The sequence below is a fragment of the Nuphar pumila genome, chromosome 6, assembly GCF_984573655.1.
Source record: "Nuphar pumila chromosome 6, dmNupPumi1.hap1.1, whole genome shotgun sequence".
Lineage (NCBI taxonomy): Eukaryota > Viridiplantae > Streptophyta > Magnoliopsida > Nymphaeales > Nymphaeaceae > Nuphar > Nuphar pumila.
Window position 1 is genome coordinate 49,544,225 of NC_143254.1, and position 72,089 is coordinate 49,616,313.

The following is a 72,089-nucleotide window of genomic DNA, read 5'->3' on the forward strand; positions in this document are numbered from 1 at the left end:
GTTTTGAACAAATTTCAGCTGTCTCTTTCTCGGTTATTCATGTCATTCGTCTACGAGTGAATGGCATTGAAAATTTTGTAGGGCCCGTCTAAGTATAGACCATTCCTTTTGATGGGGTTTTAAAATGAACCAGGATCAGGTGCCATCACATGGCACACTTTTGAGTGTGCCTATATGCACCTGGCTGCCTTCCATATGATGCTGCTGACAGTCTGTCAGTTGTGGGTCCCGGCCCAAAAGCAGATGGAGGGTAGCTAGGGGAATAGACACACTCAAAGTGTGCCATGCGATGGCACCTGAACCTGACCCGGTTTTAAATGCTGGTCATTTTGATGATGGATGACATCCACGATACCTTCAACAGTGTCCTGTCCAAGGACCTTTAGACCTGAGAACTAAGCAGATCATGTCCAAGGAAGCTTGGACAAAAAAAGTGTCCAAGAAACCCTTGGATGATGTCCATCAAGAGATTGAATGGAACTAAAAAATGTACTAAAAGCTTCATGTTTTAGACGAATTGTGGTTGTTGCATTCATGGATGTCATAAAAAATACTTGAGCCCAACCTTGGATGGTTTTCTGTCCGAAGGCTCTCAAAGGAAGAGCATGGTAGGAAGGTGAGTGATGATGGAATGAAACTAGGTGGAGATCCAGGAGAGGAGAGTCATTGAAGGGAAGGGGGCAGCTAACCAGACTATCATGATCGCAAGTGGCGGGTGGATGCACCATGTGAAAGATGTAGACATCGTTCCCATAACAATCATTCATTCATAGGTCTGATTATGTCTGCTGGGTGTCACAAGAAAATGGACGTTGTTGGCAAGGTTTGAGGGTGGAGATATATAGTCAGATACAACAGAATGGACTTCCCACTCTATTCACTAGCCCTTGAAAAAAACTTTTGGCATAATATTGCTACTATCAGATTTTAAGCTGATAAAGAGTGGGCTATTTTTTTATTCATCTTAACAGTGAAGACGATTTCAACCATGTAATGTATAATGGCACTTGAAAACTGTCAGGTAGGACACTGATCTTGAACCCATGGAAACTTGGGATGCCATGGAGGCTGGAGGTCACAAGTACAATTTGTGTAGGGATCTGCTTACCGGAGCTTTGGATAGATCGTTAGAGGTTATATTTCTTTATGGGCCCAGCATCATAATTCAGAGGTAAAGTTGCTGGATTTCGATCCCTATACCAGAAACTTTCAAAGAAATCGGAGGACCCATTTATAAGTTATTCCTAACAAACTATGAATTGTTTAGAAAAAAAAACAGGAAATAAATCTGAAAATAGCAAGAACGAAGGAAGAATTGTACAAAAATGCAGAAATTAACTAAAAATAGAAAATAACTGAAATAAAATAGAAATAACAATTTCAAGAATCCAACTCTAGTCTCCAAAGGATCCTAGATATCTTTCTATATTGTTAAAGAAAAGAATCATAATCTAAGTAGATCTAACATACCAATTTTGATAAGCATTGATTAAGAAACTTATTAATCCTAAAAAAACTACAAAGTTGGAATATGAATCAAGTATTTAGATCTTACATCTATTACAAGAGATTTAAGCAAAAGAAAATGATTCAAAATCTTAAAAGAATCCAAAATGAACCATGTGCATATGAAATTATCTCTTGCATCATTCTCTTCGGGTTGAAAAAGACTTTTCCTCAATTTTGAATCCCGTTTGCACTTCTTTCAATCTCACTCAACTTTTTAGAACCACAAAAGTGATGCAATCCTCAACAGGTGCACATCTATAAAGCATTGATTCAGAAGAGGAGTGGATTGTGGCCGAACCAGCTTTGCCGACGATCTAAATAAAGAGAAACATGCTAAGAATATGGGTTGGGTTTGAGACGTTGGGTTTAAATCAAATAAAAGGTCAAAAAAAAAACAAATTGGATTTGGTTTAGTTAGTTTTAGATTTGATCCAAAATAAAATTTGACCAAACTCGACTGAATTTTGGGTACATAAAAGCTGGATTTAGGTTAAAAAATAGTGAGAACAAGTTTTGGATGCAGGAACCAGTCAGTTAAACCCCTGAATCGACACTGGACTCCTTTGAACCGACCAAAAATCCTTCTGAACCGGTTTGATTCCAAGTCAGACCAATGTCGTATGTTACAGCAGAACTGAATCGATTCACAAAATCGATTTGGTCTGTTAGGGCAACAGGTGGCCTCGCACCCATGTTGGGAAATAGGGTGGAGGAACTATCCTGGCATGTGGTAACACCATGCCGACAGAAGGAAGGATCCTCCATCGGTGGGATGGTCGGCTGCCGGCCCCTTCGGTCTGGTGGTTGATCGCCGGATGGGAAGACAGGAAGCCGCTGGTGAGCTAGTCAGTTCACGCCCGTGTTATGCACAAACGGATGGAGAGGAGGGGCGGTAAAACTGAGCCCCTCCTCTCAGGCAGCAGTCACCTGCCGGCCCGCCCCTTCCGGCATCATGTTGTCAAGAGGGGCCGGTAGGTAGATGAGGAGAGAGGGGCAATTGGGTGCTGGTCTGGCAAGGTTCGGTGTCGAGGACAGGTGCTGCCAGTCAAAGCTGGTCGATGGTGATTCGTTGATTGGACATTGGCTGGAGGAACCCCTCTTTTCAGCCGGGTGGTTGGCAAAGGAAGGGAGGCAAGAGGCAGCATGCGGAAGTGATGGCGGTGATAAGACAACCGATGTTTGAAGGGTGGAGATGGAAGAAGGGTAGGTGATGGTGGGGTAGGGGTCACCGATCGTGGGTTCCCTAATGGTGGTGATGGAGGACATACCGTTGGATGGAGGTGATGGCGACGAGAAGAGGAGGCGTAAGGGGGTGGTGAGCACCGCACCGCTCACTATAGTTTCCATTGGATGTGTTGATTGCTAATCCGATTCACCAGTCTGTTGGTTAGTAGGCAACTCATATTTTGCGAGTATCTTCATTATCAGCATTATGTTATGCTTCATTACGATCAATCTTTGTTTTGCCTCTTCAAATATATTGGACATCAGATTCTTCACTCTCCACGCCCGTTTCCATGGCATTCTCTGCACTCGTTATTCTAACCGCGAGGCATGATACCAAATTAATGTAAATATGAGGGCCAATTTACTAAGAATTTTTAACCAATTATAAATTATATAAAAAATAGAAAATGAATTTAAAAATAGCAAGAACTAAGGAAAATTGTAAGAAAATATAAAAAATTGGGTGTCTGAAAGTTAAGTTTCTGTTTTTTCGTCAAATTTGAATGAAAACATAAAAATAATAAAAAATCGGGTCCCCTCTCTTATCTTGTCTCTCGTTCTCTTCTCTCTCGCCTGCCATTAACGAAGGAACCTCTTTCATCTCGTCTCTCGTTCTCATCTCATCTCTCTCGTCTGCCATTAACAACAGAAACCTCCCTCTCTCTTCGATGCCATTTTGGGGTTGCAGAGGGCGTCTCTTTCTCTGGAATGGGTTGTTTTAGTCATGACTTTCTAGCGCTTAATTTTTTATCATCATCTCTTTCATTATTTAATTTATTTTTCTGGTCTTTTTTGCAGATAAAAAAGAAAAAAAATCATTATTCTTTTTCTGTAGAGATGATAAAAATATCATTTTTAGAGAGAGATTCTGAGCAAGGAATCGAAAACCCTAAAGTCGGGATCGATTCCTGATTCCTTTTTCCTATTGCACAAAAGGTCGACTTTGTTCCCTCTATTGACGTTCCAATGTTTTGGAAGAATTTCTATTGAGGCGCATATGAGATGAGTGTCAAAGTTTTTCTTTCGTTTCTATTTGATTTCTCGTGTACCCAATTAGAATTTTTTTCCCTTCCTTTTCTGAGGTCTATGCGTGAACCATAATTATAGAACTTGGGTTCTTAGTTCTTCCTTTTTCCCCTTTGTTTCTGATTTACTTTCCTAAAATTTCTTGCACGTTATTCATTTTTCACGGTTTATGTGAATTGGGTGTCTGAAATTTTTGAGGTGAGTATGCCGATGGCTTCTCGGTAATTAATGTATATATAAAGTTATTGTCATGTTTACCATTATTATGCACATTCCCTCTTTTGTCTTTTTTTGTTTTTTTTTCTCCACTTTGTTGGTAATTGGGTGTCTGAAAGTTTTGTATATATCAAGTTTTTTTTTTTTTGAGGTGAGTATGCGGATGGCTGACAGCATTTCATTTCTCTACCCTTGTATTGTATTCAAGCTTGAGAACTAGTTGCTTTGGTGCATTGTTGCATTTGTGTTCTAGAGCTTGTAATGGATCCAAGTATGGAAGGATTTTTGGTCAAATCTTGAGCTAATTTCTTACATTTAGATTTTATGCATTTTCCTCTGTGCATATACAGGTGGTTGCCAAAGAACATATACAAGTAGGTGCTTCAGTGGAGTTGAATTATGGTAATTTAAGCAATGATCTTCTACTCTTAGATTATGGATTTGTCCTTGGACGGTGTTGAGTTGTTGAACAACACAGCTTGAGCAATCTGCAATTGCTTTCAACAAAAGCTCCATTGAGAATGCCTAAATGAAATCTTCACCCTTCGGACTCTTATTGCAATCTGCGAGATAGCATTGGGCCATTTCTAGTTCAATGAAACTGGCAATTTAGTTTTGATTGAGAAATAAAACATTGATCCACAGATGTAATAAGAGATCTAACAATTATCTCTTGTTTGGAATAGCATGAGAAGATTCTATGTCACTATCTGTTTATTGTACCAGAGAATATTCTATTTGATTTATCTTATTGTACTAGTTTTTTTTTTTCAATTTTTTCCACTTCTAAACATGGCCTTGGCATGCGCGTGATTTGTTCATTGTATCATTTTCCAAGAAGAATTGCTGCAACCTTAGTTAATTATTTAATGTCCAACATATGTAGGTTGTTGGTTAGGAACTGTTGGATAGGGCACATAAAGGAGGTTGGTCGTGTCCTCATCCATGGTTTTGCCTCACAAAGAGGTGGGCCCATTAAGGGACGTAGTCTGCCACCCGCACAATCGAATATACAATGTATGTCATTTAGTACCTCCTTGCAGAACCACAACAACAGAGTGAAACCCTTGTAGGAGCGACTATACTTGAACATAAAGAATCAACAAACCAGACATCTAAAGTTTAGAGCAAATGCAAAGATGCTAAAATAAACCAATGATCAAGTGCAAAACAACTACAACAAGCCAAATTATAATTGGGCAAAATAGTTGCATCCATATATGAAATTATATCTGGTTTCAGGTATACTGAAGAAGTTGTCATCTAAGCACACAAAATTTAAAAAGAAAAATAGAAAATATAGATCATTAGAATATGGTATTACATTGTACAAAGTTCATTAATTTTCTTTCAAAACAAGGAAGAATCACTTCCATTGCTTCTGCCACCCATCCGATTCCAGCATAAGCAAGCATCATCATCACTTTAAACTCAAAACCAAAAGTGCATATGTTTAGGTATCAACTCCCACCTACAACCAAAATAATGACAAATATGACTAACATCTGTTAGACAAGCTGCAAACTACAAATTTTCAAAAGAATAAAATAAATTAAGATAACTAATGATCTAATAAACCGAACACAAGAAAGATAACAATAGTGAAGAAAACACTATAACACACCAACCAGTACTAGCAGAAATGCAGGAAAAAGTCCATGCGCATTCATACACTGAAATTGAAGTCCAAAAGTACAACACATAAAAAAAGTCTTATTAAGGGACGTGGTTATGGGGACCCACCTGGGGTTTTCCTCACTTTGGCAAGGTTCTTTGTCATTAAAAAAAAAAGGTGGATCCAGACCTAGTTATGGAGACGTTCTCATAAACCCTTATGTAACCATGAGCTTCACATAATTATATGTTAATGCAGAAGGCTTGGTTTCTCTCCCATTTCATGATCTAACACAAGCTCCAGGCAATCTTATAAAAAATGTAAACTAAACATTAAATATTTTACAAGCATAAGAGGCTAATGACGATGGTAAGTCCTTCTAAGTGCTCAGATTGAAGACCCTATCTTGCACCTGCATTATCAAGTAACAAATTAAATATGTTATGTTATCACTTTTTAAATTTTTTGTATTTTTCTTTATATTTTTTATACTTTTCAAATATATATTTTTTATTGATATAAAAACATGTTCCTTAATGGAAACCAATAAAAATCCAAACTCAGGGGAAAATGAATAATATGCGAAATTTTTTAGGAAAGTAAAGCAAAAACAAAGGAGAAAAAGGAAACACTAAGAACTCGCAGATAGACCTCAGAAAAAGAAGAGAAAAATTTTTGATTGGGTACACGAGAAATCAAATAGAAACCAAAGAAAAATGTTGGCACTCGCCTCGTATGGGCCTCAATAGAAATTCCTCCAGAACATGGGAACCCCAATAGAGGGAACAAAGTTGACCTTTTTGCCCAATAAAAAAAAAGGAATCAATCCTGACTTTAGGGTTTCTGAATCCTTGCTCATAATCTCTCTCTGAGAATATGCTATTTTAAACATCTCTACAGAAAAAAGAAAAATGATTTTTTTTTGTCCACAAAAAAAGACATCAAAAAAATAAATTAAATAATGAAAGATGTGATGATAAGAAATTAAGAGCTACAAAGCCATGAAAGAAAACAACCCATTACAGAGAGACGCCCTCTGCAACCCCAAAATGGCATCGCAGAGAGAGAGAGAGAGAGAGAGAAAGGTAGGTTCCTATCGTTAATGGAGAGCGAGAGAGATGAGATGAGAAGGAGAGACAAGAACGACAGAGAGAGAGAGGAGAGAGAAGAAATGAGAACGAGAGATGAGATGAGGTTTCTTCGTTAATGGCGGGTGAGAGAGAGAGACCCCGAAAGGCAGCACCTTTTCGTAGTTCGTATGCTTAATTTTTTATTATTTTTATGTTTTCATTCAAATTTGACGGAATAGCTGAAACTTAACGGAAGGGTTAGGGGCCATGTGGCATTCATCCAAAACGAATAATGAACGATCACGATTTTGGCATGAGTAGAAAGTTCATGTTCCTGATCTGCTTCCTCCTATGTCATCAATAACACACTTTTGTCCGTGGGCTTGGGTAATTTCTTGATATAAACAACCCAACTTTTACCTGAAATTACATGTCATGCATCATCATTTTTGAAATTCTTGATATGGACCTATTTTTTCTGACAATGGACAAATAAAGGACCTCAGGTTAGCTTCCGCTAAAGACAGCGTTGGGAAATGGTTTAAAGTGTTCAGATTTCCTATTTTACCCTTAATCATCAGAAGTACGTGATTACCCTTCTAATTACAAAAAACCCAAACTACCCTCTTACGTTGAATGAGCTTACATCCACCCACCCTTAGATGTTACCAACTTACGATGGTCAAAACGGATCAGAGTTCTGACCCAGATACGAAATAGATCTTACCATATTTTGGGTTTTGAATGGCATATTTCTAAAGTTGGGTCAGACTAGGGATAAATATATTTTGGTTCTGGTCCAGGTTGAAAATTGAAGCCAACCCAAAAATAGGCATCATAGTTAGTTTAAACTCATTTTTAATCTGGTCCAATTTTTACGTGAAAATCAATAGTGTAACTCTCTTTTAGCAAATCCTTTATGACTGGCTCTTAAATTTTAAGTGGATTCACAACTTCATTGTGAGACCTGAGTCAGATTTAGGTTTAAAACTAGAACCAATATTTAAAATAAAATAAAAAACTAGATCTGACCCAATCCAGGTTAGAACTGGATACATATTACGTACGGATGGGTTTGGGTTAGAACTAGGTCTAATGTGACCAATTTTTCACCCACATCGGGCCCATTAATCCTTCCAATGAATCTTCAACTTCACAAATCACAAGGTAATTATATAATGCAGGTGTATATGTACATACATGGCTCTATGCAGGTAAGCAGATCCTTTGGTACAAGCCAACAATGTCCATCAGAGTCAAATAATAGATTCATTCATATATGAACTCAATTTGCCATTTATTCCTTTTGAGGTATATGGTACAAGCCAGAAATGAGTATGACTCAAATAATACAATCATTCATATTGAAACTAATTTCAAATAATAGATATCTAGTAAGTTTGATCCCAATAAGAAAAGGAAAATACAAAAGTCATGTACATTTTGCTACCTACACTACATAAGAACATGAACATTTCAGTTGTTTGACAATGCAACATAAAGAAACTGCTTTGGACATCATCAACATAAGCTCTTGAATTCATCAAATATCCAATCTTTGATTTTTTACTGCTTTGGGTATCAACCAAGACAAAAACTGCCTACCAACGGGGCCTCCACTTGTCTGGTAGGAGCAGCCAGTGCACGTCACCTTGTGTTGGAATGTTGCAGGTTCAAAACCCAATGATATAGTTGTATAACTGGTAGGGCTCTGCCTAACCCCAGCTTGCCTTTCAAAAAAAAAAGGAAAAAAACTGCTTGTTTGAGAGGGCTTACTGCACGTTCAACTGCTGACACATCTTATGGAATAGCATATGTGAGTGCAGCTCCTACTGCCTTCCGTGTCTTAGGTGACATTTTAAAACACACTTCAGCGGTAGAACAACAGTCAATGCAGCATAACCTGTTCAATGACATGAATGCATATAATGAGAAGAGCAAAACCCAAAAACCAATGATATTTGGTAGTTTAAACTTTAAACTGAGCTGCACAATCAGAATAACTAGTCTCCTAATGTGAAAAAATTAATTTTCATTTATGATGCTCCAAACTATAAAACTAGCAGCGTACATCTCAATACAAAATTTAAAGTGTATTTATCAATAAAAATTTTGAACCAACAACAAGAAGAAAATTTAAGCATAATGATGAAATATCAATACAAGATAAAAAAATCAAGTCCCTACATGATCTCTCTAGCCAATTATAGTTCTAGCATTTGATTAGAATGTAGAAATTTACAGAGTAAGTCAATATATCCAACATCTCATTTTGAATTCATGGATAAGTAGCAGATAGCAGCTAAGGATAATTGACAGCAATGGCAACCTGTGTTCAACAAGTGTTCTTTCAACCACTCTCTGAACAATTTAGGAAACTGAAAATTGTATATTTTTATAATAACTTAAAATAGTATTTGACATTTTTCCATGCCATAACATGTACTATAGCACAGTAGCATATAATAGAATTGTAGAAACAGAAAATATACATTCATATTATGTTGGATTAACCACCACGATTAACGCGGTGGTTATCCACAATGTGGATACATCTCCGTTGAGGGATGATCCTGCCGATAAATCAGCATAAGATAAAGGGGAACGGTGCGTAACCGTTCCCACCTTATGCATATAAGAACAGGATATCATGAGCGACCCTGGGTGAAGGAAATCGAAGGTCTACTCACCGACTGCATCTGGTAGCCTGGGCTTGTGAAGGGCTGTAGTCCGGCTGAGCAAAAAAACTCTGGCGACCAACTCCGGCGACCACAGTAGCTACATCAATTGCGGCATCAGGTACGCTCTGCTGTTTTTTTTTCTTTTTATGCAGAGCCATCGCCACGCTGCGGGACGCCGAATGAGGCTTTGCCGGAAAACCCCCAGACGGTCCCAACATTGGGTTATGGGCCCACACCCCGCTTCCACTGCAGGGTGTGCTCTGGGTCGACCAGCAAAGCAGGTCACCGTGGGGTGACGCTGCTGCTGGTCACCGGCGCCTATCGCTGGCACCGGCGACTGTCGTCGTTACTGATTAAAAAAAAAAAATTGTTACCTCTGTTTTGGGGGTTTTCTGTCGGCGAGGACACCGTCGGCGTTTCACTCCTTCATCCGCCATTAAAGCGCTGCTGGGACTATCGCCGACGACTATTGAGTCGTCAGATTTCTGAAAAGGCTTCTGCGGCATCTGTTTTGGCCGGCGGATGGATGGCTGTTTTCACCGGAGGAGAAACACCATCTGGAGCGGCGGTGTTGGTCGTCGGCAGGGGGCAACGCCGGCAGGCGACGTTGGTCGCCGACCGGCGACATTGGTCGCCGGCAATAAAAAGAAAGGGAAAACCACTCTTTTCTAAAAAGATCGGGTTTTCTGCCCTTTTTTTTCAAAATTTTTTTGTTTTGGGTCGGGTTCATTTTCTGAACTGGACCCGCTCACCCGAATCCGATCCATAAAGTTGATTCGGATCGGATCCAGGATTCGGGTGGGGCGCTCGGGTCCGACCCGGATAAGGTAAACCCTGGGTCAGACCCGGATCCAGCGGTTACCGGGTCCGGTTATTACCGGGTTCGGCCCGGATCCAATCTGAGCCGGATTAGACCCGGATCCGGTTTGTATCGGGTCTGGCCCGGATCCAGGTCTTAAACCGGGTCAGACCCGAATCCAGATAACTCCGGGTCTGACCCGGATCCAGCTTGTACCGGGTCCGACCCGGATCCAGCCTGCACCGGGTCTGACCCGGATCCAGCCTGTATCGGGTCTGACCCGGATCCGGATAACCCCGAGTCTGACCCGGATCCAGTTTGTAGTCAGGTCTGACCCGGATCCAGGAGGGTCCAGGCACTATTTGGCCTGAACCGGATCAGGGACTGACTCAGCCCCTTTCCGGGACCGGTTCGGAGCCGTTTTTGGCCGGTTCCTTCCAGTTTCTCACCGGTTTCGAGATGCTAAGACCTTGTTTTCTTAAATATAAGAAAATACAGGGGTTTTGGCATACGGTTATAGGGTTTTAATGAACTTTTGTTCATTTTTTACCCTATTCATAAGGTTCAGAACCGGTTCAGACCCTTGGATGACCGGTTCGGGGTTGTTTCAGACCGGTTCAGAGTGCTTTAAGACCGGTTCGTGAAACATATGACAGGTTCATTCAGTTTTAGAATCATTTCGAGAGTCATATGTCTAGTCTATTCGGTTTACGGACTATTTTAAGATATTATTTTATATATAATATTGGCATTAAGGATAGTCAGATAACTTAGTGTATTCATGTCACCAAAGTGACTGAATACACGCATGTTGTCAAAATGTTGTACTATCATATGCTTTTAGTCAATATTAATATTGTACTTATATTCATGAAATGATAAATGACCCAAAGGTAGTTTTATCGTGTTTGAAATTTAAGTAGGGTAGAATAAGGTAAATGTGTCGAGATACATCACACATGAGTATCCAAAGGTACCTTGTGTTGATGGTCTATCTTCACAAGAGCCTTAGTTTTACCGAATATGGTCGGTAGGCGAAGTGGTTTCGCGTGTCGGAGCTCTTACCAAAGTAGGACTCCGATGACCCCCTTCACTCGCCTGGAAAGAAGCATACCAATGACCTTTATTATTTTGCTTTTTCCACTAAAGTTTTAGTCTCGTATGAATGCTTCCTGATACATGTCTTTTGTCATGCAGTTTCTAGTTCTGTGATTTTAGATGGCTCTAGCTCTATACATTTTCTAGATGGATCTAATTTTAGTGATTGGAAAGAAACTATTTTATTTGCATTAGGGTATATGGATCTAGCTGCCCTCACTGATCAGAGTACTGCTGATCAAAAGATTGCTTTTGAGAAGTGGGAGCGCTCGAATAGGCTTAGCTTATTGCTTTTGCAATCTAAAGTAGCTAAGAACATTCGAAGTGCTATCCCACAATGCAGAACAGTGAGGGAATTCATGAATGCCATTGAGGCACAGTTTGTGAGTTCAAACAAGGCCAGAGCCAGTACCCTGATGTCAAAACTGATATCTATGAAATATACTGGAGGGGGGAACATTCGTCAGCACATTTTGGAGATGAGAAACATAGCGTCTCAGCTGAATGACATGAAGCTCACCATCTCTGATTCTTTCCTAGTGCATTTAGTCCTAACATCCTTACCCTTGGAATACGGACCTTTCAAAATCTCGTACAACACACATAATGATGAATGAACATTTAATGAACTTATGTCCAAGTGTGTTGAAGAAGAAGAGAGGATGAAAGGTGAGAAGGTGCAGAGTGCACATATGGTTTCTCATACGTCCAAGGTAGGACCAAGGAAGAATGCATTTAAGAGAAATACTAGGAAGAAGCCAACTGGGGATAAGTCATCCCAAGACAAGCAATCTAACTCTGCTCCCATAAAGTGCTTCTTTTGCAAGAAGAAGGGACACATAAAGACAGATTGCATAAAGTATAAGAAGTGGTTAGAAAAGAGAGGTAATTTGTCATTTGTTTCTCATGAATGTAATTTATTACAAATTCCTGAAAATAGCTGATGGATTGATTCTGGTGCTACTGTTCATATTTTCAACTGTCTACAGTTGTTCCTGAGCAGAAGGGAACCAACAATGCATGAGAAAAGCATCTATTCGGGAAACAAGATGTGTTCACATGTGAAGGGTGTTGGAACCTGCAGGATTACTCTGGATACGAGCGTAGTTTTAGATTTTCATGATGTCTTTTATATTCCATCGTATAGTAGAAACTTAATTTCAATTTCAAAGTTGGATAAATTTGGATATTGTTTTAAGTTTGAAAATTCCAAATTGTTCATATTCAGAAATTCAATTGAAATTGGTTTTGCATCAATTTATGATGGTTTATATAGATTGAATGTGAAGATCCAAGCTCAGGAGTCTTCGACTTCTGAATACGCATTGGTTGGAAGTAAACGTAGCATGACAGATGATAAATCTTACATGCTTTGGCATTGAAGGTTGGGTCATATCTCTAAAAAGAGAATAAAGAGACTGGTAAATGAAGGGATCTTGCAATCTCTAGATTTTACTGACAATGACCCATGTATTGATTGCATAAATGCTAAGCATACAAACACATATAAAGAGGGTGCCAAACACAGTAGTGAGATATTAGAAATAGTCCATACGGATGTATGCGGACCATTTTCTCCCTACTACACAGGCGAAAAATATTTCGTCACCTTTATTGATGACTATTCTCGGTATATGTATCTCTACTTGATTTTCGAAAAATCTGTTGTTTTTCAGATGTTTAAGGAATTTAAGAAAGAAGTAGAGAAACAAACCGATAAGGTTATTAAGATAGTCAGATCTGATAGAGGTGGCGAATATTATGGTAGGTTTACTAAGATGGGGCAAAGAGAAGGACCATTAGCGCGATTTCTTAAAGAGGAAGGCATTGTGCCTCAATATACCATGCCTGGTAGTGCCTATCAGAATGGTGTAGCTGAAAGGAGAAATCGTACGCTTAAAGAAATGGTCAGGGCTATGTTGAATTATTCAATACTTCCCATAAAGTTGTGGGGCGAAGCCTTAAGGACTGTTGTGCATATTTTGAATAAGGTTCTTACAAAATTTGTGCCTAAAACTCCTTATGAGTTGTGGACAGGTAGGAAACCATCATTGTCTTATATGCACATATGGGGATGTCCTGTAGAGGCTAAACTGTATAACCCCCACATTAAAGCCTTTGATTCAAGAACAACCAGTGGATATTTCATTGGTTATCCAGAAAGATCAAAAGGGTACAAGTTTTATTGCCCATCTCACTCACCACAGATTGTTGAAACGGATAAGGCTAAATTCCTAGAAGATGGTTCAGTAGGATTAAGTGCACTTCAAAGTATTAGTTTTGAGGAAATACAGAATTCAGTTTCATCACCTGTTAAGAAAAACATCGAAAGATACCACATTGTTATTCCTAATGATGGTGTGGTTGATCATTCAATTGTTAATGCACAAATCCAAAGTGAACCTATTGTGGACAATGCGGAAGAGCACAAACAGGATGATCAGGTTCCATCTGAGCCTGAGAAACGACCTGTTTGGAGATCCACAAGGATTAGGAGATCTGCCATATATCCTGATTATGTGGTGTACCTTCAGGAGCCTGGTGATTTCATAGATATGGATGATGACCCGTTGAATTTTATGGAAGTTGTTGAAAGCAAACAATCTTCGCACTGGATTGAAGCCATGAAAGAAGAGTTAGACTCTATGGCTGAAAATCAAGTGTGAGATCTTGTCACATTACCTAAAGGAGTAAAGCCCGTAGGGTGTAAATGGGTCTTTAAGACCAAGAAGGACTTCAAAGTTAACATATAGAGACATAAAGCGAGATTGGTTGCTAAAGGATTCACCCAGATGGAGGGCATTGACTATAATGAGACATTCTCTCCTGTCTCAACTAAGGAGTCAATGAGGATTATTCTGGCCCTCATAGCTCATTATGACTTAGAGCTACATCAGATGAATGTGAAAACAGCGTTCCTCAACGGGGATCTGAATGAAGAGGTATACATTGAACAACCTCTTGGTTTCTCTGAAAATGATCGTTTGGTTTGTAAGCTTAACAAATCAATATATGGACTTAAACAGGCCTCCCGACAGTGGTATATTAAATTTTCCCAAGTCATTGTGACTTTCGAGTTTACAGAAAACATTATTGATCAATGTATATACCTTAAGGAAAGTGGGAGTAAGTTCATTATATTGATGTTGTATGTAGATGACATCTTACTTACAACCAATGATATAAAGTTGCTTTCAGAGACAAAACAGTTTCTTACATCACATTTTGATATGAAAGATATGGGTGAGGCTGCTTATGTTCTTGGCATTGAGATTCGTCGAGACCGAGCAAAAGGGTTTCTAGGCCTCTCTTAAAGATCCTATATAGAAAAGGTGTTAAAACGATATGGGATGGAGAATTGTTCTTCTACTTCTACACCCATATCAAAAGGTGACAAACTGAGCTTAAGGGATTGTCCACAGAACGATATTGACAAAGCACAGATGAGTGCTTATCCATATACATCAGTTGTTGGCAGCTTGCAATACGCGCAGACATGTTCTCGACCAGATATTTCTTTTGCAGTAGGGGTACTTGGCAGATTTCAGTCTAATCCAGGTTTACCCCATTGGGAGGCTGCTAAGAAAGTCTTGCAGTACTTGCAAGGGACAAAAGACTATATGTTAACGTATCATAAAGTTGATCACCTCGAGGTCATTGGCTACTCAGATGCGGATTTAGGAGGATGCCTTGATAGTAGAAAGTCTACTACTGGGTACGTCTTCTTACTTGCTGGGGGAGCGATCTCTTGGAGGAGTGGAAAGCAGACGACCACTGCTGCACACACCATGGAGGCAGAATTCATTGCATTGTACGAGACTACTTCGCAGTCTATATGGTTAAAGAACTTCATATCACAGTTAAAGGTGGTCGATTCCATTGGGAAGCCACTAAAGGTCTATTGTGATAATGAAGCTGCGGTGTCCTTTTTCGAACAACAACAAAAGTACTATGTCATGCAAGCATATGAAATTAAAGTATTTTATTGTTAAAGAAAGGACGGAGAATCATTTAGTGCATATTGTTAATATTGGTACCAAAGAGATGATCGCTGATCCTCTTACTAAAGGGCTAGCACCGAGATTATATTCCGAACATGTAATGAGGATGGGATTGTTAAACTCTTTTTGACATATGCACATAAATAAAGTGATCACTTTTAGTTTTTGATTCTCATTATGGTTGTTGTCAATCTCCTAAGGATTAGAGATTCAACTAAGGACCTTTAGAATAGATTATAAAGGCCAATCTATTCATCAAGTTATTTCCATAAGGTTTTCTGGTTAAAAAGATTTATCGTCGGATCAAGTGGGAGAATGTTGGATTAACCACCATGATTAACGTGATGGTTATCCACAATGTAGATACATCCCCGTTGAGGGATGATCCTGCCGATAAATCAGCATAAGATAAAGGGGAACGGTGCGTAACCGTTCCTACCTTATGCATATAAGAACAGGGTATCATGAGCGACCCTGGGTGAAGAAAATCGAAGGTCTACTCACCGACTGCATCTGATAGCTTGGGTTCGTGAAGAGCTGCAGTCCGGCTGAGCAGAAAAACTCTGACGACCACAGTAGCTACATCAATGGCGGCATCAGGTACGCTCTGTTGTTGTTTTTCTTTTTATGCAGGGCCATCGCCACGCTGCGGGACGCCGAATGAGGCCTTGCCGGAAAACCCCCAGACGGTCCCAACATATTAAGCATATGGCCGTGACAAAAAAAAGCATTGGTGCACATAACAAGAAAGCATAAAACTGCAGTGGAGTGCATGGTAGTTAAGAAGCATGCGGAAAGATCATATCCCGATGATTGAAGATATATGAAATGTTGAAAGGGTATAATAAGCAGGAAATGAAGAACAAGTGAAATGCATTTTTTGACATGCTCAAGTAGCAAGCATCTGAGAACAAAACACCAAGCAATCTAGTAAATTGGCAAAGAGCAAGGAGATAATCTAAATGCCTATATAATAAAGTAATTTAAAGAAAACATAAAGCAAGGACATCTTCAGAGTGATTATGTATTCAGCTGTCTTTAGTAAAATGACTCCATATCAAAACCCTAAATTACAACCCTAAATCAACTAAATCAAAACCCAAAATTAAAACTCTAAATCAAAGCGAAACCCCAAATTATGAACCTCAAATCAAAGAAAAACCTAAATTAGGAACCCAAATCAAAACTCTAAAAAAAAGAACTCCAAATCAAATCAAAACACTAAATTATGTATCCCAACTAAAATCAAATCCACATACAAACCCCAAATTGACATCCCTCTACTTGAACGACTTCACAATCATACTTTTCATTAAAAGTACACACTTCAAAAAGAGCAATGATGGTAAGAGAGGGGTGGTAGCAAGGTTGTAAGTATTGTATCATTACTTGTATTGGTCGGACCCAAACTAACACCATATAGTATCGTATCATAAATATACCATAAATTTTTAATAAAAAAATCTAAAAAAACCACAAAAATCAAGAGAAATTAAATTTAAAAAAAAAAATCATGTCACACGAAACAGTGATAAATTGCATAAAGTACAGCTATAAAATCACATATGAAGCATTTATGTCTCTATGAACTGGACAAGACATCATCAAACATCAACTAACACTACAAAAATATGTGGATTAGCGACAACCTCAATCCGTCCCTAAACAGTTTAGCGACGGATAGCTTCCATCGTAAAATTTTAGTCGCTAATTAGTGATGGAAACTATCTGTCACAAGTTTCATCACTAATTTGCGATGAATTAGTGAATGTCATGATTTGTCGCAAGGACGTCGTTAATATGCGAAGATTTGATTTGGCGACGGATTTTAATCTGTCGCTATTGTAGCAACAAAATTATCGATGGATTAAAATTCATCACAAAAATATTGGCTGATTCACTTTTACGACGGATAAATATTTGTCCTTAATCTGTCACTAAATTAGACGCTAATACTAAATAGTGATAGATAATATCCATCGCTAATCCATCTCAAACAATAAACAAAATTTAAAAAAAAATGTTTAAAACGTAAATATCGAGAACAAATTCTCGTGATACAATTTATATTTCCTGTACAATTTATATTTTCTGTGTATAAAAAACAAAGTACACATAAAAATACATATAAAAAATAACTAAAATAATTTATCGATCTACTATAATCCTCACCAAGTTCTAATTATTTACAAGTGAACATTTATAAAGATTTTCTTTTGAAACAACAAGAAGGTACAACAAATTCAACACATGAATCTAATCATCGCCAAGATTTTGTGCGTCATCTTCTTCATTGTCTCGATTTGCCTCTTTAGCTCCTCTATGTTGATTGTCTCCAGCATCCTACAAGAGAAAATAAATGTTAGTATTGATAAACAAAATATAATGAAATAAATTATATGCAATGCATCTAAGTTAAGGCAATCAAAGTAACATGAGTGAATTACACATAATCTAGCTAGCAATAAAGTGAAGGATATTAACAGAATTCAAATGTGTTCTAAAGCTGACATAAAAATTCATAATGATTCAATCATGCAAATGTGTTCTAATCATGCATATACTAGCTTGAAATCTAACAACATAAAACAAATCACATGAAACTTTCATACCTAAGAGGCACCTGCAGACAAAGTTCTCCTGTCCTGAAAAAAGCTACACAATTTATTATAGACAACATCGGAAATTGCTTCATATAAATAGTCATGCATTGTGTCCTTAACAAGCTGGCGGACACCATCCCAAGAATTAGGCAGGTCAGTCAAATGCTTGGAGTTGATGCTGACGGGAGAAGTCTAAGAGTCGTGACTGGAGGAGGCAACGATTGGTGAGGTGTTCATATTACTCTCAAACTAGAACACATGACCCTTTTTGGGTTCACCTGTTGCAGTCACACATGCTGTAGGATCAAAAGGAAGATGCTAAGTGGAGTCATCACCATATCGCTCTACCATCTGTTGCTCGTATGATTCCAACAAAGTAATGATTAGAATATGAATTAATAATTAAAAATTACAATATTTATGATAACTTGTATATTACAATATTTAGTAATACAATAAATACATATTGTTGTTCTCGCCTTCTCTGATACGAACTCTCCCGTGGTCTTACGTTTATTTGTTTCAACAAACACATCCTTGTATGACACAATACCTCCTTTTTCTGCTTTCTGCGAAGTTAAATGATAAAAATTTTATTTAACAGGTATGCAACAATACTTATAAAATTGACAATATATATTAATGAGTTACCATTTTCTTCAGGTGGCTCCCAAAAGTCCTACATCCACCTATGTGTAGATGGGCATCGGGCATCTTTGCTCGGTTTTGTGCAGCTTTTGCTGAACGGTTTTGAAATTCATGCCCTGTCCACTTGTCACACATTGCATCCAAAACATCTGACCTGATAGTAGGAGGGTCATGACCCTTCCACTGCAGTGGATCATCTATCCCACCAGATGCTTTTCTTACTGCAGTCTTCATATTGTGCAGCATGTCTGCAAATCGACTAGCAACCACCTTTTGTCATACATTTCTCGCGTCATGCTCCTCCATCATAGTCGCAAAGCGATTCAAAGCCTACAAATAATTTCAGAAAGTTAGTAAACATGACTATAACAAAAAATTAAATATGAAACATATTAACTATGAGAAACGATTGTATACCATGAATGAAGACCATAATCTATCCAACACCTCCTTTGGGTACTCTTTCTATTGAGTGATCGATCTTGGTAGATGTTGAACTAGTGAATGCCTAATCTCTTGTATTACCTCTTGTGGTTCGAATCTCGCGCTGTACATGAATTGGTATATATTAACTATCAATATACAATATTTATAAGATAAGTATAGGATAAGTGAAAATGAAATACTTACGATCGATTTTAGATATACACTATTTGAATGAGTCATCGTGTGTCAAACTGAGAAGACCCTGCATCCAACATTGTCTTGTGACTTGTATGAACAATTGGTGTAGGTGGGTCATGTGCAGGCAAAGCATCATCTATAGAAAAATGAGTTACAAAATTCACACAATACACATTTAAACTAATCACGTATATAATTAGTTAAATGATATACCTATCGAATCAGCTCGTGAAGATGAAGGCCGAGACTGGCTACCACTAGGTGCTTGACCACTGTAACCTCCATGAACCATATTCTAACAAATAAAAAATGTCATGCAATATATTCAAACATTGAAATACCTTCAAATCATTGTAATACATTTCAATACATTCAAATCATTCACATCAAATATTGCAATACATGAAAACATAAGATATGACATCACTTGCTAATCATAGATAACTTATCCTTAACTTGCAATACAATTTGATCAGTTACACAACTCTATATCATCATGGATACATAATCAAATCAAAAATAATTTCATACAAGACATTCAAACATTGCAATACATTCAAATCATTCAAGTCATTGCAATACATTTCAATACATTCAAATCATTCTAGTGTCGATTTATGAGATATTGTTTTGTTTGCTAATATTAATTTATAATATAATATGCTAAATTATCATATATCGATTTGCAAGATATTATGTGTTTTCTAGTGTCGATTTGTGAGATATTATTTTGTTTATTAATATCGATTTGTAATATATTTTGTTGAATTGGTGTATATCAATTTGTAAGATATTATGTATTTTCTAGTATCGATTTATGAGATATTGTTTTGGTTGTTAATCTTGATTTATAATATATTATGTTGAATTTTCATATATCAATTTGTAAGATATTATTTGTTTTCCAGTGTCAATTTGTGAGATATTGTTTTATTTGCTAATATCTATTTGTAATATATTATGTTGAATTGTTGTAAACGTATGTGCTGGCTAACACAATTTGATATTTTGCTCATGACAGTGTTGAGTATATCAACTAATTGCAGTGAAGATGATGTGTCTCAATCACTGGAAAGTCATGAAGCAACGAACATCCGTACTATCGATGCACTTGAAGAAGTGAATATGTGCACTAATGATGCACATGATAAGAAGGGTGAAGTCATGGATTCACTCTAGACTTGAATATTCCAGCAGACGAAATGTAATTCGATAATGATATTCCATCAGACGAAATACAATTCGATAATGAGTTTTTCTCACAACGACACCCTGTGCATTTTTTGCCCAAGAATACCTTCTAACATTGAAGCCAAGTTTTAAAGCATAATCATTATAAAATTTGTATGCAACTTTCTCATTATTAAATTACATTCCCTCTACGGGAACCGAGTCAAGTGTACTATCATGTAGACTTGAGGTGCCTGCATCTTTGTCAAGTGCATTGTATGTTTGTTCTAAGCAAGGTTGGAAGAAGTCAAGTAGAAATCCAACAAGGAGCAAGCCAGATTCAAGATGTGGCTGTCTAACGAGAATGGTATTAAGAAGACTTCCGAATGAGAAATATGTAGTTCATACTTTAATCAATGATCATAAACATGAATTAGCCCCTTCATTTATGACTCTTATGTTAAGGTCACATCATAAAGCAACCAAAGTGCATGCTGCAATTGCTGAAATAGTTGATAGCCCCGACATTGCACCAAAGAAGACATACAATTTGTGCGCGCGCATAGATGGTGGTCACGAGAATGTATCATTCACACCTATAGATCTAAGAAATCATTTGAGAAGGAAGAGGTTTGACAACATGAAGGATGGAGGAATATGTTCTTTGGTTGATTACCTACAGAAGAATTCAAGCAATGGTCCTGGTTTCTTTAGTGCAATGCAACTGGATGAAGATGGGTATACTGTGAATATGTTTTGGGCAGATTCAAAGTCAAGAGTAGATTGTAAATGCTTCAATGATGTGCTTATTTTTTATACGACAGTGAAGATTAATAGAGAACAATGACCATTTGCATAGTTTGTTGCAGTGAACCATCACTCACAGAGTTGCATATTAGGTGACACTTTTTTATATAACCAGACCAAGAAAACCTTTGAGTGGTTGTTCAGAGTATTTACACAGATAATGAATGGGAAGCACCCTGGAGATATACTTATAGATGGTGATCATGCAATTGTGGCTGCAGTGTCTCATGTATGGCTATATGCACATCATTGCCTATATTTGTGGTATATCTTTCAAAATGCAACAAAGAACATAGGACACATTTTTAATCAGAAGACATGGTTTGATAAAATGTTTAGAAAGTGTGTACTTGAGAGCATGAATGAGGTCACTTTTCTGTCTGATTGGGAGCAAATGCTTCAGATGTACGACCTTGAAGATTGTGTGTGGTTACAAATTTTATATGCAGACAGAGAGAAGTGAGCATTAGCATATGAAAGATAATACTTTTGTGCAGATATGATAAAAACACAAAGAGCTGAATCTATGCATGTCATACTGAAAAAAAACCTTGTATTCATGTTTAACAATGTTTCACTTCATGAAACAATATAAATTATTTATAGACGGTCTTAGACAAAATGAACTTGAATAAGATGTGAAATGCTTCAACACTCGCCCTGTAACTTTGGGCATGAAAATATTGATGCGACTTGTATATCTGTATACACTAATTGTATTTGAATGGACTAAGAAAGTGGTTATACAGGTCATGAATTGCAACATAGAAGGACGTATGCAATATGGGAATATGCACAAATACCATGTTGTATGGGAGGGCGAAGAGCAACCAAAAAGGAAAGAAGCACATGTTACGTACAATATTGACAACAGAACAGTTGAATGTATGTGCAAAATGTTTGAATTCAAAGGTATTTTATGTCGTCATGCATTAAAGACACTTAATCAAAAGAAGATACAAGAAATGCCTGAGTCATATATAATATGAAGATGGACGAGACAAGCAAAGATTGAACTGTTGGATTGAAATAATGTCAGTCCATCTGGTGTTAATGAGAAGTGTCACATAGTCTTTCGTTACCAACAACTATGTAGGTCACTTATGCATGTTGCAGATTTGGCATCTAAAAGCGAAGAAGTTTATGTATGTATGAGAAAAGTGTCAAGGAAATTACTTGAAAAAGTACAGTTAATTCACCATGAGTATGTTGCAGCTCATGAAGACCAATATAAGAAAACAAGATCGAACAACGTAGGTAGAATTCATATTTCCTCTAACCCTTATGATAAATTGCGTTGAAGCGTCAACATCATCTTCGACAAGTCAGGAGTAAACCTTGTAGATCATGATGAAAATATTCACCTAGCGAAGGGTATCTAAAGGAAACTTGCCTCTAATCGCAGTCGTTAGAGGACAAAGGGTGCACTGGAATTGGTTTGCAAGAAAATGTGTAAGAAACAACCAACCCTTAAGCAACCAAGCCCTTTGCATGAACAAGTATGTAATACAGTATACTGCTTCCCATGTAAATTATATTACGTGCAACTTAACAATATCTAACTTGTGTAATTTTCAACATGCAGCAATACCCTACAGACGTGCATTACAACGTTGAAACCTTCAATCCCTCTGACCTATTTGAGTAGAATGATGACATGAGTTTGACAAGTCTTTTGGTATTTAACAATTTTGGGAGGATGTTTGCATTTCTTGTTAAACTTAATGTAGTGCCTGATATTGTTTTGTTTAATGACAAGCTCAGTTCAATTCAAAAGTGAGCAACGCAACACAGGAATCACGTGTGGATTCTTTAGCTACAAAATAGTTGTAGCATTTAACTTTCATTAGTGTAAATCACTGTAATGTTTAGCATTATGTAATTCTTTGTTGTAATTCTATAATTCTTTGTTATAAATCGATAATTCTTTCTTGTAATTCTATAATTCTTTGTTGTAAATCTATAATTCTTTGTTATAATGTTATAAATCTTTGTTGTAATTCTATAATAGAAATCATACTACAAATATCATAAAACTCGTTCCTAGAAAACACATAATATCTTACAAATCGATATACAATAATTGAGTATAATATATTACAAATGGATATACGACAATTCAACATAATAGCTTACAAATCGATATTAACAAACAAAACAATATATCACAAACCGACACTAGAAAACACATAACATCTTATAAATTGATATACGACAATTCAGCATAATATATTATAAATCGATATTAAAAAACAAAACAATATCACCAAATCAATACTATATCGAGAAGCTTCATTCTCAAAAAGGCAGATTGCGGAGGCGGTTTCTCCTTATTCATTTGCTCAAAAAAAGAGAGGGTGTGCTGACAAAAACAGTAATCAGACTGACATTAAGAAGCCAAAGATTGAACCCACTGATGAACATTTTCCTATTTCATCAATTAATGACCCAAAAGTTCCCATTTCTAAGAAAGCTGATAAGAATTTTCACTTCTCTTTGTCTTGATAACTTATAAATTGATTTACGATAATTCAATATAATATATTACAAATTGATATTAACGAACAAAATAATATCTCACAAACCTGCTTGTTTCGAGAAAACACATAATATATGATTTATCGTCTCGATGAGTTTCGTGTAACCATGTATTTTTATGATTATGAAGTTATAATTTCTCGCAAATCGACACCAAAAAATATATAATATCTTATAAATCAATTTACAACAATTCAGCATAATATCTTATAAATCGATATTAACAAACAAAATAATATCACTAAATTGACACTCAAAAATACATAATATCTTACAAATCGATATACGATAATTCAACATAATAGCTTACAAATCGATATTAACAAACAAAAAAATATATCACAAACCGACACTAGAAAACATATAACATCTTATAAATTGATATACGATAATTCAACATAATATATTACAAATCGATATTAACAAACAAAACAATATCACCAAATCGACACTATATCGGGAAGCTTCATTCCTAAGAAGGCGGGTTGCGGAGGCAGTTTCGCCTCATTCATTTGCTCGAGAAAAGAGAGGGTGTGCTGACAAAAACAGTAATCAGACTGACATTAAGAAGCCAAAGATTGAATCCGTTGATGAACCTTTCCCTATTTCATCAATTAATGACCCAAAAGTTCTCATTTCTAAGAAAGCTTGTAAGAATTTTCACTTTTCTTTGGCTTGATAACTTACAAATCGATTTATGAAAATTCAGAATAATATCTTCTAAATCGATATACGAAAATTCAGCATAATATATTACAAATGGATATTAACAATCAAAACAATATCTCACAAATTGACACTAGAAAACACATAATATCTCATAAATCGATATATGACAATTCAACATAATATATTACAAATTGATATTAACAAACAAAATAGTATCTCACAAATCGATACTATAAAACACATAATATCTTACAAATTGATATACGATAATTCAACATAATATATTATAAATCGAGATTAACAAACAAAACAATATCTCACAAATCGACACTAGAAAACATATAATATCTTACAAATCGATATACAAAAATTTAGCATAATATATTACAAATTGATATTAACAAGTGCTAGGTGCATAATTTTATAAGACATTTCGATTTGTAAGATATTTATATTATGATTTTGAAATGTGTGCCTGCGGAATTGACATTGTTGCGATTTGCGTAATTGAGGTGGTGATTTGCGCATTCAACACACGTGTGTTAGTGCATAATTTTGGTTTATGGATCAATGTGAATTTTGTACACAGTCTTACAAAATTTGTATACACAGTCTACAAAATCTGTTACAAATGTCTATACACAAAAAATTTGTCATGTTCGGGAAATTGAATGTTGAACCAAAAATTGTTATCTCTCTCTCTCAGCAGTAGAACATAGCCCTCTTCACGTTATCTTTGAGAACATATAGACGTTTAAAACAACTTTCTCTTACTCCTAGGGGCCTCACATCCTTCATTGCTTTCTAGGTAATCTTGCAGTCTGGGGTTTTGTATCTTTCACAATTAGAAAATCCATCACTTTTTTGCATAGGTTTGTGCGGAATCCAGGAATTTCATCCTGAAAAAAAACCCCCGAAAGTTAGACCAATATAGAAATGTAGTCAACAATAATATAGGATAATAAAACATGTTTAAGTGTACAACATATAGCGGTGAATTTTGGTACTCGTCTATAGTATATTGCTTCAATATACTTTATTACAAAGATGTCATAATCGATGTCATTATTTTGTAAAGGAGCATCATCGGTGACGTGAAGCCTCTACGGGCCAATGTCGACACCCAACATGTCTCTGAAAAATCCAACCTGTGGTTTATACAAAAGCAAGTAAATTTTGGGCCACAATAAAAGATACAATAATCTTATAGATAGAAAATTACCAAATGCACAATATCATGGTCAACAGTAATGTTATAGTTCAAGGAGTTGTATAACCATATTTTTGGTTTTCGTACATCCAACACATATAAGACCTAATGCTTTTCCGATTGCCACAATATAGGAATCAATATCTGAAAATTGATGTTAAGAATCAGCATATAAATCGATATTTAGAATCAAAACAATAACTTAAATTGATATTAGGATTCAACATATAAATCGATATGTAAATTCCTATTGATAGCTTAAAAATAGATATTAAAAATCAACATAGAAATCGATATTAAAAATTAAAATAATATCTTAAATCTATATTAGAAATCAACATATAAATCAATATTAGAAATCAACATATAAATCGATATTAAGAATCAAAACAGTATCTTAAATCGATATTAGGAATCAACATATAAATCGATATTAAGAATCAGAACAATATCTTAAATCGATATTAGAAATCAACATATAAATTGATATTGAGAATAAAAACAATATCTTAAATCGATATGTAAATTTCTATTGATAGCTTAAAATTGATATTAAGAATCAACATAGAAATCGATATTAAGAATCAAAGTAATATCTTAAATTGATATTAAGAATCAACATATAAATCGATATTAAGAATCAAAACAATATCTTAAATTGATATGTAAATTCCTATTGATAGCTTAAAATGGATATTAAGAATCAACATAGACATCGATATTAAGAATCAAAATAATATCTTAAATCGATTTAATATCTTGCAAATCGATATAGTCATAAACCTTTTCACTTGACGAAAAGTCTGCCATTTGGTCATCGTCACCCCAGTATTATAGTCCATCTAGAAATCCAGCCGTGTATGGCATTCGACGGACGATACTCTATTGAACGAAACAGTAATAATAGTAAGTTTAAAACATGTAGGTACAGCAGTAAATCAAAAAAGAAAATAAACATATAAGATAACTGATATACCATAAAATAAGGGGTGACGACGCGGACTGGCATGAATAATCCCTTGCTTTGAATATACATGATGAAATCATGTATAGTCTGTTTACAACAAATATGCACTTGTTAATATACACGACAACAACATACGTAAATGAATAACTAATAGTGATTTAATACGTACAAAATTACTGATAGTGTGTCCTTCTACAAATTCATTTCGCATCTGGTTGATGTTCTCTTCGAGCACTTTGCTGAGTTTTCTGGCACCTTGTTTTGTGGATGTTGCACTGAAATTAGCCGAATATTCAGTAAAAGAACTGTTGCATTATATTCAGTAAGCGAACTGTAAATGACATAAAAAAGATGAAGCAGGTTAAAGGAATCGAAGGTACCCTTTTCTGTGAATGGTCGACTGAATCGCAGTGTCCTTCGACATCAATACAGTTTTTGCGACGACGATGGTTAACTGAAACGTCAGTTTTTCTGTTCATTGCTCACGAAGCAGGAAAATGAAACGTTGCATATGCAAGTCCTTTCTCTTAAAGGAAACGTCTTGTGTTTCTTGTGGAACACACTACCGAAGTTAAGCGACGTTTCATTTTATGTCGTTTCACATTTTGCCAGTTTTCAAAAATTATGCCCAAAGATTACAATAAATAAATAAATTACATTTCATATTAATTAAAAGACATTGTTTCATTTGCTAGTATCATCGAAACAACGTTAGTACGTGTAAATGAATGACACGTTGCATAACATCAGTAGCGTGTCAGATGACGTTTACCTAAACTCTAGACCCTAAACTAATCTTATGTGACGTTCCTTGCACTTAAAGGAAACACTATAAATAATAAACCCTAAACCAGAAATCACTTAACGGTTGAGGAAACCTACGTACAAATCATGGTAACTTCATAACCACTATACCTAGTAATTACAGGAATCACTATACGTAATAAACTCAAAACTAGTAATCGTTATACGATTTAGCAAACATAAGTACAATTCATGGTAACTTCATAATTGCTATACTTATTAATCGCTATACTAAGTAATCGTTATCACAGAAAACACTATAAATAATAAACCGTAAACCAGTAATCACTATATGATTTAGCAAACGTAAGTACAAATCATGGTAACTGCATAATCTCTATACTAAGTAATCGCTATCACAGAAAACACTATAAATAATAAACCCTAAACCAGTAATGACTATACGATTTAGTAAACGTAAGTACAAATCATGTTAACTTCATAATCGCTATACAGAGTAATCGCTATTACAAGAATCACTATAAATAATAAACCCTAAACCAGTCATCGCTATACGATTTAGCAAACGTAAGTAGAAATCATGCTAACTTCAAAATCGCTATACTGAGTAATCGCTATTACAAGAATCACTATAAATAATAAACTCAAAACTAGTAATCGCTATACGATTTAGCAAACATAAGTACAAATCATGATAACTTCATAATCGCTATACATAGTAATCGCTATAGAGAGTAATCGCTATCACAGGAATTGTGATACATAATAAACCCTAAGCCAGTGATTTTATACGATTTAGCAAACGTAAGTACAAATCATGAAAGAATTATATAATTACAAACCTAAGTTTATGTATTCTTGTCGATTTTTCAGTGGCACTTTTGTGTTATACTTATTAAGGAAAGAATTATATAATTACAACAAAGAATGATAGAATTACAACATAGAATTGTCGGATACACAAATCACATATGTTTATTCAGTGGCACTTGACCACTCAGATGGACATACAATTCATCTCTTTATTTGCCTTGGTGGAGTCTCTTTATTCGGTAGCCTATTCGTTCCCTTGATCTTATTAAACCCACTGGTAATCATCTCAACCAGTGACCCAATTTGTCTCCTCAAATTCTCTACGTCCTTTCGTAACTCCTTATTATCACTCTCCAGCATCGCTAACCTTTTGTCGGATGATACATTCTCCTTTAGGAGCAATGTTTGCTCCCTATCGTGTACTGCAACAGAGGGAATCACAGAAAGTGCCAAAGGGACACGGGGGACGTTACGTCTATGCTGGAAGACAATATGATCGGGGACAAGAGTGTCCTTACTTTCAGGTTGCTTCTCCTCAATCTGTCGATTTAAACGTATGGGTTGCCAATATTGTTTGAAATAGTTGGGGTCATGTTGTCGTTCTTTATAATCATATGGTATGGCACAGACACCTCATTTGTTTCAGCTATCCAATTGTTTCCTAAAGCGTTCATACCAATTCACGTTCCTGGCCCCACCACTATTCATCTTCTTTCTCAATAGCAGAGACACTTTTGGTACCGACTGTCTCAAGCCAGCTTGTAGGAGTACTCTACTACCATGCTGCAATTCAGCTTCATATTTGTTAAAGAGTCAAATATCGTAGATAGACAGTCTCGCAACCACAACAAAAACCTTTTTGTCCTCATCCTCCCCATTTTCATACGGTCTCCAAACAACCAGCAAAATCGAGATTGTGGTTTAGATATAGACATAATTATTCATGCAAAATGTTGAAAGCGATAACCATTTGTACTAAGGAAGACAAAATCCTAAAGCGATGATTACTTAAGAATGCTAAACATTATAACGATTTATGCTAATGAAAGTTAGATGCTAAAGAGATAACGATTTATACTAAGAAAGACAAAATCCTAAAACGATGATTACTTAAGAATGCTAAACATTATAACGATTTATGCTAATGAATGTTAAATGTTAAAAAGATAACAATTTGTACTAAGGAAGACAAAATCCTAAATCAATGATTACTTAAGAATGCTAAACATTATAACGATTTACGCTAATGAAAGTTAAATGCTAAAGAGAGAACGATTTGTACTAAGGAAGACAAAATACTAAAACGATGATTACTTAAAAATGCTAAACATTATAACGATTTACGCTAATAAAAGTTAGATGCTAAGGAGATAACGATTTGTACTAAGGAAGACAAAATTCTGAAGTGATGATTACTTAAGAATGCTAATCATTATAACGATTTATGCTAATGAAAGTTAGATGCTAAAGAGATAACAATTTATACTAAAAAGACAAAATCCTAAAGCGATAATTACTTAAGAATGCTAAACATTATAACAATTTACGCTAAAAGTTAGATGATAAGGAGATAACGATTTGTATTAAAAAAGACAAAATCCTAAAGCGATGATTACTTAAGAATGCTAAACATTATAAAGATTTATGCTAATGAAAGTTAAATGCTAAAGAGATAACGATTTATACTAAGGAAGACAAAATCCTAAAGCGATGATTACTTAAGAATGCTAAACATTATAACAATTTATGCTAATGAAAGTTAAATGCTAAAGAGATAACAATTTGTACTAAGGAAGACAAAATCCTAAAGCGATGATTACTTAAGAATGCTAAACATTATAACGATTTACGCTAATGAAAGTTAGATGCTAAAGAGATAACAATTTGTACTAAGGAAGACAAAATACTAAAATGATGATTACTTAAAAATGCTAAACATTATAACAATTTACGCTAATAAAAGTTAAATGCTAAGGAGATAACGATTTGTACTAAGGAAGACAAAATCCTGAAGTGATGATTACTTAAGAATGCTAATCATTATAACGATTTACGCTAATGAAAGTTAGATGCTAAAGAGATAACAATTTATACTAAGGAGACAAAATCCTAAAGCGATAATTACTTAAGAATGCTAAACATTATAACGATTTACGCTAAAAGTTAGATGATAAGGAGATAACGATTTGTATTAAGAAAGACAACATCCTAAAGAGATGATTACTTAAGAATGCTAAACATTATAACGATTTACGCTAATGAAAGTTAAATGTTAAGAATATAACGATTTGTACTAAGGTAGACAAAATTCTAAAGCGATAATTACTTAAAAATGCTAAACATTACAATGATTTACGCTAATGAAAGTTAGATGCTAAGGAGATAACGATTTGTACTAAGGAAGACAAAATCCTAAAGCGATACTAAAATGATGATTACTTAAGAATGCTAAACATTACAACAATTTTAAACAATTTACCTTATTTAATTACAGTCCATCTAAAATGAACTGAGCATTTTCCTCCTTGACATTTATTGAAGCCCACTAGCCGATCTTCGGAAAACCACAAACTGCAGGGCCACACTGAGGATGCAAGGCGATAATATGCTCCCACATCCAGACCTACAAAAACAATATATTAGTAAGACTATAACCTTCAACAAGCTTAGTCTACAAGTACTAAATATTTAATAAACAAATACCTGAACAAATGGCCAAAACCCCTCAACGGTTTTTGTACCATTACTTGCATGGTAAAGTTGACTGTACAAGTGTGCGAGCATAGGAGCACCCCATGCTCAGTTGTCGACTTCATCTAAGTCTTCCAGAAAATGCTGCAACAAGTAACTTATTCTCGAACCAGAACAATTGAAAAATAAAGTAAGTCCAAAAAAATAAAGAAGGAAGCCGCACAACTCTTGGTCAGCTGCTTCAGATGCACATGCGGCGGACCGACCGACCTTCTCATTTATTATAGAAAAAATAAACTTTCATCGTTGAGGAATTGCCTCCACCAGAAATACACTCACACCATTCTTCTATCGACATTCCTAGAAGGGCCGTGCAATTGTACCTTGGGTTATAGTTTGAATCCCTTGTTAGGTCAGTATTTTCATGGCACTTGAGACCCGTAATCTGTGCCACATCTTCTAGGGTCGTGGTCATCTCAAAAACCTTAAACTGAAACGTGTTCGTCTTATAGTTCTACTTATTGACCAGGTGGGTCATGGTGTTCCAGCAATTTTCAAAATAATGTTGGTCCAGAAGGCTGCCGAAGTGCATCTTTCGTAATCGGTCATTCTGATATTCACTCAGCTTTCTGTACCACGATAGAACTACAGACCATTGACACCGCCCTTTCAGTTTTTTACCTGTTGCTCTGCTTCTCTTCTGACCTGCCTGTAACACAAAATATCAAATCATAATTAATCGCTATACATAGTAATCACTATCGCAGTAATCGTTATACATAGTAATCGTTATACATAGTAATCACTATAACAGTAATCGGTATACAAAGTAATCGCTATTCATAGTAATCGCTATACATAATAATACTTACAACAGTATATCGTGACATCCAGTAGCGATTAACGTATCTTGGTCACACTTTTCTTCTCTTCATCCCTTCTCTTCCTTTGCTTTTGTACTTCTTTCTTCCATCGCTATTTCGCGTCCATCCTCTGCTTTTTTTCTTTCTCTTTCCTTCTCTTTCTTCTTCCTTTCTCTTTCCTTCTCTTCCTCGTCCTCCTTCTCTTCCTCGTCCTTCTTCTTCTTCCTTTGTCTTTTCTTCTCTTCCTCGTCCTTCTTCTCCTTCTCCTTCTCCTTCCTTTGTCTTTCCTTCTCTTCCTCGTCCTCCTTCTCCTTCCTTTGCCTTTGCTTCTCTTCCTTATCCTAAATCTGCTTCCTTTGCCTTTCATCTTCCTTCTTCTTCATTTGTCTTTGCTTCTCTTCCTCTTCCTCCTTTTTCAACTGTCTTTGCTTCTCTTCCTCCTCCTTCCTCTTCTTCAATTGCATTCATTTCTCTTCCTCCTTCTCCTTATTCTTTCTTTGCTTTTCCTTCTCCTCCTCCTTTTGCCTTCGCTTCTCTTCCTCCTTATTCTTCCTTTGTTTTTCTCTCTCCTCCTCTTCCTTCTTCTACCTTCGCTTCTCTTTCTCCTCTTTATTCCTTCTTTGTCTTTCCCTCTCCTCCTCCTCTTCCTTTTGCTTTCGCTTCTCTTCCTCATTCTCCTTATTCTTCCTTTGCTTTTCCCTATCGTCCACCTCCTCCTTTTGCCTTGATTTCCTTTGCTTTTTTTCATTATCCTCCTCCTTCCTTTCTTTTTGCTTATCTTTGTCCTCATTCTTCTTCTTTTTCATCTATACTTCGTCCTCATCATTCTTCGTTGGATCATCATCTTCAATATCTGACGGATTAGGCTCCGCTCTATACTTTACCAGTAATTGCACCATTTCTTTATCATTCTCAATCGTCATTATTTTGTAGTACGCTTCTAATTGCTCATACGAAGCATATTGTTTGATGATTTCATCAAGAGATTTTCCCTCTAACGATGAAGTGTTTCTTCTCTTACGAATGTAAGTCATTGGTAACATGCACAATACAAAAACTCACAGAGACGACAAAGGGTGCTTCGGCAAAAGAAGACGAAGTGTTAGATTTTTTGTAGAACGTTCATGGGGTAATATTGCGAGGATCTCCTTTTATAGCAGAGGAGTTTAATGCTTATGAGACCCACCAAAGATTTTATAATAAAATAACATATACCTTTAAGCGGTTCACGTTTTAGGCAGTTTACGCAATGACATCTTTGTCAGCCACAAATCGATATAGAAATTCCTGTTGATAGCTTATAAATCGATATACAGAATCAAGATACAAATTGATATTAAGAATCAAAATAATATCTTAAATCGATATCAAGAATCAACATAGAAATCAATATTAAGATTCAAAACAATATCTTAAATCGATTTTGAAATTTGTATTGATATATTAAAAATTGATATTTAGAATCAAAACAATATCTTAAATCGATATAAAAAATCAAAACAATATCGTAAATCGATATTAAGAATCAACATAGAAATCAATACTATGATTCAGAATAATATCTTAAATCGATTTGGAAATTCGTATTGATATCTTAAACATCGATATTTAGAATAAAAATAATATCTTAAATCAATATTAAGAATCAAAACATTATCTTAAATTGATATGGCAATTCCTATTGATATCTTAAAAATCATTGTAATGTTTAGTCGATTTGCCTTTGTTACGAAAATATTGTCATAGTATCACGTAAATCGATGATCAAATATCATACAAATCAATATGAAAATGACTATTGACAACTTATAAATCGATATACAAAATCAACATATAAATCGAGGGTTTAGGTTTAGGGTTTAGATTTTAAGGTTTAGGGTTTAGGGTTTAAGGTTTAGCGTTACGGTTTAGTAAGATATTAAGGGTTTAGGGTTTAAGGTTTAGCGTTACGGTTTAGTAAGATATTAAGGGTTTAGGGTTAAGGTTTAAGGTTATGGTATAGGGTTTAGGGTTTTGGCATTAGGGTTTAAGGTTTAGAGTTTAGGGTTTAGGGTTAAAGGGTTTAGGTTTAAAGGGTTTAGGGTTTAGGGTTTAGGGTTAGGGTTAGGGTTAGGGTTTAGGTTTAGGGTTTAGGTTTTAGGGTTAGGGTTAGAGTTTAGGGTTTAGGGTTTAAGGTTTAGTAATATATTAAGGGTTTAGGTTTTAGGGTTTAGTAATATATTAAGGGTTTATGGTTTAGGGTTTAGTAATATATTATGGGTTTAAGATTAGGGTTTAGTAAGATATTAAGGGTTTAGGGTTAGATATAGTAATATATTATGGGATATATGTACATATTTGTAAAATATTAAGTGCTTTCAAGTGTCGATTTGTTACATATTGTAGTATGTAATTGAAAACTGTGCATGAGGAATTAACATTGTAGCGACATGAGGTGGCCATTTGCATGTTCCAATCGTTGCTCATTTAGCGATTTTTATGGAAATCACTTCAAAGCTTCGTACCTATAATTGAATAGTTGTTACGTGAAATGTTATCGTCGACAAGTATAAATCGCTATTTCATCAAACATATAAATCGTTCCTGCTTTAAACATACAAATTGCTGCTTCAAACGTATAAATCACTGCTTTAAATCGATGTAGAAATCACACCCTTCATAAGTACATATCGTTGTAACATTTGGGCTTCAACAATAAAACGTCGTTCCACATCTCGCTCGTTGTCAAAAATTGATATGCCTTGTGAGACCTGGATTTCAGTTGACGATTTATGCGATTTACGCAATGACGTATATGTCGGCCACAACAATTTGCCTTTATATAGAAAATATTAGAATAGTATAATGCAAATCGCGGTTGTAGTAACATACTATCGATTTGAGAGATGTTTTGTTTGTTAATATCGATTTGTAAGCTATTATGCTGAATTTTCGTATCGATTTGTAATATATTATGCGATATGTATATTGATTTGTAACATATTATGTGTTTGCTAGTGTCGACTTATAAGATATTTGTATTATGATATTGAAATGTGTGTGTGTGTGGCATTTACATTATTGCGTGATTGTGGTGGCGATTTGCGTATTCAAATCGTTGTTCATTTAGTGATTAAAATTGAAATCACTTCACCACATCGTAGCTATCATCAAATTGTTGTCACGTGAATCACTATCGTAAATAACGATAAGTCATTTCTTTTATTAGCAAAGTAAATAACAACTTGATGCATAGTATAGTGCGATGCAACTGATGATCATGACAGATAACACGAAGAATGATGTGCATGTAGATTTAATTTTGCATGGTCGGCAGGAAGAAATCCCTTTGCCTCATAAGTGTGCATAGTTTTCATTTTCCGCCTCCTTCTTTCTTTGCTTTTTCTTCTCTTTGTCATCCTTCTTCTTCTTCATCTTTAATATCTGATGGATCAAGCTCCGCATAATAAATATCCAACAATTTGTTCCTGTCTTTTTCATTCTCAATGTTCATTATATTTTGGTACTTTACATAACCCTCATATATATCGGATTGGCGGATGATTTCTCCAAGAGTCATCCCCTCCAACGGCGAAGGCTTTCATGTCTTGCGAATTGTAGTCATTGCTAACCTGCACAACACATAAATTTAACCATAAATCGTTGTAGAAATCAAACCCTTCATAAGTACATATCATTGTAAATCATAAATCACTACTGCATTAAAATAATAAATCGTGACTGCTTTAAATGTATAAATCACAAATCATAAATCGGCTAAATTGCTACTGCTTGAAACATATAAATCGTTGCTGCATCGAACAAATCGCTAATGCATTAAACATATAAATCATTGTTAAATTCAAACTTACAAATCGTTGTAGAAATTTAGTCCTAATAAGTACATATCATTGTAATGTTTGGCTTTCATAAGAACAAATCGTGCTAACTATTTTTCGATGCCCAGAAGGTGGATAGGTACAAATCAATTTGTTTTAGTATAAAAATAGGTGTTATTTAACAAGAATAGTATAACCAGTTGTAAGATTTAGCATTCAAATTTACATAACGAAAATCAATTTGTTTACATAATGAAACCTTACACAAAACTCACCCAAATGACACAAGTTTTGCTAATCCGACAGTGGAGGAAAAACACCTAGAAGGTAGATGCAGCCGATGGTGGCAACGGTGCTCCGACTACGCTTCGACGACAGTAGACGACAAAAAGAGGTGCTCTGGCGGCAATAAACGACGTCAAAGGCTGCGACGTCAAAGGGAGCTCGTATTACAACAGATGGTGCATCGTCAAAGGGTGAGCCATAACGTTTAGGGTGACATATTGCGAGGAGCTCCTGTTAAAGCAAAATCGTTTACTCCTTAGAGCGAAAACGATAATGATTTTAACCCTTTATCTCTTCTAACGGAAGGACATTTTTGTCCTCTACTCTAAACATCATTTCATGGCGCTAATAGCAGGAAAGGGTAATTAAGTCTTTGCAAATAAACCAGACTCTGGTGCTAAGTGATGCCGACACACACGGGGAAACACACCCCACGTGCTTACATACGTGGTTTTCATTCAAACCCGAGAACACACACCTGTGTGTTCTTGGGGGAAACATATAACCTGCTTCGGGTGTTGAGAGCATATGAGGTGAGGCATAGCTCTAACCATAAAAGGGTGCCCCCTAATGTTGTACATCCATGTGATGAATGACATTAGACACATGTATGTCCTGGATTCGTTTAAGCAGATGCCTTGGATGCTTATCAACTGCACCATCAACGGCTTTGAAATTTTTTGCGGGACTCATTTAGAACACAAGTAATTCCATCATGATGTTTCTGATGCCTTGGTTGTGTTAGATGGACTCAATATCCAATAGGGATGTCAACGGTCGGATCTAGGTATTAATACCTGAATCCACGTTCATAAGGTCTGACCTAATCAGATCAGGAGTCTGATGGAAAAAGATAAAATTGAATCCTAACCTGACTATTCTAAAACCTGATTTTTACAATCAGGGTACGTTTAGTTGGATCTCATGAGATTTAGGGTTAGTTTGGTTGCTCGTGGGTAGTATGCAAATGAGATTTACTTTTTAAATCATGAGAACTCAAATCTCATGAGATTCTGAGTTATCACACAAATGAGATTCACTTTCTAAAACGAGATTCACTTTTCAAAGTGTATGAGTAAGTGAATCTCATATGATCTAACCAAGTATTATAAAGTGAATTTCATTTGCACATTACCCCCAAAGCAACCAAACTTAAAAAGTGAGTTGTGCACAGCACCCCAAAAGTAAGCCTTTGCAAATGAGACCTCTCACATGAGATACGAGTTCTCATGATGTTTAGAAAATGAATTTGCACAACACCCTGCAAGCAACCAAACTAACCCTTAATATGATCTGTGAATTAGTCGGATTCAGATTTCAATGGCAAAATAATACCAAATCCAAATCTAACGTACCTGATACTTATTTTATCGGGTCTAGTTCATGTGATACTTATTGGGTCTGGGTATGGTTTCTCTTATAATGTACCTGATTAGACTCAAGTCTAGACCCTATACCATACCCGAAATTTGGGTCCAAGTCTGGTTCTACATGGGTCCGAACTAAGCTCGACCCGTTGGCACCCTTACTTGAACCCCACAAATAACAGATGTATCCAAAAAATGGGAAGCAGATCAGGTCATGTTGAACATGAGCTTTTTGATCATGCCAACACATGGTGGCCGTCTGTTTGCATTTTGGATGAATGCCACTTAGCATATAATTGTTTTGGTGACTTTTTTTTGCTTTTTAAAATACAAAATGGACAGACATTTTGGATGAATGCCATGTAGCATATATAACTGTTCTGTTAACTTTTCAAAATACAAAATGGATGGCCAGGATGTTGGCATGAGCAAAAAAAACTGATGTTCAGTGACCTGATCTGCTTCCAAAAAATGAAGTGCAGTATCACACTAAAAATGTGCAATCACATTGCACATAAACCTTCCCCTGCTTGTGGTTAGGCCAAAGTTGGAGATATGGCCGTTACTTTCCGTTTTCACGAGGGGTCCCTTTTCTGTAACTGTAAGGAACGTCCAAACAAAGGATCCAAAGTCCAAATCCTCCCCACGCTTAACGTTCACCAAACTATTTGAATACGACACCCACCAAACCTCAACTGATCACAGCAATCTCCCTCCGTGCTATTCTAATATTTACTAAATTACCCTTTCATTTGTTACCAACCAAATCAATTTTTTTTTTCTTTCACCAAATAATCACGATAATAGTCACAAATATCGATAAAGTTTTCAGGATCTTATGATCCTGGTACATTCAGAAAATGATAAAATCTGCTGTAATATGTGATATTTGTAACCCCACCTATGTTCAATATATGACAAGTTTATCGCAATATTAGTACGTTATATTAATTTTTATATCTAAAATTTTGTTTACATATACAATTTTAAAAGTTATGTTTGATGATATTTTGGACATCATTTAAAAGTAAATGCTTAATTCTCTTGTTTAGAATATTCCGGTACCAAAATTTTGGACAGCATGATAAGTCTCTATCATTAGGGCCCATTTAATATATACAAGGAAGATCTTGATGACATATGCCAAACAATCGCACAGTTTAAGTTACTTTTCTTGTTCTTCTTTTTGTGAGCATACAAGGAGAAGTCAAAATGAAGCTAAAAAATAAGCTAGAGTTTTTTTTTTCTTTTCTTTCAAAAAGTTAGAGAAATACTAAAATTGAAAACAAGAAACATAAACGTAATATCATAATTAAAAAAGGAAAAACTTTTTCTGAATCCCCGTCTTGGCTGGGCCATTGAATAAGGTGTTACTGCCATCCATTACAACTCTCAATAATCATCACGACTGATGCTCTATTTGGGATTGCCATGAAAACACAATTTCCATGTATTGCCAAAAAGATAGTTTTGCCAGAATGTGGTGTGGAGGAGCTGTCAGTGCACGTCTCCTTGTGGTGGAACCTTGAATAATAACTGGGGGTGGGGTGGGGTCTTACCCCATCTTGCCTACAACAACAACAACTACTCCTTCATCCCAAAACAATTGGGGTCGGCGATATGAACCAAAAAAGAAAATCATTCTGGGTCTTCCACATGAATCCTTCTCCTCCAATCATTTCTATCCAATGCCATGTCCTCAGTGAGGTTCAAAGCATTCATATCCTTTCTTATCACCTCCATCCATGTCTTCCTAGGCCTATCCTGACCTCTTTTAACTAATATATTTTCCCATTTCTCCATCCTTCGAATTGGCGCATCATTAGGCCTTTGCCGAATATGTCCAAACCACTGTAAACGATTTTCTCTTATCTTATTTTCAATAGGTGCAACGCCTACCTTCTTACGTATTTCTTCATTCCGAATCTTATCTTTTATTGTATTTCCACACATCCATCTCAGCTAGGGGCGTAGCTAAGGGGGGGCAGGACTGGGCTGGATCCCCAAACAGTTAATTTTTTTTTTTTTTAAAAGCTCAGTCCTAGCCCTGCCCTGATTCCATATGAAATAGATTTTTATCCATTTTTTAGCCCAGCCCTGACTGCAGCAAATAGTTTGATTTGTCCATATGAAATAGATTTTTATTAATAATTGTAGCCATTTTTTATTTTATCTCAAATTTTTTTTTTCAGGGGCGCTGCCCCCGAACCCCCGACTATCACACAAATAAATTTTTTTTTTGCAACAACCCTGTTTACCCCCCCTCTCACATGAATCCTAGCTACGCCCCTGATCTCAGCATACCCATCTCAGCTACACTCATCTTGCCTTTAAAAATAAAAATAAAAAAAAGATGAAGTTGTCAAAAACATTCTCTTGTGAATTGGTGTTAAAATATAGTGTTGGGACTGCCAACTTCATTCCCATTGTGGTCTTTAGCGTTGAAGCTGCAAGCACTGCACCCAAACAGCAGATAGCACGAAAGCAAGCACACCAAGGAAAACCACAACATACCTCGGATTCAAAGTCTCCCAAACAGAGTCTCAACCTCATTGATGTCTATATGATTTGGTTTAGCCTTAGAAATCGTATTTTCTCAACTTCAATGGCCCCATAATCTTTCACATTCTTACTCTTTGGCCCTTTGCAAAGGGGGTACTTTAAAAAAAGTATCTGGCTTATCTGCTATTTACAAAAAAACCCTCACTCAACCACTTGCTCTTCTGAGCATCATATTTCAAACCCACACGAAATGACTCCCACAAATTGTCTTGCTCCAAGACCTCCACCGCCAAGAACGTCTACCGGTGCAAATGGATTACAAGTTAATATTTGGATCCGGATTCTGACCTCTTGCATTGCGTAGTTACATTCCTTTTGGATTTCGAATCCCAATCCGTTTGCAAGGCAAGGTTTTGTCTGTAGGCCCCAATCCGAAGTTTAATTCCACGGGATGAAAGCGAGAAAACAGGGAACGGTTGGGCGTGGTAGGTTCCCGAAATTATAGGGGCATTTTCAAAAATAAAATTCTGCGTAAGATACGGTTGAGATCCACCATTCCTGTGAGAAACCGACACGTAAGCAGTCCACCGGCGAAAGCCGGTGAACCCGATCACTGGTCCGTTTCGTAAAATTTAAAAGCCGTGAATTCACCGCTCGTCCTTCGGTTTCTCTCGCGTCCCTTTTCCTGCTCAGACCACATCCAGAACAATAAATATCCCAAAAAAACCAGAAATAGAGAGAACACAGGAATCCGAGGAGAGTTTGTAGTTGTACTCAAAGGGAGAAAAAGCAAGTGAGAGAGAGAGAGAGGGTTGCTTTTTTCGGAGTTAGGGTTTTGTAGTTCATGTCTCCGAACGTCGCCGGCAACGGCAATGCGAGGGTTCAGCCGGTGCCGAGGAGGCCCCTGAGGAGGACGCCGGAGCTCGTCTCCCGCTGCTGCGACGACTCCTCCCTCGACTCAGCCTCGTGGTCGTCCGGCGCGTCTTCCGACTCGTCGCTCGGCCTTCCTGCCGCCGGACGGAGCGCCGTCGAGGCGAGGCTCGGGTGCCGGAGGAAGCAGAACGAGGTGAGGTCCGGCAGGGTCACACCGGAAGGAGGCGTCGATGCGGTGCCGGCCCCGTCGCCGGAGAAGAGGAGGTGCGGGTGGGTCACGGCCAACACCGGTAAGTGCTCTTCTTCCGTCGGCTTTCGCCAAATTACCTTTTTTGTCCTCTGCTAGGCGGTAGGCTGTAGCTAATGAAATTACTTTGAGATGTAACCCTTTCTCTGAATGACCATTTTGCCCTTCGTCTTCCTGCATGGAGTTCATGTCTCTGGTTTCCAGTCTGTGTAAGGATTGTTGCTCAGGTGCGGTTTTAAGAGTAGGGATATTGATATGGTTTTGATTAGTTTATTGAAGTGTCCCTCCTCCAGCTTTTGGACTGGGGGGACCGGGTGGGGGAGTTACCCACTTTGGCTGGTGCTGCAAAAATGCCTACTTTAGTTGAATCATGAAATGGGGAAGAGATACTTGGCAGAAAAAATGGTGGCATTTTTGGTATATGATTTTCTTTGTTTATTTTAAGTGACGTGACGGAAATTTCCAATTTTTTGCTATAAGTTGCAGGGTGGGAAGTGAATCGCATAATATTATATGTTTTCAAAAAAAATTATTTTAGGATTCTGACGTACGATATGAGAAGAGCATGCTTATATAATCCCTTGAGTGATGTATTGCTTTGCTATAGAATATAGAAAACGACTATACAACCAAGAAGATGTAAGTATGTGGTTTCTTTGACTTCATATCCCCGTCCGCTCAATAGATTACTTAGAAGCCATGGAAAATTGGATACCTGGTTGTCGCCCAATGTCATTCTTAGAAGAAAATAACTAGTAGTTTCCACCTCTTGAATTGGATGGCCATCGTCTCTCTTTCTTCTCTTCTTCTTTCTTTGTTTCTTTGTTTCTTTGTTCTCAATGTTGATATTATTCCAATTTGAAAATTTGCAAGGGCCTGCAGATTGTCTTTCGTCCTCCTTTGCATCTTCTTCATGCTTGTTGTTCGCAATATCTTGATCAGCTCGTCATTCGTAAAACTTGTGTTAATTGCAAACATTCTAAAATTAACCGCAGTCTCCACATCTCTTTTAACCACAAATTGTTTTAGAATTCAAATCAATCAACTGTTAAAAATGAATGACAAGTTAGATTCTTCTGAAATGACCTCCCCTTTGCGGAAACACTTAATAATGGAGTGATCATCTTGTCCTTCATGATCTTAATTGTCTCAATGAATCAAACTGATGTGCCATGATTTGGTCTTAAACAGTGGCCCTTGTGAAGTCAGGAACAATGTTGTCAATTTCGCATGGGACTCGAACTGAATCGGCCAACTTTTGATGTCACAAATAAAATTATATTAAAAATAATTTTAACAATTTTTTGAAAAAAAGAAGATCCAAATCAGCCCTGTACCATATATTGATTTCTGGCTTATATGATACGAATCAGCTGATTTAGGCCGATTCTCACCGATACTGATCACACTGGACAGGAATCAAGCCATAACATGCTCAGTTCTTTGCAGAACACTTGAATATCATGTGATTAATTCATGCCCACGTAACTAATTCACTCCTTGTACTGGCCCCTATGGTATGTTTTGATACATCAGATTTTAGATTTGAGAATGGATATGCATGGTGCCCATGCAAGATATGTGGTTTACTCAAATGCTTGATTCAAAGGCTGTGAAACTAGGTAGATGCGATCCTCAAAGATGCATAAAATCCAAGGATCTTGAATCCAATCACACTCGGATATGAGGTAATCAAAAGCACTTTGAGATTTTCAAAAATTAAAAGAACTGAAAAACTATCATGGTTTTGGGTGTGTCTACTATGCATGCCATGTGATTTATTATCCCCATTGATTAGAAGAACCTGAAAAACTATGCTCGGAGTTTTCCACCGGAGGGGTCCGTGATTGAGAGAACTCCCAGTGGTTCATACAGAATCAATTCCTACTCTGCAGAGAATCGGGACATACCACCTCGGCCACACGGTAGTTCAACCCCCTACGATCGACGATTGGGGACCAACATAGATGCCTTGCTCTCCAAAACAACAAACGGTCGATCGATCGAGTGTACCTCCACCCTCTCCAAGGTGGTCTTGGGTTTGAATAGGCCACTAGGTATCATTTAAAATTAGGCTCATAACTTAATTTCAAGTGCTTTTAGCACACATGCTCCCTAGACCAAGCTCCACTCTGGGATGCTTTCTTAACATAAAGTTGTTTACTAACCCATTCAAACAACTTAGAGTACATACATCACCTCTGGGTAACTTTGAGCTCGGCCTCCTTGAGGCTTATGTGATTATGTGCATGTCTTACTATGTTTCTTTTTGTTTCACTTAGTGCCCAACAAGCACTCATGGGTTTCATTGAACTCGGGCCTACTCACGAGCCATGCACATGCTCCATACTACATATTTAATGCATAATGTTATAAAATAACAACTTGAGACATTAATGCATAACAATGCATTTCATATAAAATTTTTACCTCATTAGGTTCATTGAACATGCTACACCTTTCTTGTCATGCATACCACTTTACATTGTCTTCATGCTTACAATCACATATAGGCAACATGCATAATCTCATTCACTACCATGCTTATTCATCAAGGCCACATATGCATCCATCATATTTTAAGATCATGCTTAATGATACATAATGCACATTCTTATGTAATATGATACATGGTTTCTTAGCATATATTATTCAACATGATACACATTCATTTAACATGCATAATACATCATAGAGTAGGTCTTAGCCATCACTAAACATGAGTAGCAACATAGCAAAATGATTAAGCATTAATACATGCATTTAGGAAAATTCAACTCCCTGCTTACCCGATTTTGAAAAAATCACCAAACATCATAGAGAACAATTTTGGCTTTAGAATTTTTACTGGAGTTGCCCTAGCATGTCAGGAACAAATCTCCAAAAGCACAACCCCAAAATTGTTCATCATAAATCTATGAAAATTTTGCAACAGACCCCTGTCTAGAGAAATTACAGGACATTCTGTAAACTACAAAATTTGTTTTCAACTTGGGAAATTTCCTAGGATTTACTGTGAACTCTTTTGACCAGTGTTGTGAAAAGCGTTGAGGCGTAGCGAGGCGCTCCACCAAATATTGAGGTGAGGCGTAAAGTGTAAGCCTTAATTTTTTTTTTTGAAAACTTAAAAAAAACTATAAAAAATATCTAAAATTACAAATAAATAAAAAATGCTTTATTGATGAAGCAACAACCAACAAGAAATAAAAAATCTCAAATAAATACTGAAAAAATATGAGATTAACATGTAAAAGTAACATTAACGCAACAACTTGATCTACCTAAGTATCTAAAATATACCATGAATTAAGAATCTACCTTCATGATTGAAACTGCTTAATATTGCAACATGACATAGTGGTAGGACCACAACTATGATGTCAAGTACTGCCAAATTGGCCACATATATTCTACTCTCCCAAGCCCATTCAATCGGCATTGCTCCCAAGTCAACTAATTCTGCACTTTAAGACTCCCATCCTTACCAAAACACCAAAATTTTCTTTTCTTCTGCCATGAGTAAATTGCAAATTAATCTTCTACCATTTCTCTTGGGGGTTTGGTGCTATTTCTCCTAGTAGTGCAGGGCACAACTACAGGCAAGAGAGACAGCGTGCAAGTCACATTCATAGAATGAGTCCTAAAACAAATAAATCTCCAATCTCAGCCATAGTGTATTCGTTTAGAATCCTCGTTTTCAAGAAAAGAGGCATGAACCATATCACATCATCGATCATGCACGGAAAACAAACAAACGCAGGCAATCAAATTACAGCATTCGAGGCATCACAGATTACAAAACCAAAAATCAGTGGGAGGGATCTCGCGTTGTGAGAGAAATTCATAACGTCACATGTCAATTCAAGATCTGAGGCATCAATTCAAAAAAAAAGAAAAAAGAGAGGCCAGAGCAACCCCTAGATCGAAGGCTGAATTCCAGACATCAAGAGCATCAATCCAAACCAAAATCGAAGAGAATATACAGAAACCCTCGAATCAAAGGCTGATTTCCCCAAACTCAAATCAAGAACATTAAATCCACACCAAATTGAAGAGAAGACCAAGAAACCTTAGAGTTTCCCTTCAATTCTTCATAGGTGTGCAAAGAGAACCCTAACTCCAACCGATAGCATTCGCTCGAATCCGAAATTTATAGAACAACAAGCCGTTTCGAGTATTTTGATCCATCGAAGAAGTCGAGGACGGGATTTAAAACGATCGATCGAAGAACTCAACCCTTTCCAAAGAAACTCCAAAAAAAGGGGGGGGAGGAACGAAATACCTTTCTCGATGTACGCCATTTAACGATGGAAGCAACACTTCTTCGATTCGACGCTTTCCACAGAGAAGACGATCCAAAGGAACAGAGAAGACGATCCAAAAATTAGGGTCGGGCGCCCTTTGTTTAAAAAGCCCCAAGGCATATACGCCTCATCTTGAGGGGTGCCTCGCCTTGAGGCATGTGCTTCAAGGCCTATGAGGCACACGCTGAAAAGAAGTGTTTTCTCTGGTTACGGGTCATGGATCTGAAGATCCAGGACCCGTGACATCCACTTCTTCATTAATGGCATTTTGTAATACTGATTATTGTAATGAGGGGTATTTTAGTACCCTAAAATTTTGTAACCACATGTTAATATGAAGGAATACACAGCAGCCGACCCTATTGCTGAAGGGGTATCGGTTTCTCTCAACTTCTCTCTCCCTTTCTCTCTCTCTCTCTCTCTCTGTTTTTCAGATCTCAAGCGTGGAAGAACCTGGAGATTCAAAATCTAACATGGTATCAGAGCCACGCTTCAGTTGAAACTGGAATCGATCTCAAAGGTACGTCCAATAGATCTATCATTCTCGATTTCTTCTTCTAAGTCAAGAACATATCCTTCCGTTCCCTAATTTCATATTTTTTTTTTGGGGTTCACGACCGACCCATTTTTGTCTCCCCACAAACCTTTCTTCTCTATCAGATCTGATATCAATCAGATCTGAAGATATTCAGATCTGACTTCTTCTTCTTCCCACAGTCTTCTTTTCGCCTCTTTCTATTTTTCTTTTACTTACGTGGTGGCTGAACCTCGGTTTCCCCACAGCCTTCTTTCTATCCCTTGAGTAACTCAATCCAGATTTTCTACCCAAATACCCAGTTTATCGCCGTTAATAGCAGCGTGATTTAATCACGCAGGGTCCTATTTCTCATTCTGTCCCTCGCATACCCAGTTTATTGTTGTTGATAGCAGCGTGATCTAATCACGCAAGGTCCTATTTTGATGCAACTGCATTCTTGATCAAGCCGATACATTCACATTTCTTTTTGATTTTCATATCAAATATTTCAATTTCTGTTTCATATCAGCAATCTGAATTAGTTTCTGCAGTCTGATAGCCATCGATTTGAGTTAGTTCCTAAAAAAAAAAAAAACTGCAGGTGTAAGCAGATTGTGCTGAATACATTCTTAATTCTGTGAAAGATGAATTCACTTCCTAGTCAATCAGTTCTTTCTTCCAGTTTCCTCAGTCAACTCGTGTCTGAAAAATTAAATAATGGTAATTTCTTGACTTGGAAGAGGCAAATCATACCTTTCATTAGGAGTCAGGATCTTTCTGGACACCTGGATGGATCTATTCCAGTTCCTCCTAAGTTCCTATCACAAGAAGAAAGGGACAGCAAAGGGGAAGCTACTACCGTATATGTTAGAAATCCTGAATTTGTGGCTTGGATGAAAAGAGACCAAGCGCTTGTTGCTTATATTACATCAACACTGTCACAAGAGGCTCTTGTAGCCATTTCAGATGACTGCACTGCCATGCAACTTTGGAACAGACTAGTTCAGACATACTCACAGGTTTCTCAGGCCAGGATTGTGTTTCTTAAAAGAGAATTTCAAATGTTAAGAAAGGATTCCATGTCCATCATGGAATATTTGAACAAAATGAAGGTTATCACAGATCAGTTAGCAGTTGTTGGAAGTACAGTTTCTGATAAAGATTTGGTACAGCAAACCCTCAGTGGATTGGGACACGACTATCATATGATTGTCACTTCTCTATTATGTTTACCTGAGCTGCCCAACTTCAAAGATCTGCGCGCAAAATTGTTACAATATGAGATGAATCTAAAGGGGTTTTCTGAAGAATCATCTATGCATACTGGGGCACAAGAAGTTCTTGCTACAGGGGTTACTTATGGACGAGGACGAGGAAGCTATGATATCAAGGGAAAAGGAGTACAAGGGAGAAGTAGCCATGGCGGTCGTGGATTATTGCCTACACCCAACTCATATACCAACTCACAAAGACAAAGGCCAATTCCTACTTGCTTTCTGTGTAATAAAAGGGGGCACATCAAAGCCAACTGCTGGTTCAATCCCCTAAATAAAGGAAAATCAACACAAACTGAAGCAAAAAGAGGCACAGACAGTACAAGGACCAATGGAGAAGTAAAAGAGTTGTTGTTGTCAGCCTTAGCAGAATTGAATCTGAAACAGAATGAGCAAGGTACTTGGTATGTGGACTCTGGCGTAGCGACTCATGTTACTGGTGATGCAGGTAAGCTCCTAAAACTTGTTCCTTACATTGGTAGAAGTAGTATAGTTACTGGAGATGGATCACACCACTCTGTCTCGCATATTGGAAACTTCATCATACCCTTGCCCGAATCTTCCATCAATCTTTCAAATGTTCTTTATGCTCCTAATATCAAGAAAAACATTGTTTCAGTTTCTAAACTTGTTGATGATGTCAAAGCCTCAGTTGAATTTACTCCTTCTTCTGTTCTTGTTAAGGATCTCTGCACGAAGGAGACGTTCGCTAGAGGAAAACGACAAGGCAATATGTATGTTTTTCAAGAAGATCCTTCAGCACATGTTAGCTTTGCAGATCCAAACTTGAAGCTCCAATCATCGTTGTCTTCTGAAAATCCTACTTGCGTTTTTAGTGTCTCTGAAATCAATAAGCCAAATCTTTGGCATGGTCGTCTAGGTCACTGCAGTAGTAGTTTCATTGAAAAGCTTGTTTCGAATAATCTTATTCCCAAGTCAAGTTTAGGAATAAATGTCAATGACAATAAATGTTCTAGTTGTCTCTTATGTAAGAGTCATGTTTTACCATTTCATTCTATCAATAAAAGAGCTTCAAGACCTTTTGAGACTATCTGTTCTGATGTTTGGGGGCCTGCTCCAGTTGCTTCCATGTCTGGAACTAGATATTATCTTTTATTTGTTGATAGTTATTCTCGCTATTCTTGGATATTTTTCATGAAACAAAAATCCGAGACTTTCAAGTTGTTTCGTAACTTCCATTCCTTTGTCAAAAACCAATTTTCTGAAAACATCCTAAGTTTCCAATGTGACGGAGGAGGCGAATTCTCTTCCATTGACTTTACTAACTTTCTTCAAAGTAATGGGATAAGAAAAAAGGTGTCTTGCCCACACACACCTCAGCAGAATGGGATTGCTGAAAGGAAGCATCGCCATATTGTTGAGAGTGCGATGAGCATGATGCATGACAGTAATCTTCCGATCACTTTATGGACAAAGGCTTTTCATTCTGCAATTCATGTGATAAATCGATTGCCCATGACTATTTTGGAAAACAAGTCTCCTTACTTGTCTCTTTTTGGTATACACCCCAACTACTATGATTTGCATGTCTTTGGATGTTTATGCTATGTTCATGTTGACAGTTCAAGGAGACATAAGTTTCAGGACAAGGCTTTAAAGTGCAGGTTTGTGGGTTATGCTGATGACTATAAAGGGTATAGGTGCTATGATCCGGTGAGCAAGCGCATCAAAATATCAAGAAATGTCATCTTCGATGAATTGAATTTTGATTGTCGATGTACTAGTTCTTCAGAATCAAAACATAGAGTTGAGGCTTATTATCCTTGGTTGAATTATGAACTTCTCTCAGGAGCTAGTGATGCTTGCTCAAATTGCATTCAAAAGGATAAGAAACTTGTGTCTACTGATGGAATGATTGATCATGAAAATACAGACTCAACTTTGAATCCAGGAAGGTATAAAGGCCTTGTCTACACTCGACGAGAAAGAGAGTCACCCACCATAGTTGATTCAGACATGGACGCATCCTCAACATCCAACATTGTTGATACTAGAAGATCCACACGTTCTCGCCATCCAATTGAAAGGTGGGTCAGTTATGAAAATTTCTCATTAGATTTTCAACTCTTTCTAACAGCCTTGAATAAAGAAGATGAACCCACAACGTTCTCTCAAGCATCAAATTCCAGAAGATGGATTGAAGCAATGACTGAGGAGATGGAAGCTCTACATGAATGTGGTACGTGGGATGTCGTATCAAAACCACCTGATAGAAACGTTGTTGGTTCGAAATGGGTGTACAAAATAAAGTATAAACCGGATGGGACTATAGAGTGATACAAGGCGAGACTTGTAGCCAAAGGTTTTACACAGGAGCAAGGACAGGATTATGATGAAACCTTTAGTTCCGTTGTGAGGATGGGGACAATCCGAGTCATACTTTCTTTAGCCATTGAACACCAATGGACCATTAGCCAACTTGATGTGAAGAATGCTTTTCTTCATGGAGATTTGAGAGAAGAAGTTTACATGGAACAACCCACTGGTTATGCAGAAGGTAATCCTACAAAATATGTCTGCAGACTAAAAAGGGCGATATATGGATTGAAGCATGCATCTCGATCTTGGTTTGACAGCTTTTCTCTTGAAATAGAAAAATATGGTTTTAAGAAATCTCTTCTTGACCACTCCTTATTTATATTTAAGAACCAAGACACAATTACTCTGTTGTTGATATATGTGGATGATATTATCATCACTGGCAGTTCCAATGAGCACATTGAAGAAGTCAAACATCTCTTGAATCAGAGGTTCAAAATGAAGGACCTTGGCAAACTACGGTACTTTCTTGGAATTGAAGTCGACAGTTCCTCTGAAAAAATGACTCTCACTCAACATAAGTATACCATTGATGTTCTCAATAAATCGGGTATGAAAGACTGCAAGCCCTTAAGCACTCCTAGCGTTCTTCATCAAAGGCTTACCTCTCAAGACGGAGATCCATTTGATAATCCCACACAGTATCGTAGCATAGTGGGTATGTTACAATACCTCACTTTTACTCGCCCTGATATAGTCTACTCGGTGAATCAAGTTTCTCAGTTTATGCATGCCCCATGTGAAGGGCATATGGAAGCAGTTAAACGGATACTACGATATCTGAAGGGAACGGTTGGGGATGGTAAGCGAAAGACAAATGGGCAAAGTGCACATGAGATCACTATTTATTCTGATGCGGACTGGGCGGGAGATCCAGATGAACGCAGATCAGTATCCGGCTATTGTGTATTTGTTGGGATGAATTTGGTTTCTTGGAGTAGTAAGAAACAAAAGGCTGTTGCCAGATCCAGTACAGAGGCTGAATACAGGTCAATGGCAGCCGCCACTGCTGAGGCTACTTGGGTTAGACATCTACTGACAGAAGTCGGAGAATTGATATCTCGATCACTTCTTTTGTGTGACAACCAGAGCGCCATTAGTATGTCTTTTAATCCAATCCATCACAGTCGTGCCAAACATATTGAAATAGACCAGCATTTTGTGAGACAAAAGGTAGAAGAGAAAGAGATTGAGCCTGAATTTGTTCGAACTACAGATCAAGTGGCGGATATTTTTACAAAAGGATTGACAAAAGACAGATTTTGGATGTTAAAAGGCAAGTTGTTCATGATTCAAGATCATGCACAACTTGAGGGAGGGTGAAAAGAAGTGTTTTCTCTGGTTACGGGTCATGGATCTGAAGATCCAAGACCCGTGACATCCACTTCTTCATTAATGGCATTTTGTAATACTGATTATTGTAATGAGGGGTATTTTAGTACCCTAAAATTTTGTAACCACATGTTAATATGAAGAATACACAGCAGCCGACCCTATTGCTGAAGGGGTATCGGTTTCTCTCAACTTCTCTCTCCCTTTCTCTCTCTCTGTTTTTCAGATCTCAAGCGTGGAAGGACCTGGAGATTCAAAATCTAACACACGCCTCGGGGCTTTTGCGCTTCATACATGCGCCTCAAGGCATAAAGCCCCTCGCCTTGAGGCGAGGAGCGTTTTTTGCGCCTTGAGGCATGTTTTTAATAATACTGATCTCAACACTTGCCAAATTATTTTTATTTATTTTTTCCTTGTTTTCTTTTCTTTTTGTTTCATTTCTTTCTTTAATGTATCCAGGTAGGGTCGTCCCATCTGGGTGTCCCTCCTTGCCTTGAATAGTAAGTGGGTCCAATTTGGACTCAAGGCTTCCTTACCAAAACCTTGACTTCGTATTGGTAAGTTTTGAATTTTTTTTTCTTTTTTACTCGAGTTTTCAAGTGAACTCATGGTTTTTAGAAAGTAATTTTTTAGCCAAGAGGTGTGGGCCCACCTAGGGGCGTCCCACCCTCTTGGATTGACTTACCTTATTAAATAATTAATTATATTTTATTTAATTTGCTTAATTCTTTAATTTTCAAATTGGATTTTTGATCCATATTAAACCTTGGATTTCGTACCTAATCCAAATCCATTTAGTTTTCAAACCTCATTTAGATCCAAACCCACGTACCAAATCCAAATTTAATTGAAATTAAATCCAAACCCACATTCATGTTAAATTCTATTTAAATCCCAATTTGCACGAAATTAACCCTGAGTTAAATTCAAATTCTATTTTAACTTTAGTTAAAATTTCATTTCACTTGTGATTAAATTTTGAATTAATATACACCATCAATTCTAACTCCCATGCATATTTAAGTAAATAAAAATCCATATTTAAGACATAAAATCATTTTTATTTATTTAAATAATTGCCAAAAAATTTATGGGTATTACATAAACATCTATCAATAGGCTGACTTATGTGGCCAGTCTCGCAGATCATATTAGCTTAGGGGCATGATCTTTCTATCGTATGTGGGGGTTTTCAATTGCTGGATTTCGTCACTTATATTGGCACCAGGGTCAGTGCATACAATTGATTTAGTTTCAGAATAAACAAAGACGTGATGTATACATATGTTTGCTTTTTTATTCATGAAAGCAACAGCAGATTATTCACAGCCGGTTTATCCAGCACTGAAGCCATAGCACAGCTTAAGGAGAAAGGAAAAAAAGAAAAGAAAAGAAAAGAACTTGTCTAAGAAAAGCCTCTCAGGAATTTACATTATCACTACTTCTGTCAGTTGGAGGTGCTATGTGCATCTGAAAGTTATTGGTTGTTCTCATTGTGTCTAAGGCATGAGTTGTAGAACTTGGAAACAGCTTGTCATCCTGAAGCCCGTGAATTAATGTAATTCAAACTTTGCAGAAGTTTATACTTCACCCTTTAACTGAGATCACCTATTCTTCTATGTAAACAGTGCTTGCTGTTTTCTTGTAAACCGTCATCTTCTCTCCATCAGCATATGGAAAGGCCATTTTTCTCTAAGACATTTACTAAAATCTTTCTTGACAGATCCTCTTTATGTTTCATTTCACGATGAAGAATGGGGTGTACCAGTTCATGATGACCAGAAGTTGTTTGAGCTTCTTTGTTTAACAGGAGCATTGGCTGAACTTAGTTGGCCTGCTATTCTGAGCAAAAGAGAGATGTTTAGGTATCTCTTTTCATACCCTGTAGTTCATTTCAGATTCCATACTTCTGGATCTCAAATTGTGTCTGATGTCTTTCTATAGCATAGAAGCATCCTGCATCTCTTTTTAGTTTCAGCCCTGATCCTGTCAAATTTCTGCAGGGAGCTCTTTTGCAATTTTGACCCAGCTTTTGTCGCTAAATTTTCTGAGCGCAAAATCAACTCTCTCAAGACAAGCAACAGCATACTGCTCTCTGAACAGAAACTGCGTGCAATCGTGGAGAATGCAAAGCAAATTCTAAAGGTTCAACTCCCCCATCCTCTCTCCAGGTCTCCCACTAATACAATTGGAGTTTAATAGATGAATTAGAGAGATATTTCTTATATTCTTAATACTGGTTCTATAGGTTTCTGTTGTTTATCCCTGTCAAGTGTTCTTCAGCATCTAAAGCAGTATCAAAGAATCCATGGTGACTGCAGGTTGTGGAGGAGTTTGGATCCTTTGCCAACTTTTGCTGGAGTTTTGTGAATCACAAGCCAATCATCAACAGATTCCGTTATACACGCAAAGTCCCAGTGAAGTCTCCCAAAGCTGATGCCTTCAGCAAAGATCTCATCAGGCAGGGCTTCCGCTCTGTTGGACCAACAATCGTTTACTCCTTCATGCAGGCCGCAGGAATGGTGAATGACCATTTAGTGGGTTGTTACAGATACGAAGAATGCTCATCGGTGGCAGCTGCAGTGGGTCTGGATTGCTATGAAAGCAAACAGAAGGTTGTTGAGAAGAGATTGCAGGATGTTGTGGAGTTGGCTGAGCAAATGAATGGATGCATATTAGACGTATAATGAGCCCCCATGTTAAGTTGCATGTCCGTGTTAAGTCGTGTCATTCTTTGCCTTTTTGAAGAAGTACAGAGGGTGTGTCGTAGATCTGTTGGTGTTAGAAGTTGTGTACTTTTTCCAGGAAGAAGCTAAATTTTCAAAGTTGTGTCCAACTTGTAAAGTGTTGAATGCCTAATAATAGTCTTTTTCACGTTAAAGGCAATGTGATTCCCATTGACTGGTGTGCGCATTGTCATGTTCCAGAGCTTATTTTGTTTCAATTGGGATTCCGCATATTCTAGACACAGCCTTCCCACTAATCTATATGAACTTTGTCATAACCAGTAACCACTGTTTGAATGATTCAATTCAATCTGGACAACTTGGACCAAGTTTTATGACTTTAGCCAACTTAAGTTATCGTGCTGGATTGGGACATTATCGATGAACCAATTCTTGAATCAAGTCATTTTTCATGACGGTTCAGCGAATGTGGCTGATCAAGAATTGAGTTGAATCGTTCTTAATTGAATTGAATGGAATCGAGAATTGGCTGATTCGATTCTATTCATACAACATTGGGGTGAACAGACCGAAGTCATTTCCTACCAAATATTGATCCTTTTAAGATAACGATGGAATGTCAAAAATAAAAAAAATAAAATGAGCTTGAGCAATACTATGGATTAGTATTAAGTCATTCTCTCTCCTGCCAAGAGTTCTATAATGGGACTCCTTGTGACTTAAAAATGGTACAGCCGTATTAGAATGAGAGATGTTTCAACCAATGTTGTCAGTATGCCCTGAATTGTTTGGAGGTGAATCGAACCGCTATCGATTCTCAAGTGAATGGTTCTGAATCGGCTACAAAATAATTAAAAAATATTTTGTCAATCAGAACGTCGTGACATGGGTTAAAACCATTAAAATAATATTAAAAATTAATATTAAGTATTTTTGCATTTATTAAAAAATAGCCTATTCAAGATTTTATATGTATCGGCCGATTTGCACCGATACTGACACCATTGGTTTCAACATTGTGAGGCATACAATTAAAAATCTTGGCGGGGCCAAAAAGCTGAAAAATGTCTGGATAGGAATTTTGAATAACCAGGAATTTGGAGATTTTTACTCTTCAAAGATGCAATCAACTATGGATGCTACTACACTAATGTAATCGTATGAGGTGTTAACAGTCTTGTCCCTCTCTAAGAAGGATGATGTTGGACCAACTACAATAGGTAAAAAGATGGGGGTGACGTGATGATACTGTCTCCGACAATAGGGTCATGCCAGCTGCTAAGCAGCATCTAATCTCGGTTTAAGCTTCAAGGAAACAATTATTAGGGAATAATTTCATGTGTCTTTTTGGGAAAAAATTCCAAATTACCCCCACAATCTTTTGGACACCAAAAGTTTGAGAGTTTACAAATTCACACCAAATCTTTTACTTAGGTTATTCAAATTCTCCCACTCATGAATTAAAGTTGGTTTGTTTTTGGGTTAACACTAACTCATGTTTTTAAATTTACCATTTTATCATAACTCATAAGATAAATTACTAATTTACCCTTATTCTAAAAGTCTGAACAAAGTTTGACAACAGGGGTTGCACAACTAGCTGAGCTAGCTTGAGCTTGTTAATTAACATAAATGAGCCGACCGTGAACATAAGTCCAAGCTCAGTGTGCTTAAATGATCCAAGCTTGATCAAGCCGTTGAACTCGGTTAGGCTTGAAAAACTCAATTAAGCTCGCATAAAGTGTATATATATAATAGGTTTGCAAAGTAAAATCTAAAAAGTCATTGTTCCCATAATGAGTAGGGGGTTAATCTCTTTTTCAATAGGTGCAGTGTTCGAATATGTGGTTATCAAAGAGGGATTTTTTGTATTTTATAAATTTTTCTGCATCACATTAAACAAAAAGCACAATATGAGATAGTGGTGAGTCATTTTGTGCAGCATGGAGAGAGGTTCAAATCCCACCTTCTCAAAACCCTCTAACTTTTTGGAATGCCATTCAAGCTCAGCTCGAGCTCAAAACCCAGCCGAGTTTGGACAATCCTATTCAAGCTCGGCTAGAGCTCAAGCCAAGCTTGAACATGGGCATTTTGAAGCGAGGCAAGTTTGGACTTCTCAGGCTCGGTTCGAACTCGGCTGGTGTGCACCCTAGGTAGGGCTGTCAACAAAATGTATTTAATGTAAGAAAAGTTTATAATTTACAATGATAGTGGAACTCTTGACCTCCCCAATATAAAAGAAAAACACTAACCACTACACCTATTAATCATTCCGAGCGTCTAAGCCAATCAATCCAATAATGGCGTGACCCACTAATAGCATAACCAGGTCCATGTTTGGTATGCATGAAGTTTCAAGTTTTCAAACGAGGACTTGGTTGTTCTATTGGGGGGACGGGTCATTGTTATATTAATTGACTTTTGGGTTGCCAATCAAGGTATATCCAAACTCGATCAAATAATAAATATTTGGGTTGGGGTTTTGCTTTGTCACAAAAATGAAATTCCAAACTCAGACCTGCATAATTTTATAAATTTATTTTTAGTAAAAATACATATAAAAATACTTGGGTCAGGTCGAGTACTTGGAAAAAATCATGTCCCAAACCAGGGCCGCATATTGCTTAGGTTGCGTTCATATCGGCTCAAGTATTTGGTGCTTTTCATGCCCATACCAAAGAATTTATTTATAGGCAGGCTCCTACCAGTTATACAACCATACCATATACCCAAGGTTGTTAAATGCGATGAGGCGAAGCGAGGCGTTGAGCCTGCGCTTCGCCTTTGAGGCGTACACTTCAGGTACTAAGGCGTACGCCTCTCACAACTGGAATGGAAGTGAAGCGGTGGGAGGGGAGGCAGTAAGAGAAGGACCACGCGCCCAGATGGTACGGAAGCGAAGGATATGCCGGTCGTCCGATGGTCGGAGAAGACTGAGCAGCAGCTGCAGCACAGCAACTCCGGTGGTCGGTGGTCACAACTGGTCGGAGGTTGATGAGGGGCGCATCACAACAACGCCTCTCACAACACTGCATATACCATTTGGGGTTCCCACCACAAGGTGACCTGCACTAACTTTGTGAATAACTTTAAAACATAGTCAGTGTTAACTCAAGTTAAACCCAAAGTTAATTCATGATTGGGAGAATTTAATTAACCCAATTGAAAACTTTGGTGTGAATTTGTAGACTCAAACTTCTGGTGTGTGCCCAAAAGGTTTGGGGTATTTAAAAATTTCCTCTTTTTTTGTTTTTATTAACTTCTATTTGTACTAGAAATGCATTGACATTACGCTGGATTTAGTATGAGCCTAGCGCTGGATTCCACCTCAAAGTTTTGAGAAAGGGTCTAACGCCCAATTCATTAAAGAAACATTAGCTTCTGATATATCTTGTCAAAAAAAAATAAAAATAAATAAATATATATATATATATATATATATATATATATATATATATATATATATATATATATATATATATATATATATGTTTGAGCCTAATCTACTTGGTCCGATTAACTGGAGAACAAGGCGCCTAGGCCAAAGAGAGAACACGTGTCACAATTTTTGTGGCCGGGAACTTTGAAAGGCACTTGGTCCGATTACTGGATTCAGTTTCCTTCTTGGTAGGTGTAATAATTAGAGGGTCATAGGCTGAAAATTAACCATGTATATATTTCGTGGGACAAACATAGAGCCCATTGACGGTGGTCCATGCTTCGGGTTTTACAACATTTACAGAAAGCCCTTAGCAGGTGGATTATCTACGGGGCGTTTGATTCACGGACAGGCCTGAACGAGGACTCCCTGCCTTGTTCGCAGACAGCTCTGAACATGGACAGTAAAATGTTTTTTTTTTCTTTTCAAAACTGTCCATCCTGTTATGTCCTACTCTACATCAGGGGAAAGAGCAAAACAGTAACGGACATGTCTCTTTGGGGTGCTTTTGCAACATTGCCTCTCCCATCCGTGCATTCCATGCTTGCACCCCTTAAGGGTTTGTTTGATACACCATCCCCGCCCATTTCCGGACATTCCGGCCGGTTGGGGCTGTGTATGACACTAGACGTGGCAGATGCATGGAACGCATGCGTCTTTATTTCAACGTAATTTCGGTTCCACCCCTTGTTATTTTCATAACAGGGATGGGGAGGAACAAGAGAAAAGAAAAAAGTGGAAATTTGCTTCCCTCCCACCCAACGACTTTCAATCTCCCCGCGTCGCCGGATGGATGGAGGGCTTGTCGGAGGATCTGTGGACGCTGCTGGTGGCGCTCTACGACCGGCCGGAGTCCACCCAACCATCTTTAGCTTCCTCCTTTCTGAGCAGCCACCCCTCAACTTCCTCTTTCTCCCCGACTTCTCTGCCCTTTCCCTGCTTGCCCGCCAGCCCAAGGATGCCCCCTGCTTTGTCCGGTCCATCGGAATCCTCAAGCGCGTATACCCGTGTTCCATTTGTGTTAGAAAAATCGTGTGAGCCTACATACATTGAACCACACATTATATACTGACTTAGATTCATGCCCGATTTATGTGATCTAATCCGATTGGGCCATGTGATATCTCATATGATATGGTATACCATGTGGAGAAACCTGTTGTCTCCAATTCTCTAATGAGCTAAATTTGAGACAAACTCTTAATTGGATACACATTAGGTTATAGTCTCCAAACCTTAATTATATAATGACCCTCTCTTCAGGCTTCCCATAAGCATCAAGTGATTCAGTCCCTCTCATAAGCTTTAGAGAAAGGAAAATGACCGCGTATATAGGTTTTGAAAGATTATACCCGTCAACGATCAACCAGAGCGCTTATGGATTTAGGTATGCTTCCACATCAAGTTTTGTTTTGGTTTTGATTTTAATGGTTTAACGAGAACATGTAAATCGGTCCTTTTAGTTATTTCAATGGATTTTCAAATCCAACCATTGGTATCAGAGCTATTGTTCCTGTTGAATCGTTGAAACATATAATTTTATTATATATTTCGTATTTTTCATTTTCGGCATCGATCTTTTGATCGATAGCAGGACACGGGCGGGAGAGGGTCGATCGACCATTTCTTGCACCATTTAGTCATGCCTGGTCACAACAAGGACTGATCGGTCCTCTCTGTTTAGGATACTGAAATGTCACCGCTGGATAGGAGTTTTGCCTCTATTCACTTTTGATCGAATGGGAAGGGCTGACAGGCCTTCCCCTTTTGTTGATCGATGACCCTTTACCTTTTTTGGGGTCACTTTTCAGGAGGATATCCATTGGTGACTGGGGCATCAGGTTCGCCTCAACCATCGCTAGTCTTTTTCGGGGACTGGCCACATCCGGCGATGATGCGTCCAGGCATTTGGTTTACCCCAACCACCATCGTCGAGTGGTCAAGTGCCAGTGACGTCTGATCTCCACCCGATGGGTAACGAACCGAAAGGAGATGGACTGTTTTAGTCCTTCCCATTTTTTTCTCGTCAGATGCCCTTAAGTTTTTTTCTAGTCGGCGACAATGGACTAGGCATCTGGTTAAACCAACCACTGTTAGGTGATTAGGGAGGAGGCACTCAGGAGGGGTTTAGCCAGCAGCTAATATAGGGTTTTGGTTTCCACCATCGAACCATGCTGGGTTCAGCCTCTAGCCGGGATTGAGTCGGCGTCGGTCTCCGTCAGGGTGGTGCTGGGCCGTTTTCGACTGTTGAGATGGTGCCGTGCCGAGAGCGACATCACGGGGTGAGGCCAGGCTGAGACCACATAAAGGACCGAACCAGTCCAATTCCCATAAGTCGAGGGAATCAAACCGACTCATGTCAAGGTTTGACCCGTGCCGGGTCAGTTTCTATCTGACTTGCGGGTCACACCTGGTCGGTCCTAACCTGATGGCCAAGCTCGTTTTGGGTGTACTCAATTTGGGTCTGACCCATGTCGGGTCAGACCTGATTTAACTCACTGATTGGGTCTGGCCCGATTCCTTGGGCCGAGTTGACCATATGGTTTGGGCTTCTGTGCACAAAAGCTAGTTCGACTATTCGGTTATGTCCGGTTTTCCCCAGTGCTTATGGTCGATTTGGTGCCCCTTCAGCCGATTCTCTCAGGCCTAGGCGATTCAACCATCGAATCTAGGCCGATCTGTTAGCCCTCCTTTAGGTTGCCCCACCGAGACATGTGGTTTTGACCTTCTGTTGCAGGCCGGTTCGACTTTCAACCGACGGGACTAGTGATCATGGATATATTTTTGCATTTTATTCATACTATTTTATGCATGATTCATAGAAAAATCACATTGAAAACCCATTTTTATTGTTAGTTTTGAGAAATCGCTTTAAAATAGAAAATATAGGAAAAATCGCATATTTTAAAGCTTACCCTGCGTTTTTTAGTGTTTTGTTTAGTTTAGGATTTTTTTCTAACTTATAGTTTAATTAGATTATGAGTAATTAATTAATTTTAGTTAGTTTAGAAGTTTTACTTTTTGAAAAACACGTTTTCTAGAGGAGATCTCTTTTGAAAATTTTGAAAACTATCTGGACTTCCATAGAAATAGTGAAAACCTAATACTTTTTTAGTATAAACAGTATTTTTTCAGCATGACCACACATTTTTGCCTCTAAGAAAAACACCCCCTCTTCTGCCTCTCTCTCTTCCTACCGGTTCCTTTCCTATTCTTCCTTTCTTCTTTCTCTTCTTTCTCTTCTTTCTCTTCTTCTCTTCTTCTAAACCCTTTTATCGCCAGTTTTTTCGTTCTTTATTCATCGAAGAGGTGCCTGCAGCTTGATGAAAAGCCATCTTCTTCATCTCAACCCATCCGTGGGAGGTAAATTGCACGATTTGCTTATTCTTCTCCTTTTTCTCCATAGTTTCATAGATTTATGTTTTTTTGCATATCATAAATTATATCATTGTATGTAGTTTTCTTTGATCATAGCATATTCAACATATTTAGATTAGATTAGTTTAGATTCAACATCTGAAAATATAAAATATATATAGATTAATCTAGTTTAGCCATTTTCTTGATTTGCGTGTAGGATAATAATATTTTATTCCAATCGATAGTTTTAACATAGAAGTTTATGATATTTTCGTTAGGGTAATTTAGTATATGCTAGATATAGGTCAGATTTAGTCTAGAGTGTTTTTTTTATATATTTGGTATTCATTAAATTAATTAATTAGATTTTTCTAGTTTAGCCGATTAGGGTCTTTATAATCTTTTTAATTCTTTTTCCTTATTGTCACAATTAGATCTACGCATTTTTTGATTATTTTCAGTATTAGGTTAGTTTATTCAATGCCTAATTCATGTTTGTTAAGTGCTTTAGTTCATTTTATTTAATTAATAGCTTAAATTAGAAATCAATAAAGAAATAGATTAGTTATTTTAATTTTTATTGGTTCAATTGAATAAATAGTTTTATTTACTATCTTTATTGGTTAGTTAAATTATTATTTACTTCCAAAAATTAATTTGTAGTACTTAGATTAGAAAATTGTGTTTTTGTTCAAATATTTTTTTTGTTAAATAGGTTAATTAGCCAATTTAAATAATTTAGAGTTATTCTTGGTAATTCATTATTTTAATTTCACATTTTGTTTCTCGTTGCACGTAAGTAGATCAGTAGCAGTAGATTTAATTTCATTAGATTAAATTAGTTAGTTGTTAGAGAAGTAGTTTAGATAAATAATTAGCCCTGATTCTTGTTTTTTTTTTTATTATCGTCTGGTTGATCTTTTTTTAGTGGTATTTTTAAAAGATATTTTTCAATGAAACGTTTGGAAAATCGTCAACCAAAAATATAAAAACCGACTTTCCACGAATGTGGCGAGTACGGGTCGAATCCTCAGGGAACGGGAAAATATTCAAATTAAATATAAAAATTTTATTTTATTAATATCACAAATATTTATAATTAAGTCAAACAATACAACTCCAATTAAGTTACAAACTAAAAAAAAATTAACTCCTAAGCAGGTTGCTAAAATCTTCTCCATATCGCTAGGGGCATTTTCACCTTTTTACCAAGTATAACTTTCTTGCCGTTGACGTGATTAACCTGGAACTTGTAGGAGACTTATCAACCTAAAACAACAAAAAATAAAAGTCAGTAGCAATTCTGGCAATTAATTCTAAATTACAACGAAAACTAATTCTAAAATTAATTGCTAAATCTAAAATTGTAATTAAAATAAAAATAAATGAAATGATAAATGCTAATTAAGCTAACTAATTTATATTCAATCTAACTAAGTTAATTATTGTACTTACACTAACTACTATGCAGGAAAATACAAAAAACCACAGAAACCTAACTAAGTAGTGAAAAGTCTATTTTGGCCTCAATGAAATGCACAAATCACATTCTGATAGGTTTTCAAAAATAGAGAGTTTGAAAGCCCACACTATGTCCAAATCAAATGATTTTTATTTTTTTGGATTTCTGACACATGCAGGAATATGACAAATTTTACAGATCTCAAAAATTCATCCGAGAGCTCCGGATATAAGCATTTCAAAATCAGTAAAAATTTGAAAACAAGCCTGTCTCAAAATTTAAAATCAAGAAAAACCGGTTTTTGAAAAACATTTCAAAACCCAACCAAATCAACTTCGATTGTGCTGAGTTTTGGTTTGCAAGCAGTGAACACCCCAATGAAAAGAACAAAAGTGGTTTTTCAGAAAAAATTTAAAAAAATCTACATAAAATGATGACTGCCATTTGCTATAAAATCCAGTTCGAAATTTCATTACACTATTCAATCCAAATGCATATGATTCACATGCTATTGAAATGAAATGCATGCAATGACAGACCATTCACAACTATACGCTGCAAGAAATCAGTAATTCCATGAACTCTCTTTATCTAAAACAAAAATTTACATGTGACACAATGCAACAACACACTGCTTAATTAACTAAACTAACTAATACATTAACTATCTTCATATTAATCAATAACTCTAAAGAGACTAAGTCACTTAACTACTTAAGCTAAAGGCATGAACTAATCAAAATTTAAATTCTAAGGAGCTAAGCATGGTAGAATGTAAATGAAATAAAGTAAATGCTATCAAGAAAATGAGCGAAAATAAATACTAAGAAGCAAAGGCTATGCTACAGTAAAAATAAAATGTCTAATGTAACTTATCATAAAGTAAACTATTTAGAAGAACTTAAATTTAAAATTGAATTTAAAATGGCTAACTTACTTAAACAATTTAACTAACTAAAGTTAACTAAATCAGATTAGGGATGGACAAGAATTCAAGGATTTCCTAAAATACCATTCACGATTTTGAAAGTCAATTCTAAAAAAATTCAAACTTGCTAAAATAATAAAATGCAATGGACATGGACATGCTAGCCTACTAAGTTAAAATCTAACTTCCTAAGGGCTGAACAAAGAATTAAAGAAAAACTAAAATGGCACTACACGGTTTTAAAGCTAAGACCCTAAACAAAAAAGTTAAAGACTTACTAAAAAAATATATGACATGGAAAGATTATTTATGCTAACCTATTACATTTTAACATGCACTCAACTTAACACAAGGCATTAAAATCTAGCAATGAACCTAGCAAATCAACGTAGGCAATTTACCTAGGCTAAATTAAGGAATCAAATAAACTACCTAAACCACATGCTACACAATTTTTCAAAATACCCACGAGAAGTCAACACCTACTAAATAAAACAAGTGCCAAGGCATGAAATGTTAACCTAATTAAATCTATCAAGTAAGGGCTGGAACATATTCAAATTATGAAATGTTACCTAAACCAACCAAAACAACAAGGACCTACCTAAGATACAATGCACGATTTTTTAAAATCCTAACTAACGGTTAATTCTTACTAAATTAATAAACTGCAACGAGAATGGAATTGCTAACCTAATATGTTGATTACACTAACATGCATAGCCCTAAGTCTATTCAAATTAACCTAGTCTAATTATATTAATGACAAATTAGTAATACCATAAAGCTAAACAATTTAGAGAGTTTATGCTACCGGATTTACAAAAAGACATTAATCTATCCTATCTAACATTTTAACAATGTTAATTGTAACTAGGTAGCCGTCATAATAACTTACGATCAACATTAATCTACTGTTAACAACAACTAATACATAATTACAACCATTACAAATTATTTTTAAAAGTTAATTGTGGACTGTACACTAACATAATGGAATGACTCACCCTAAATCGGCTAATTTCTAACTCTAACCACATGTTAGTGAAGAGATCTAGTTGCATCTAGATCACGCCCAGATCTGTCAAAATTGTACATAAAATCAGAAACAGGAAAATAAAATGAAAAATTAAAATTACAATTAACACTATTTACAATATTCAGTCAATCTTATCATAAATATGAAATTAAGCGATTTGATAATCGGTTGAACATAGGAGTCAAGATCAATTCTTGCTCATGCAAGAACTCGATTTTGACATAACTTTAACTATAAATAACATGGGCTTTTGGGGCTGACACGACACTCTAAGGCTGATCCACGATTGGACAAACAAACCAACCCAACTCACAAGACTCGATCTACTCTAGAAGAAGAGGGGTGAAGAAGACTAACCTCTAGGTCCGTCCAACGAGTGGAGGGGAAGGAAGAGAGTGGTCTTTGGTGTAGAATGAACCCCCATACGACCTTGATAGTGCTGCTACACCTCTGCTAGCTGCTGCTTCAAAGTAGAACCTGAGGTACGAAGAGGAAGACACGTGATGGAAGCAAAGATGGAAGATCAGTTGAAGGAAGAACACGACCGGTCTTCATGTGATGTAAACAATGAACCAAATCCAAGTTGAAGTTGCTACTTCTATGGCTGCTACCTGCAAAAATTCAGCAACAATCTCAAGGTAAAATACGTTAATGAAGCATGCAAACAAAGTAAAGAGTAGAAAGAAAAACATAGTGGATGATTGGGAAAGAAGATGGCTACAAATTGTTAGATAGATTGAGAAATGAGGGAGAAGAAAAGGAGTCAGAAAGAGAGAAGACAATGGAAAGAGGAAGGAAGGGAGGGGCGTCCATGCTTCAGCCAAAGACGTCTGCTAGGGATTTTCAAAAACTATTTAAACCTATTACAAAGTTTTGCAATTTCAAAAAGAAGTTTAAAATAAAAGTATTTGCTAGGCGCCACTTCCTGAGAAGGTTTTCTAAAAATTTTCATCCTTTGGACCTTGGATCACGTATGGATTGAATTATAACATTTTAAGAATTGATTCATGATCCAAAAGTAGGCTAATGGGTCAGATCTGGATCCAATTTGCCTCGAAAACCGCTCTAGAAACTTAAAAATGCATTATCTTACTCATTGTAACTCCGATTTGAGTTAAATTTGAATCGTGGCGCCTTCACCTCTAAATACATCAATACATGGGTTCTAAACCTTAAAAACATATAAAGATGCATGAATTTTATATTAAAATGATATGCATTCCATGCATCATCAAATACCCCCATGCTTGAATGTTTGTTAGTCTCTTAATAAACTACTAGACAAAGTTAATATGCTAAGAACTAAAAATAAACAATGCATGTAATAAACAAATAAAATAAAATTCTGTGAACACCTCAAATTTTTCAAAATATTGTAAATATTCCCTTTTTGCCCCTGATTTCATTCTCTAAGCAATTGAGTCACTTTTAAATTTAAATTCCAGTTCATTTCTCAAGTTTTACTGAAATTAAATTCATTTTATATATTTGACTCAATTTTGGATCCGGATCCAGATAAAAGATTCAAATCTAAGCTTCGTTGTCCCATTTTTAAATCAAATTCTCAAAATTACCAAAATAACCTTTTAAAAGGCTCAGACACTTCATCCGGTATCCGTTTGGATCCATGTTTTATTCCTCAATTTGAGGTTTAAAGCTCGAATATTTTCTCAAAACCTGAGTCCAAACCCATTTTCTGAAGAAATTTCCTCAAAAATAGCCTTGGAAACCTTCTTTTGTAAATATTTCTCCAAAAATACAAAAAAATTAGTTTAAATCCTTGTTTTTAGGATTTTATTCCAAAAATATCAAAAAATATAGAAAATGAAGAAAAGAACAATATATATATATATATATATATATATACATAGAAAAGAAAAATAGTTTTTTTAAGGAATCACTTTTCAGAAAAACTCGTAAAGGAACCGCCTCTCTGTAAAAACCTGAAAATAAGAAGGCCCCTTTGAAATTGCTTTTTTTTTTAGGGTTTTCGGTGAAGACCCTTCGTAAAAGAAGGCAGCGCCTTCTCCCACTCTCTCTCAAAAACCTTCTTCCAGAAGGATCTCTTTCATCGCTCCTACGCATGCTACCCTTCGCCACCTCCACCATCTCTCCTTCATCCCACCGAAACCCTCAGCCGATCGCCCCTCTCCATCTCCCGTCCATCGTTAACAAACTCTCCCTCCTCCACCCATCACCAACGATCCTTCTTCCCGAACCCTCCTCCTTCTCTTTAAAAGAACCTCTCCATCCTTCTCTCAGACGACCGCTTCTTCACCCCCGCACCCCTCTCTTGCATCTCGATCCTTCCTTCCCTGAGATCTTTCCCTTCAATCGGCTGAAGGTCGCTCATTGTTCAGGAGAGAAAAAGGTAAGTAAGTAACTACCTCCCTCCTCTTCTTTTGTAAATGTTTTCATCTAGTTACTTTGCTTCAGATTCTGTTCTTTCTTCATTTCTTTTTCCTTTCTTTTAAGGCATAAGGATAAAATCGATCTGCACACAACAGAATCGATTTACCCATTGCAACAATAATGAAATCTCTGATTACAACATTTGTTTTGTTTTCTTAAAAAAAAATTCCTTCATTCAGGTGATTTGAATGACTATGGATTTGGCGTGTCCCTACATTCAGATTCAGTTCCCCTTGCTTATTTCATTTTTTTTTATTTGTTTCTCGATTGCATCCGGTATATGGCCTCATGTGTTGGCAATCGGTGATGCCTCGTAATGGCATCACCGATTCCCCTGGATTTCATACTCCAATATATTTTCAGAGATTTACTTTTCGTTTCTCCTTTTTGTCTTATGATTTTCCTTCTTATTTGAAATTCTTTGTTTATAGTTTAAAATTCTCTTTTGGCTCTTTGATCTACCGTGTGTTAGTTACATTCGTCTTTGTTACTTTTATGCTTCTCTAGTAATATTATTTGGTTCTCTTTCATAGTTCATAGCATTCGCTATGAATCCTGCGATAGATTTATTTGCCTTCACTTCAGTGATAAGATTAGATCTGGGTCTGTGCTTAATCTATGGCATATACGCACCGGTTGTGTTGGCAATATCATGGCTTAACATCCCCTTCCCTATCATTCACATCTTCTTATAAGAGAAGCATCCATGTGCCGACTGAAATAAATCTAGTAGGCATCGTTGACATGGCTAAAATCCTGCTTATTCATGCCTTTGAAATGCCACTTGCAGGGTTCAACTAGCAGATTGCTACAATTGATTACTGAAAATAATTGTTGATCCTATATAATAAAATTTCCTCCTGTATATCTCATGTAGTCTACTACATTATTCATTAGTAGTGATCCCCTGTTTATCACCATAACAATTTTTCATCGATTCTGCATAATGCCTGTAGTTATGTTTGATTCATTTTCTTTTGGCTTTGGTAGTGTCGTGCTTTTGCAATTTTGCATCCTCCTGCATTTTTTTTTTTTTTGCATCTCATACAGTACATTACATGTATCCCTTGCACTTTCACTACCATATACCCCCATCTCTTCATACTTATGGTTTGCATTGCCCATTTTGTCTGTGTATTGATTGGGAGACTTGATTTGTAGAAGGCTTACACCCACCATGTTTTACTAGGCTTGCAATACACACAACACCCTCACTTGCATTTATGCCAACACAATTTTGACTGCCATCTGAATCTCCACCAGCAAGGCAATACTGGCACCACTACCAACACCTTCACCATCACTAACACATCCACCTCTTCTCTGAAACCTATTTTTAATTTTCTCATAGAGGAAGAAATTCAAACTAATCATATGAGATCTAGGATATGACAGCCAATTTGATGGAAAACTAGTTCCATGAAGTCTGGATAAGAGCTAGACAAATGAAAAGTTCAGTTTTGAAGGAATTGACCCCATAGAAAGATGCTTGTCAGATAAACTGCTCATATGTTTTTAGACATGTTCTCAAGCCTCTCATGAATTACCAAAAGTCTCCACAAGAACGTGAACCATCTCTGCAGTGATGAAATCTATTAGCATCCCTCACAATGATTTCTCGTTCAAGTATCTTCAAGACAAGTTTAGTGAATTCATGGCAGTCAGCACAAACATGAAGATTCTTTGTGATTGCCTTTTGGAGATGATCAAGCTGTGACCTCTAAAAGGGAGGTGGAGATGAACCTCGGCTCACATGTGACATAGGTTCACCACTATGTTCCAGCGCAAGTAAAGAGATTTCATATCAGACTCAATAGGGATATGAATGAACCTAGCTGCAAAATAAGTAACAGGTCATCATCATCTATGGTTGAATGTGCTAAGCGTATGGATGATCATTTGAGGTCAAAATTTCAGCATTTTATTGCAAGAGGACCACTGGGAGGTGGAAAATCTAAAGTTATATTTTCCCTTTTTTTTTTAATATGGCCGGTGCTGGGATATCGTTGATGAGCAAAAGAATGGGATGCACTTACCCATATTTCTGCAATGTTTACAGTTACTTACATGTTTCCTGCATCTCCATTGTTTTCTTTTTACAGATGCAGCAACATTTTATTTTGTTCACACTTCATCTTTTATGGGATCCAATGCTGGCAAATTGCATGGTAATGCAAGACCAGAGGATTTTCGCAGGCCTTTTGGTCAGTTTTGCTCTCTGAAGGATATCTATCTGCCACGTGACTATTATACAGGGTAAGACTTGCTCTATTTCGTGATATTTTTGGTTTTTGGACCTTGAAAAGACTGATGACAGATGCAAGCTAAGGCATTTCCATTAATTTGTGAAATAATACTGGTACTGATCCTCTTTCTCTCTCTCTAGTACGTTAACTGCCTTTCTTCTATTGTGTTTTCCAACTTGTCAACAAATCAGATTTTGTCTTATGTGCTTCTTTAGTTTGTTATAATCGATTTTGTGATTGCAATTGTTTGAGGCTTCGCAGTAGACATCAAGAAGTCCCAAGTGTTTCTGTTATTGATCTTTATCTTACAGAAATAGTGGATGGTGAGATATGAAGTTAAGTTGAAGTTCGCATTATGAAGATACTTAATCTGTTTTTTTAGACTCTGAATTGTGAAGGTCAGCAGCCAAGTGCTTTCTTTATCTGAATTTCTAAAAGTGGTGGGATCATTTATCTGCTCTGTACTTCCCTACTTTCCAGGATTTGAAGCATATATCCAACATTCAGAATTTTACTTCCTGCGTTTACTCCTTGCACTTAATCCACCAAATAGTCCAACATTAACACATACCTACCTGCACTTAGATTGCTGCCACATTTCTATTTCACTATATTTTAGCCCCTTCATCACAATGTGTGGTAATATTGTACATAATTGATAGTTGTTAGGCCTTAATCTGAATGTACAACCCATTGCCGATTGACATCCACAATAAACTGGTTTTTGGCCTATATATGATCTATTGTAAATACTTTATATTTGTTGTCTTAGTGCCTCATCAGATCAAACATTCAAATTGCTCTATAGTACATAACTGATTTGAGAAAGTTGATCTTGTCATAAAATCAACTTGGAAGAGTTGTCTTGTGGTCTATTCAAAATCAATAGTTGGAATAGTTCAGTTCAGCAAATACAGCATGAATGCATACCCAGTTTCACCTCTCTTATCTCACAAGATGTTGAATGTGCCATACCTATATATATATATATATATATATATATATGCATCTATATATATATATGTATACATATATGCCTATATATATACCTATGTATATAGGTATATATATGTGTGTTACTTTCTATCTTCTCATCATGTATATGAATATTTTACCATTGACATCTATATGATACGCACAATTTTCTTCTATTTTCATACTAATCTAGGTGTTTTGCAGGGGATATGTGGAAAATATCATTACTTGGAGTTGTAAATTCAATTTTACATATTGTAATAAGTTAGGACTAAATGAGAATTTACATTTCAGCTTTTAGATAGAATGAATGAGCATTGTAAATATCATAAATTGTCTATTTTCATGCTTTTTGCCTTTATTTCTCAAAATCTCACAATGGTGAAACACGAATGACACGTGCACCATTTTGTAAGAGGCAATTAATCCTAAGTTGATGATTCACATCAATGGCCATAGTCAGGATGTAAACAAAACTTAAGATTTTTATCTTTTATGAAATAACACTGGATCCACACTGGATCCTCTTCAAAAAATCATCATGTTTTCAAATATTTCCTTCTTTTATTAGAGTTTAACTTAAAATTGGCTCAAAATATACCAATGGCCATAGTCAGGGTATATTGAAAGTTAATTTCATTTTAAACTTTATAAAAGCACAAAAATATGTTTTATTCTTCACCTGAATTTAAATTTAGATTATTATATAATACATTCAATGACCATAGTCAAGGATATATTATATTTTCAATCTTATTTTAATTCATTTTGAAATATGCTTTTCAAAATCAATTTTTCAAATTCTTTAAATTCATTCATCATTTAGGATAAAATTGCATAATATTTTCAATTTTTTTTTCATAAATCCAAGTGATTTCCTTCAGATATCTTCTTCATTTCTCAAATCAATTTTCAACTCTTGTAAATTCAAATATCATTTTCAGATTCTAACTTTAAATTCAAAGTCCAATTTGACTTTGAAATTCATTTGTATACTCAAAATTCAATTTTCAAATCAAATTCCAAATTCATTGTCAAAGATTCAAATTTAAATTCAAATTCAATTTAATATCTCAAAATTCTATTTTCAAAGTTCAATTTAACTTTGAAATCTCTGATTCATCTTCTAATTTCAAAATTAAAAACAAGTTTATCTTCCTATCTTTAAAATTCAAAAATCAAAGTTTGAGATTGAGTTTGAATCTCGAAGCTTAAATCTGGGTTTTCAAACCCAGATCCATCTTCAAAAGTCCCATTTGGACTTTCAGCATCCAAATCCCAAGTTAGATCCCAAGCCCAACTTGGACCCAGATTTCCAAGTACAATATTCACTTTTGGATCCCAGGCTTCAGATCCAATCTTCACTTAGGGTCCAGAACTCAATCTCATCTTGGATCTCAGACTTTAGATCCAATTCCATTTTAGGATCCAGAATCCAATTCCACTTTGGATCTCAAACTTCAGATCCAATTCCATTTTAGGATCCAGAATCCAATTCCATTTTGGGTCTCAGACTTCAAATCTAATTTCATTGTAGGGTCCAGAATCCAGTTCTACTTTGGATCTCAGATTCCAAATCCAAATCAATCTTAAGATCCAGACTTCAGACTTGAATTCTAGATTTCAAATCAAAATTCTATTTTCAATTCCAACTTTCAAATTCAATTCCATTTCAAGTATTCATTTCCTTTCCTAAATCCAAGTTTAAAACTCAAATTCAACTTCAAAGTCCATTTCTGACTTTGAAGCCTCATTTCTTTATCTCTCATCTTCAAATCTTTCTTTTCAAAATCAAGATTTATTTTTCCAACTCTGATTATTTCAAAGACTTAGAACTTCTCTGATCTATCTCAAAGTTCTAAGTTAGATTCAACCATTTCTTCACTCCATCATCAAGTTCATCTCAGAATACTTAGAAATTTTCAAAAACATCTTTTAAAAGAGCATACATCCTTGCATTGCACAAGCATGATTCTTTGTGCATTTAGACTTAGGATAAATTCTTAGATAATATTTAGGCAAAGCAAAAGGCATAAATTCGATCCTTGGTTCGATTACCTCTGGTAAAGGCGTCAGGAACGGTCGAACCTTGTACCGACGAGCGAATCCCGTCTCTCCATTTTTCCCGCAATATTTTCAAAACGGAGGTGAGTATTTTTTCTAAATATTTTCAAATCAAGGTCAAGTGAAACCCCGCAAAAGAGTTCCTCTTCTCTCTTCTTTTCTTTTCTCTTCTCTTTTCTGTCTTTTCATTTCTCCTTTCAAAAAGGAGAAATGAAGGTCAAAAAGGAAAAAAGAGAAGGAAGAGAGAGAAACCACAAGAGAGGAAAAAATTTGCGATGATCACAAATTTCCAACGCATTTTCGTAGGAATCACGGTTGCATTTAGCACATGCAACAAGCCCTTTAAACTCCTGGGTTACCCCAGTGGACGACTAAGGACTCATGAGGATTTGCAGTGATGCTACCCACAAACATCAATGTCATGCATGAAATAATTTTTTTTTTCAAAAATATTAGGCAATTAAGAAATGAGTTTAAGCAAATATTTCGTATAATCTATATTCTCAAAACATATTTAGAAATTTCATGCCTCCACATTTAAAACTTTTTCCTTTCAATTTTCTAAAATTTGCAATTATCTATGTTTTTTCCTCATAAAGTCAAGTATTATCATGTTATTATTTATTTATCATCACTTATATATTTTCTGCATAGTAATTCACAATTATTCCTAAGCAATGAATTTTTCATTAAGCTCATTCTTCTTCTTTTTTTTCAATTTTCAAAATTTTCAAATTTTCTTTAAGCACTATTTCAAATATCCAGTTTCATGACCCGTGTAGCGAGCTTTGGGGCAGTGATTCTCAAGCCAGACAACCTTAGAGCACCAGATACAGAGTATTCCTCGGACTTAATTGCTCGAGTCACTAGACCTTCCATTTTAATAGTTTACATATAGTCTTCTTCTTGCCATGTGTAATGTCTATATCTATTAGGCTTTCTATGAAGTTCATGTAACGAGCCTTCAAGCCGGTGGCTCCCGAACCAGATGGCTTTAGAGCACCAGGT

The 72,089-nt window shown here is 36.6% G+C and overlaps 1 protein-coding gene across 3 annotated transcripts; it reads left to right on the top strand.

Moving 5' to 3' along the window:
• Positions 1-40,251: 40,251 nt before the first annotated feature.
• LOC149834808 (uncharacterized) lies at positions 40,252-53,437 on the top strand. 3 transcript variants are annotated; one of them, XM_090010302.1, is made up of 4 exons: positions 40,252-40,745; positions 52,193-52,334; positions 52,473-52,640; positions 52,791-53,437. In XM_090010302.1, exons 1-4 carry the CDS (start codon positions 40,427-40,429, stop codon positions 52,837-52,839), a joined length of 678 nt encoding a protein of 225 aa, XP_089866428.1. In that variant the 5' UTR covers positions 40,252-40,426; the 3' UTR covers positions 52,840-53,437. The 3 variants fall into 3 exon arrangements, with proteins under 3 accessions (XP_089866428.1, XP_089866427.1, XP_089866429.1); XM_090010301.1 differs by having other exon boundaries at positions 52,473-52,614; XM_090010303.1 differs by having other exon boundaries at positions 52,473-52,614; positions 52,718-52,851.
• The last annotated feature ends 18,652 nt before the right edge of the window (positions 53,438-72,089 follow it).

Bases quoted from the DNA above. Each gene is read 5' to 3' on its own strand.
- LOC149834808 (XM_090010301.1), top strand. From the start codon at position 40,427: ATGTCTCCGAACGTCGCCGGCAACGGCAATGCGAGGGTTCAGCCGGTG. The intron at 40,746-52,192 runs GTAAGTGCTCTT...CTTTCTTGACAG, and splicing joins GTGGGTCACGGCCAACACCG to ATCCTCTTTATGTTTCATTT. The intron at 52,335-52,472 runs GTATCTCTTTTC...AAATTTCTGCAG, and splicing joins AGCAAAAGAGAGATGTTTAG to GGAGCTCTTTTGCAATTTTG.